Source organism: Ambystoma mexicanum, chromosome 2p (genome assembly GCF_040938575.1).
Source record: "Ambystoma mexicanum isolate Mex_15411 chromosome 2p, UKY_AmexF1_1, whole genome shotgun sequence".
NCBI classification, from domain to species: domain Eukaryota; kingdom Metazoa; phylum Chordata; class Amphibia; order Caudata; family Ambystomatidae; genus Ambystoma; species Ambystoma mexicanum.
The window spans coordinates 901,098,752-901,170,840 of record NC_090923.1 but is presented as its reverse complement, the minus strand read 5'-3'; positions in this window follow the sequence as shown (position 1 = coordinate 901,170,840).

Genomic DNA, 72,089 nt, shown 5'->3' with positions numbered 1-72,089 from the left:
GAGGACCCGGTAATACCTCATTCAAAAAACCCATCCCCATTTGAGCCCTATAGGGCTCAAATGGGAATGGGGAGGGAGCTAATAACGGGCCCGTTTTTAACGGGCCCGTTATTAGCTCCCTGGTCCCCTTGCAGGAGCCGCAAGGGAACCTCGTAATAGGGGGGAATGGGTTTACCGGCAGCGGCACCATTCCCAGCGCCGTTAAACCCATTCCGCCCACCTCGTAATGAGGCCCATAGACTTTATTCAAGGACATAAGGCGCTGCATGTCACATATACAATCTTCAGGCAATTCCTTCCTTTAGACCCCCATCACTTTGCATTCTGGTGCTTGTAGTCCAGCACTTATAGTGGCAAAGTAAACCTCCAAGAAAAAGACAGATGGCAGGCGCCAACACTTTGAAACCTACAGAGCATCTGAAACCTAAGATAGAGCAGAGCAATGACGCTGTTTCGGCAACATTTTGAAACAATGGGCCCCTTTAAGACTCTGGCGCTCCCGTAATAAAGGGTGCCGGTACGGGACCGGCACCCTTCATTACGGGAGCGCCTATCACGAGGTTCCCTTTGCGGGACCGGAACAGACGTCTGGTAAAACCAGACGTCCTTTCCGGGTCCCGCGAGGGGAAGAGGGAGCTAATAACGGGCCATTTGTAATGTGGCAAGAAGGAATTACCGGGTCCTCCAATGTCGGATTGGCCCGGTAATTCCTCATTGCAGGAACCTAGTATTAGAGCCCGGTATGGAGGCAGCCAATGGCGCTAATAGCACCATGGCTACCTCCATACTCGTAATGAGGCCCAATAAGTGTAAACAAGTCGCAGTCCGTGCTTAGCCCTTGGTTCTGCAGACAGTATGGGTGTTTGGGACTAGTAGCTCAGGTGCCTCCAAGCATGTTCCGGTCTAGGGTGAACATTGACTACAGGTGAAGATCTTCTCTGTCGCAAGGAAAACAACAGTATGACAAAAGAAAAACTGATGAGAAAGAAGAATTACTAAACAGAAGCTGCATCGAAAGATTGGCAGAGTGTGAGGTTTTAGTGTGACAAATAAACTGCAGGAAAGAGACATCCTGCAGATGAGGTCTGACATGCAACAGAAACACACCCCAAAATCATATGGCATGGGAGACTTGCACTTAGACGCATCTGGTAATTAGTTTGTGAGCAAAATAATTGTGTTTTCCACTCTTTTGCTCTATAAATAATGGCACGGGGCCACTCCTCACCTTCAGGACAGGCCAGTGAGGGGCAGGTGGCCATTAAGACGGGTACTTTAAATTCCTTTCAGTGGGTAACTCTGACACAGAATGAACCCAGCTGCTGGTGAGTATACTCCCTTGCATGCAAATTAGACCAGCTGTACATTTCTAAGGCTCGTGCTGATGTTGTTGGTGCTTACACTGATCTCATATTGTTAGGCCTGTCTCTATTGTGCAAACCCGCCTGCAATTTTACCTTATTTCTGCTCTATTTGCCGCATTGAACACATTTGAGAAACCTGTGCTTATGCTATTGTGGCCTGTCCTGATCTAGGCATTTGACGTCATGTGGTTTAGACCTGCCTGGTGTGAGCAATTTCATCTGTCTTTTTCAATTGCTTCAGCTGCATTTTTTGCATAGAAATATAAGTGCGAGGCAGTAAGTGCACATTTGTTTGATGGGCGCATTTAATACGCACTGAAAATCAAAGGAAGTGATGATAAGCAATAGTGTCCAATCCTTGAGAGAAACCCAGATTCAGAGTTGCTTTCTAAACCTAGCAAGCATTGGCATAGAAAAAGGCGGGAGAATGTGGCAGGAGTAGCTTAATGGCCTGCTGCCTTGGTCTTCCGGGAGAATAAAAGGGAAGACACTTTGCTGCCTCACTCAGGGCAGAAGGCAAAGGAAGGAATGTCTTATGCAGACCTGTGGGATAAAAAGGGCAGTTAGGACGGTCAGGTCAGCAGGAGCAGAGCTGCAGATCCACCTTTAACTTCCGAACCTGTATCCCATGCCTGTAAACTTCTCTATCCCCCACTCCAAGCACTTCCGGTGTACCTTTAAAAGTCTTTCCTTATATAGGTGCCCTTTTACTATAGCTCCTTGTTGACACTCTGTTGCTTCACAGCGAGGTTCTCTCTAGATATAAACCAAGCGCATACATGCACACATGCGGAACATTCGAGACTATAGCAGGGGGTTAAACTGTAGGGCAAATGCAGGAGCACACATAGGTGTTAGTTGTGTTGACGTCATGAGGCATGTAGTCTGCATCAAAGAAGAGGTAGAGACATTACACATGAAGACGGGAGACTGGAGGGGAAAAGAGAGACTGCAGAGGGAAGTTCGAGACATCACAGGGACCAGTAAATTTATGGTGGACTGTATAAGGTCTGTCACATCAGGGGGGGCTGGCTGTCTGTGTATGGGTCAGTCTGCAGGGGGTTGCAGAATACAGGCTGCAGAGCCAAGAGACAGCAGCACCATTTACACTACTTTGAGAAGATGGATGTCAGGGGGAGTAGGACGGCAGGGAAAATAGGGATTCTAGGGGAAGCAGGCACCATAGACCAGGGGTCTGCAACCTGCAGCTCTCCAGATTATTTCAGATGATGATGCCAGTGATCTCTCACCATTGACTAAAATGGTTTGGTCTGATGGGAGTTGTAGTCCAACACATATAGAGAGCCAAGCCAAGGTTTGGAGATCCCTGTTGTAAATAGGGAAACGAGAGACCTTCATCTGCTCCTTTGATTTCGGATGTAAGAGTTCATGAGATAAGGAAAGAAGTGCTTAAAAAAATGTGTACAAACATAGGTTTCCATTTTAAAAGAGAGCACAACACTTGGAGTAGCAACCATTGCCTCTGAGGAATTACCTCAGGGCTTGTAGACCGACGTCTTCCTCAGTAAGACATTGATTTATTTATCCAAGGGTTTAATACAATGCTAAGGTGGGCCAAATCTGAGATGTTCTCTTCCACTGCCCCCTAAAACTACAGCTATAAATCCATGTAACTCAGAAACTTCACATGCTGAACGATAGACGTGGTGCTTTTTTAGAAGTAATAGTACAAATATGGACTTTTTAAACTGCATTCTCAATAAATGTTTGTCTAATATTAAAGAGAAAGCAATAAACTCCCAAAATGTAGGAGTGTGACCTGGGAAAGTCTCTTAGGTCGGGGGGTGTTTGTCGAAACAGAGAACCTGGGGCCGTACATGCTTTTAGCAAAAATGATCTCCTGCAAAGTGATCGTCTGAGAAGTACTGCTTCTTCCCTAAGTAATCCGCCAATCTCTAATGCATTACTTTGTGAATTAAGTACATGTTTCAGATACAATGGGCATCATCACGAGGTCGGCGGTAACCCTTGCCCAGGACCTCGTAACACTGTTCAAGTCATGGCGGCCCGGGATGTCAGGCGGCGGGAACTGTAAGTCCCCATTCCCTTGGAGTCCCGTGGAGTCCTGTAGGACTTTACGAGAATGGGGACATGGAAGCACCATTGCAAACGGACCTCCGAAACTTATTCCGGTTTGTAGCGTGAGCGTCCACCAGCTCCACGAGCTCCTGCAAAGAAAGAAAAACAGTAACCAGCGCTTGCAAAGCCCCTCCACGCTGCGCACCGCCACGCTGCGCATATCTACCTAAGGTAGCTTCTGGTGTTTTTCCGCACTTTGGCAGCATCTGAAAAGACAGAAAAGAACATTATTATAAACTGTGCAAACCCAAATCCTTACGCTGCGCTTATTGTGAGTCTGTTCGGGTACCTCTGCTAGTGAAGTAACTGGCATTTGAACATGCAGCACACACTGTGAAGTCGGAACAGCGTGGCACTTTGAACTTTGGCTTAATAAACATTGGTCATCATAACTCCAACAAGAGGGTGACGAATCCCTCCCAGAAGAACAGCGCCCCTGCAGAGAGCAGGATGGAGAGTGCATCCATCTCAAAGCAAAGGTGAGCCACAGGGAAGAACCTCATCACGTCTGAAGGGGGAGAGGGAGGGAGTTCAGGGGTCTAGTTAACCCAGATCTTAGTGTATATCTCTTTACTTGACAGACACACTTTCCAGACCGAATCGGGGGGAGTGAGTACTCGGGACCTAGAGGTTGATACTATTGCTCCTGCAGAGACACAGTTGAGTGTGACAGAACACAAAGCCGTTCATACAACTCTGCCTGAGTGATGGAGACTTCTGAGGTAGATCAGCTCTCACAATTGTTAGGCGAATTGTGGGCCGAGGTGCATGCAGATCGCTCCGAGACTAATGCCTTAAGGCGAGAACTGGTGGTCAATAGAGATAAGACTGACGAGTTGGCTAGGCAGCTCTTACAAACGCACCAAGGACAGCCCTCTGTGGCACCAACAGTTGCACCGGTTCAAGTGGTTTTTCCAGGCAACATTCCCCTAGCTCCTCCTGAGCGTTTCACAGGAGACCCTAAGAAATTTGGAGCATTCATGAACCAATGTCGCCTGCACTTCATATGTAAACCAGACTCTTTTCCAACCGACCAGGCGAGAGTGGCCTTCGTCCTTTCCTATCTAGGAGGACATGCTGCAGATTGGTCCATTCCGTTAGTGCTTAGAGACGACCCCTTGCTGAGAAATTACCCTGACTTTCAACGTGAACTAGAAAAACTATTTGCTTATCGAACTTGAGGTCAAGCCTTAGACGAGGAACTGCTCTTTCTGCGGCAGGGCAGTCAGGATCTCATCGCATATGTAGCAACATTCAATCGTTTAATTGCTGAGTCAGGCTGGCCTGAGGAAAAACGTATTACATTATTTTACCGAGGATTGTGGGGTGAGTTAAAGGACGTCTTGACACAAGTAGTTAATCCCCCCGAAGATTGTAGTGAATACATCGATCTAGCCATGCAACTAGACCATCGTTTGCAAAACTGCAAGGCTGACCGATTCCAATTAGAACACAGACCAGTATACATCCGACCCAAGGATGCTCCGAGTCGACAGACCACAGAAATGCACTCTGAACCCATGCAATTGGGCATTCTTCGGGGTCCACTCACTAAAGCAGAAAAGAACGAAGACACCAGGAACAGCTTTGTCTATACTGTGGCCAATCTGGTCACTTCCTTCGAAAATGTATGGCAAAACCTCCACGGAAAGCTGTGGGAGTTCTGGACAACACTAAGGAAGGCAAGAAAGTGGAAAACTCCAACGTCCAGCAGACGTAGAAATCGGTCTGTCGAGCCTAGAACAAAACACTCAGATCTCAGACATTTTACCATTCCTGTGGTTTTGGTTGATCCTGCTCAACCCACCCGAATGCACACCTTCAAGGCATTTATAGATAGTGGGGCAATTGGGAACTACTTGGACATAAACACTGCAAAAGCTATGGGCCTGTCATTCCACCTTAAGAACTCCATAGAAAGCGTGACAGCTGTGGATGGGACACAACGTCTTTCGAGTCCAGTAAGACATTGCACCACGACTCTCACCTTGCTCTGTCAGGACGGTCATAGAGAATGCATCAAGTTTGACCTCATAGCAGCACCCCAATTCCAAATGATACTCGGAATACCGTGGCTGGAGACGCACAACCCAAGCATCGATTGGCCGGCAAGAACCACAACCTTCCCCATGGGATGTATAACGAAAGAGCATTGGGTAGCCCATTACCAGCCTCACAAAAAGAATATCTGGATTAGGGCTGGTGGGGGCCTAACCAGTGGAATACCAAGAATTCCAAGACGTGTTCGCGAAGGAGCAGGCTAACGTGTTACCACCACATCGGGCTTATGATTGCCAAATCGACCTACTACCGGGGGCGCAAGTACCCTGCAGTCGAATTTACGCATTGACGGAAGAAGAAAACACTCATTTACGGATTTATCTAGATCAGTACCTGGCCAGCGGTTTTATTAGAGCGTCTAAGTCACCTGCAGCCTCCCCACTTTTCTTTGTACCTAAGAAAGAGGGAGACTTGAGAACATGTATCGATTATCGGGCCTTAAACCAAGTTACAATAAAGAATAAATATCCATTGCCTCTGATACCAGTGCTCTTCGACCAAGTAAGACAAGCAAAGATTTTCACAAAACTAGACCGACGTGGCGCTTATCACTTAGTGCGCATGAAAAAAGGGGACGAATGGAAGACTGCATTTCGTACTCGCTACGGCTTGTACGAATACCAGGTCATGCCGTTTGGGCTTTGCAATGCTGAGGCCACCTCGCCTTCCTGTAGGATCTCCAGGGCCTCAGCCCTTTTGTCATCTGGGAGGAAGTCCAACAGGGGAGCGATAAACCACGGCTCCCTGTCGTAGCGTGCCACAATCGTGAGGGCGTTGGCCTCTATAATCGTCGTCCCGGCAGACACGATGACCCGCTGTCCGCGTCCAGTTTCTTCCCCTCGCTGTCTGGCGGGGAAGTCGAAGTTGAAGCCGTCCCCCCTGTCGCTTTGTTCTTGGCCACCGCGGAGACAACCGAATCCGGGGACGGCTGAGCCCTAAGGCACATTGGGGTGGAGTCTGGGGCCCAGTACTTCTGTTCGTACCGGCCTCTCTTAGCAGGAGCCATGAACGGGTTCTTCAGGAGCGTCAGCCCCTCGTCCGAGATGTCGTCCAGTAATGGAACTGAGAGGACCGTCTTCCTCTTGGCCTCACGCCATTGGTAGAGGAACCCTTCCTTCTTCTGCTCTTCGGGGGTGGTGAAGGAAGGTCCATTCCATCGTCACCACCGTCGTCATCCGTCCCCGTTGTCACCGTCTCCGTTCCCGTCTCATCCCTCGGACCATGGGAAGGAGATGAAGGCTGTGAAGGCTGTGAGGGCTGGAAGGGAGGGGGGGCGAATTCTCCTCCGCTTGCTCGGTGGACTTTCCGACGGTCCAGGCGCTGCTGGATCATCCATCAGGGGTAAGGGTAACAGTGTCCCTATCTCGGTACCCAAGGCCTGAATCGCCATCAAGATCGCACCTGAGTTGTCTTGTGGCATAGGCACCGGCTGCAACGGGAGCGACGGTTGGGGAGCAGGCTCCGTCCCCTCCACGGCTCTCGGTTCCTCGTCAGCACCGCCGTCGCTTTCTTCGTCCGCCTCGTCGGGATCCATCCCGTATGACCGGGCCTCCTCGAACTTCTTGTTCAGGTCCTTTGTGACGCCTACCAGTTCCTCTTCAGAGGCTGAATCTGTGTCCGTAATGGCCACCGGGACCCCCCCTCTTTTTCCGCCTGGGGTTTCACGGGGGTCTTATCGATGGGCTGAAAAGAGGATTCCCTCCACGGTGGCAGGGAAACTCTAGGCCCCGAGGTTGCCTCCACTGGGGTAACCTCCGCAGGCTTCGCCAGGGCCTCCACGACTCCCTTGATTGAGGTCTTAACTGGGTGAATCAGAGCCTTCACGACCGTGTGCGCGCCTGATGCCTTCACCTTGGGGGGAGGGTCACTGCCTCACTCCCCCTCGGTTGTCTTCGTCGGGATCGACCTGGACTTCTCCCGAAGCTTACCCGGGTTCTCCGACTTTCTCTTCCCCGAGCCAGAACGTTGGCTCATGGTTGATGGCGTCGGTGATAATGCGCCCTGCCTGGCAGACGAGGAGCCCGACCGATCGGTGCTCCCGGTGCCTGCGGACTCACAGTGTTTTGCCTTCTGTTGGGCCCCCGTCGCCGGGGCGCCCTCAAAGGTCTTAGAAGACTGCTCGGACTTCTTCTTCTTCTCACCTGCTGCTGGGCTCTTCCCTTCCAGCCAGTTGGTGAGGCGGATACGACGATCCTTCATAGTCCGTTCGGACATGTTCTTGCAAAATGCACAGTCCTTTTCCACGTGCGTCTTGTCTTCGTGAAGGCAGTAGAGGCATCGAGAATGCTCATCCTCCTTGAAAACATTCTGCAATCCGCATCCAGGGCAGCTCCTGAACAGCTTGGATCCAGGCGTCGTTTTTCCTTTGTCCTGGGCCATGTCCACGCCGGGTAGGCTTCAAAGATCTTCCGGAATCCTCCAAGAATTGAAACTCGATGAAAACTTTGCCCTTGAGGGGCGTAGAAAATTCCGAAACGGGTCCCCGTTGATCAGAAGTAGAAACGGTGGAGCTTCAGGCTCGATTGACCGAATAAATGAGGTTAAACGCTTTGAAAAATTGCAAAACGCAGTAAAAGCTCGAGAGCTATAACATGAGGACTCCCAACGCTTGAACATGCGGTAAAAATCTTAAAATGGCTGCCAGAGGAGGGGCTTAGGTAGAGGGCAGTCATTGGCTGGGGGCAGTATGACCCAGAGACCAGTGATTGGTTATTAGGAGAAAGACAGTTCAGAAAGGAAACTGAAACTGATTTTTTCTTTACCAGGGATTCCCAGCCTGACGACAGGGAATATTCATGAGCATGTGAATCCATGCCAGATCCCATGCTGGAGAAACATGGGTTTCCCATTGTAATCATCTCCGACAGAGGCAGCCAATTTGTGTCGCGTTTCTGGAAGAAATGTTGTGCCTTAGCAGGAGTGGAGATCCGTCTATCCACCAGTCACCATCCCCAAGCAGACGGACAAACCGAACGTTCGAATCAGACCATGGAACAGTATTTGTGCTGTCTGTTACATCAAACAAACCAGAACTGGACAGAGGTTTTATGGATGGCCGAGTATGCCTACAACAATTCGATGCACTCTTCAACTCAGGCAACACCCTTTTTCACTGTATATGGCCGGAATCCCAGAACATCTGTTTATGACCCACCAGAAAACATTGAAATGCCAACAGTCAAGAACCTACACGCCTGCATTTCCAAAGTAGCAAAGGATGCCAATAGGAATTTAAATAGCTAAAGAAGCACAAAAGAAACACGCTGACAGTCACCAACAAAAAAGCCCCTGACTATCAAGTGGGAGACTCTATTTGGTTGGCGTCCAAACACATAGCTTTAAAGGGTCCCAAGAAATTCCAGCCTAGGTACATTGGCCCTTATACTATTGAGGCAGTAATTAATCCATCAGCCATGAAACTAGCGTTGCCACAACACATGCGCATACATCCGGTGTTTCATGTCTCGTTATTAAAACCGGTGCACCCAGGAACCCGAATTTCTACACCTCCCACACCTATACAGGTCGGTGAGGAAGAACCAGAATATGAAGTTAAAAGCATATTGGACTCTAAAATTATATGGAAGACCCTGTATTACTTAATTGACTGGAAGGGGTATGGACCGCAGGAAAGGTCATGGGAACCTAGCATCCATGTACATGCACCCCGATTGGTGTGAAAGTTCCATCGGGACAATCCCAACAAGCCAAAACCCGTAACCACACTATTGGGAGGGGTCTTGAGGGTGAAGACTGTCATGAATACCGGGTATGTAGCCGGGGCAAGGTGGGTAAGAGCTTGGCAGGCCTGGCATGTAGTACACACACACACAAACACTGCTAGTTGGTAAGATTCCTCTGGTCAGCTTTTGCATGGTTTGCATCCTGTTTATTTCAGTCACTTCCTGATTATGGCTCAACCACTTCCTGTTGCCAGACAGGAAGTGTATGGGAACTCATTGTGCACTCTGTTTGGGCATGGCTGGCTATATAAGCCACACCCAGGTTTCTCCAGTGCTTTGTGTTGCTTTCTGTATGCTGTATAGCAACACACTCTCTGCGCTCCTGTTCAGCCCACGTGCTTTCAGCTCCTAAATTAATCCAGCTCCGGATCCTTCGTCGCGGCGCTTCCTTGGAAGGTCCAGCAGCTCCGGTCAAACCCCAGTGCAAGAAAAAGGCAAGTTAGTCAAAGCCAGCGAAATCTAACAACACCGCGCATACTCACCGAGCAGCTCTCTTCGTTCCGACTCGAGGGGTAAACCTTCTCCGGCTCCTTTAAAAGAAAAAAAAGACATTACTTTCAACAACGCCGCGCATACTCACCAGACCTCCAAAACTTATTCCGGCTCGTAGCGTGAGCCTCCACCAGCTCCTCCAAAGAAAGAGAAACAGTAAACAGCACTTTTAAAGCCCCTCCACGCTGCACTCCTCCATGCTGCGCATATCTACCTAAGGTACCTTCTGGTGTTTTTCCGCACTTTGGCAGCATCTGAAAGACAGAAAAGAACAGTATTATAAACTGTGCACACCCAAATCCTTACGCTGCGCTTATTGTGAGGCGCACTTACCCGAGTCTGTTCGGGTACCTCTGCTAGTGAAGTAACTGGCATTTGAACTATGCAGCACACGCTGTGAAGTTGGAACAGCGTGGCACTTTGAACTTTGGCTTAATAGACATTGGCCATCATAACTCCAACAAGAGGGTGACAAACCCTTCCCAGAAGAACAGCGCCCCTGCAGAGAGCAGGATGGACAGTGCATCCATCTAAAAGCAAAGGTGAGCCACAGGGAAGAACCTCATCACGTCCCAAGGGGAAGAGGGAGGGAGTTCAGGGGTCTAATTAACCAAGATCTTAGTGCATATCTCTTTACTTGATAGACACACTTTCCAGACCGAATCAGGGGGAGTGAGTAATCAGGACCTGGAGCTTGATACCATCGCTCCTGCAGAGACACAGGTGAGTGTGACAACCAGTGGTGTAAGCACCATGTGTTTAACAGCGTCAGGTACTGGATTCCATCTAAATGATGCATTTGCAAAGAGGTCCAACAACGGGACAAAGATTTTGGAATTGGCCAAGATCAGTTTCGAAGGGACAATATCGCCCATACATGACATCGGGTACATATTTCTCAAGAATGTTTTCATCTCTGTTTCTGTTACAGGGTGGAAATTTAAGGGTGGCCTTCCGTGTGTAGCGGCATATGAGATTTCAGCCAAATCTTGGTATTAGCTTTAGAGCTTATTTTGCTACGTGCTGCATCAATTTTGGAGTAGGCTTCTCGAGATACCTGTATATCTCAAAAGGTTTCTGGAGTTATTATCAGCACCTGCAATTTCATTATCAAAGAAGTTTCTTTTAGCTTCACAGATTTTTCTTTTTAGATATGTTGTATCTGTTTCCAGACTAGTTTGTTCTCTTCTGAGAATAAACTTAAACATGGCACCCTCCCTGAAACCGGCAATGCATGCATGATCACTAGCTTCAGAGAGGCAAGGCCTTCAAGCAGAAGGTGTGATCCAGTTGTCCCCAACAGATCAGGGCGAAGGAGCCCTGCAGTCGGTTCCTTCTGTTCTTCTTGGAGAGGTAGAAATGTGTTGTCGGATTCAGTGGAGCATTGAAGGATGGTTTGCCAATAGCACATCATTTCTTTTATCAGGTCATTTCTTTGATATTCCATGCATCTGCTAGAAAAGAGTCTCAAAAAGGTGGCATGTACTTTTCCGCATCAGATGAGGAAAAATGAATCGCATGTTTTTGAGAGTCTTGTCTATTTGAAGATTACCTAGAATTATTGACAGTGGCCATCCCGCAACATTAAGGCTTCAAAGTATTTGCATCAGTCACTAAAAAATTATGTGATGACTGATTGGGAATTCATTTAAATATTAATTTTGCTAAAAGCAAATGAATATGTCATTTGTGTGCTATTCCATACATCTTAGGAAATAGTTTTAGTGACTGAATCAATTGTAGACATGAAATTGGTACATGGTGTGCATCCGTCTTTGTGACTGCATTGAGAGTCCTGTAGTCCACACAAATCTTTAATTCCTTAGCTCCTAATTTAGGTACCAGCACAACAGGTCTGAACCAAGGAATTTTAAAAGGCTATATCACACCTAAATCGAACATCTTGGTGACCTCAGTTCTTGGGGTGGCCCTTGAATGTTCTCAGACATTCTGACAGGCACACTATCCCCAGTGTCTACAGCATTATGCCAGGAAAAAATAGCTCAGTGGGTCGAGCACTCGCTGCTGCGATCTTAGCGTGATCTGCAGGTCGCAGGTTCGAATCCTGGCGATGCCCACTCAGCTTTTCATCCTTCCGAGGTCGATAAATGAGTACCAATTTTGGTTGGGTGATATTGTATGTAAAATATGTGCTCTGTAAAGCGCTTTGGATTAAGGCGCTATATAAATAACACATCATTATGCCACAAGGATGTTAGACCTGGTTCAAGTGAGAACAGAGAGGAGAATATTTGGAGCCTTCTGGTCAAAGCAGAGTTTCATCAGAGCCTGATTTGCCTTCAGGTTCTTCCTTGTCTCAACCATCATCCTGACAATTCTTCTCTTCAGGCCCAGGACACAGCCTAATACAATCAAGGCTTAACATGGTGATACTGTTTCCTATTCTTCTTTGAGTAAGGCTAAAGGACCTCTCAGATGCTAGCAAAAGAGCAAGTCAAAGTGGCTAAATTGAACTCCCTCTAGTGGTACATCTCTGTAGGCAAAGAGAAGGCATGGAAAAAGGAACTCCGACTTACTCTTTATGAGCTCCCCCAGAACCTGAACCAATGTTGAGCCATTGAACTAAACCATTGGTCTGAGAATGGTATGCAGTGAAATGTGTAAGACACTCCACATTCCTGTTGCATAGCTTGCATGTAATATGACATGAAGTTGGATCCCTGTCAGAGAGAACCTCTTTGGAGAAATGTACTTAAGTAATAAAAAAAAACAGGAGAGGCCTGGCCACCACTCTGGCAGTGACAGTTCTCATAGGCACCACCTCAGACTACCTGGTGGCATAGGCCACCACAACTAGAATACATCTGCTGCTTGAGGATGTGCGGGTCGTCTATGGTACCAGCTATGTCAATATCCTCCTCTAAAAAGGTACCCCAACCAATGGAAGTGGGCAAAGAGCCTTGGCACTTGCCACCAACCTTGCCTGAAGTTTGCCAAGTATGACAATGTTTACAGTAGCCCTTTGTCTTGACCCCCATCTTGAGCCAATAGAAGTGACGAGTCAACCTGTTCTTGGTTTTCTCACCCAACGATTCCTAGCCAGAGCATCTCATGGGATAACTGGAGTAGGAAGGACCTATTGCTCTTGGGAATGACCATCCACTTGTGTGCACCAATCTCAGGCTCGACAGGGACACTGTAAAGGGTTCCATCTTTCCAGAACATTTTGTGTTTCCCACGGCCTATCCCTTTAGACTGCAAAGCAGCCTGTTGTTTATGCCTTCTGGAGTAGGACACTCTTGCTAACCCTAGCAGATGTTTTGCCTGGAGAGACTCCCTTCTGGTAGAAGATGGTCTAGCTCAGGGTGGTTTCATAGTTCAAGTGGTCCTGCCACTACAGTGTTGTCAGAGTTTTCCCCTATGGGGAATAAACCCTGCTGTATGTGCTGACTCAGACACCTGCTCCACTACAGGACATGAAGTTCCCTTTTTTCTCCCGGTGGCTTTAGGATTCCCCTCAGTCTTTCCAGGCACCTGATCCTTTGTTGTGGGGTCAGCCCTGACAGCTTACTGCTGTTGAGCTTGTGATCTAGTATCACAGTATGCCAAGCTCTTCAAGTTCATTCATAAACAGCAGAGTTATAGGGACTTCTGCGAAACATTCCCCAGAATAGGGGCAGTTGTTACACCTACCTCTTCATTTGCTTGGTCAATAGCCAGTGTTCAAGGAGAACCACAAACAAGTCTGGTCACCTGAGGCTCTGAGGCTCTATGGGTAGGCAATTCCTAGACTCGACCAGAATCCTGTCCACTACAGTCCTGCTATCCCAGAGTCTGTAAGACGAGTAGTTTCCTGGCTATTAATAGAATCCCTTTTAATTCACTTTCTCATATTTCTTGGTATTTCTGCTGCAGTGGCAGAGAAGTGTATACAGGCACAGAGAGACTAAGGTGATTTCTGATTGGGTCACATTGGACCCTGGTTCATGCAGGAAAGTGAGACTTGTGGCCTGGTTCCTTTTCGTGTCCCTTTACACCTAGAGCCCCTTTTCCTGTGGTTTGAAGACTGACCGTCTTAACAGTGAAGCGGAAATCAAGCGAAGGGCTCCTTGACCTCCTGCTTGTGGTGAGGCACCCCACTCGCTTTATTACAACATAATGAGACCTGCCCCCTTCTGTTTTGTGGATCTCTAAGAAAGTATGTTTTTCAGAGTTAGACTTGTGTCCCCCAACCTTTTTAGGAGCCCACCTCTTGGACACTCTGTGTGAGACCTAGTGGTAAGTTGCAGTAGCAAGCATCATTGGGCAACATTCCTTGGAGTCAGCCAGGTGCTGACGAAGCTCTGGGGAACAAGCATTCAGAATGTGCTCATGCTCATGCTAATAGCACATGCCTGGAGCCTTCAAATATGTCCACCTTATATCCTCTTATTCAATCATCATTATCCTGAAGGGAAGCAGTCACCTGTGCTCAATAAATTTAAGATATTGAGAGGGAGGCATCCAAAATGTCACAATGAATTTGTTCTTCATACATTCATAATTGTCTTGCTCGGTTTCATACAGTTACATTAGTGCTTGCTTCTAAAGACTCTTGAGGCAGTTAACCCATGAGGCACAGAGCCTGCTCAGAATCAAACAAGTCTGCCATTCTGCAAGCTCTCTGAAAGGACTTCACCCACAATACTTCATGCTTATCCTTGTATCCACTTGCCAAATCCTTATGAATGTGTGGAGAAGGGTTTGGTCCCTTACCTGTCTTGATGAGGAGGGTACTCTTAACCTTGGCTGCTTCAAGCTTTAACTCTTTGATGTGCAGCTGTCACATGAACATGCTTTATCCAGCAAGGCTATCCACTAATTTGCATATACTTCACACTATGTGGTCAGGCCTTGGGCAGCAGAGCCATCACTCGAAATTCAGGTTCAAGCTACAGATGACAGAGCTATCCCAAAAGTACCTTACTTGCTCAAGATTTAGACAGCAGAGCTATTCCCTTAAAAGAAGAGGCTATGTGCCTCATCACGGCCTTGGCAGTATCCCAACAATAAAACTGCTGAGATACCGCCAATCAAAGAGCGTTAGCGCTACTTGGTCCAGCGTAATTTGTGCCAAATCACGAGTAGTAGTAAGGCTGTAAATCCCCATTTCTTTAAGAGTCCATAGGACCCTATGGAGATTTTTGGCACTTTTACCACCGGTGGTAATAGCATCAAAAATGGCTAACAATGGGCTTAAAGCTGGAGATTTACCTCCAGCAAAAAGCTGGAGGTCAAACTCCACACTTTCCGCCCAACTCATGATTGGGCAAACCCTTAAATGCTGCGATAATAGCGTTATCGCTATATTTAAGGGCTACCGCCCAACTCATGCTGAGGCCCAATGTGCTACAAGACCATAGAAGAAAGACCAGACAAGCAAAAGGATCCCGCATGATCCACATTTGTCTTTTCATGGATTTTGAAACAAGTTTAGAAACTATGAAAGTGCAATCTTCTGATATCGGTAGAGGAGCAGTTGGACACATTATCCCTAACTCCTGCGCCCTCACCACTATCATACTAGAAGAGTATGAGAAGGGCTCTGTATGGGACTCCATGTGTTGTTCCTATTCCGCATCGAGTGTAAGAGAGATGATATGCACTCAGACCGCTGTAGCAAATGTACCCTTGCACTGAACGTGTGGAAGGATGCTGTATGGAAAGATGTCAGCACGCACCATTGGACATCATGGAGCGCTGAGTGAAACCTGACATGGATAGAGTGATGTCATAAAGAAGATATATGAAGCAATACTGAAACAATATGAAAATACTGAAGAGTGACGATGTGACTGAAGTGACAAGAGAAACATTTATAAAACGATAAAGTAATCATGAACACAAAAGAAGAATAAAGTAATTTGCTGACCAATAAATGTAACTATGCAGGAACGCAAGGTAGAAAAGATACATAGAAGCTTGCGATAGAGGAACATATAACATGGCTAGGACGGCCATTATTGGAAAATGGATGCTGGCTTGTGCACAGATTCAACTCAACTACCTCAGAAACAAGCCAGGGTTGAAGAGTCAGGAGACGCTGGAAGAACAGCTTTGTGTGCAAAATAAAGAGGAGTCAATGTTGGCTTGGGATATAGGATGCTGTTTTTAAGGAATAGCTGCAAAGCACAACGGGAGGCAGATGGATGAGTCATGGATGTAAGACATATTTCTGTAAGATTAAAGAAGAACAAAACATTTGCAAGAGCCAAGTATTGGGCAATTAAATGTGTATAAAGTCTATGCAAGGTAGGGAGAGCAAGTCTCCAGAGGCCAAGAGGAGCAATGACACCCAGTATAATCAAATGAAATAGCAGTAAATAAGTGGCTGAAATGGACAAATTCATGGTCTCTTTGAATGTGACTCGACGATTGAGGTGTATCTTACAGATAAGAAACTGCCAAAGAAGTACTAACCCGCATACATTCGATAAGTAGGCATGGTCCCCCTACCAATCCCTCCTGCTAATAGGTTTTATGGTTTGCCACGTAGGATGATGTCATAGATAATGCATATCGGGGTATAAGACACCTGTGTAATCAAGTTTGTTAGTGAGTTTTAGTGTGCAAGCATCAGTCCAATGTCTGCCAGATGTCCCTGCTTTATCAAATTGAGAATAAAGTAGTGCTTTGCCATATTCTTTGAGTCTGTCCGGTTATTTGGTGTGAGATCTTTATTGGTAATTCCATCTAGCACAACGAGACGTTACAGGTGCTAGAGCCCATGTTTGTAGCGCTGCGGATGGTTCAGATGTAATCAATCTAGGCCCAGATTCTTTGACTTTTGTCTGCTCCCGCCATTAGCCAGAAGGCTGCAGAGCTTTTGTGGAGAACGGCATGCAACAAATCGGTTGGCAGGTCTCCCTTTGATGAAATTCTGGTCCCCGCAGGTGCCCCGTAGATGCCCCGCAGATGGAAGACGAACTGGTCAGTTGAGGGAGAGTCGAAGCCGAGGGACTGGAGCTGAGCCATGTATGTAAGTAGAACATCGAAAGTGACAAAAATAAGGGGGAGGGACTGTGTTGTAAAAAATATATATATGTAAAAAGGTAACAGGATTTTTGGGGATTATAAAGAAGAGAAGTAGATACCTCGATTCCCGGTTCCAATGGTACGGAAGGGTAGGCACTAAAAAGACTCCAAATGGGGGTGTTAAGGATATCTGTGGCAACGACCACAAGAAGAGCATGTATCAAGCTCCAAAATGGGCCAAAAATGAGATGAGATACATTTACTAAAGATAGTAAAGGAAGGCATATGCAGGGGAAAATGTATTAAAGTGCACATGTGTGGGGTTATAAATATGTCAGTGTAAAGCTTTTGGTGTGTTTAAACTAGTAGATATAAAACGATAGTAAAAAAATAACCTTTTTTTATTTTTTGATCAAGAGATTGACATCAATCAGAAGGATAAAAATCAAAGGCAACTAATAAATAAATAAAGAAGAGATTCTAAAATATCAATGATAAAATAACAAGATATTAAAATTGATAGAAAGTGTAAACGAAGGAACAAAAAGAACATTGTTGTCTAGAATTTTAAAAAGTGAATAAAATATTCTGATTTTTGGATAAAGGGCAATTAATGGTGCCTGCTTAAATTAATCAGTGTGGTATATTTGATAACATAAAGAGAAGAATACAAAATTGGATAAGTACAGACAGTCGAAATCGACTTGTCATCATGGGAGACACACCTTTTCTACACTTATGCAGGACATTACCAAAGTACAGAGATATGATGAGGAAATATCATTCAGCATGGATCTGAGGCACAATTAATAAGACCCTCATGAGTTGGCCTCAGGAGGGTTAGTTGTCAAAAACAGTATTGCAGCACATGACAACAAATTTGCATGCACTTATAGAAATAAAGGACAAAGGTAAGGGATTACAAATAATAGAGAACAAATTGATGGGAGAAAAGATATTACTCAAGCTGGATGATATGGGCATTGATGGGGCTCTAGAAAGAGAAGAGTGGGAAAAGAAATAAAAGGAAGAAGAGAGAGCATATATAGAAGAGAAAGAAAGAGAATGCAGGCCATGGGAAGAACAAAGAAGGTACGAGGCAAGGAAGGAAAAGGAGGGATTAGAAGAGTAGAGATGAGTGGATGTAGAAGCGCAAAGAATGAAAAAATGTGGGTTTCAAAGAAGGCGAGAGGAAGATGAATTAAAGGAGATGAGGAGAAGGGAAGAAGAAATTAACAGAAGTAGGGGACTAAAAGATGATGAGATTATCTATGCCATAGAAGCATAGTGCCGATCGAGGCACAAGAACAACTTGAGGAAGAGAGAGGGTCACAACAGCCCTAGTAATGTAGAGTAGTCTGTCTGTCCCCACATACCCCCACATTTGTTAATTCTTCCTTCCTCTCCCTGCCCCCTTGTTTTATTGACTGCTCTATGAGAATGGCAAGAGTCATATCGAGCCTAGTAATGTAGAGTAGTCTGTCTGTCCCCATCCCCCCACATGTTTGTTCGCTCTTCCTTCCTCTCCTTCCCCCCCTTGTGTTTTGTTGACTGCTCTATGAGAATCGCCAGTCATATTGAGCCTAGTAATGTAGAGTAGTCTGTCTGTCCCCACCCCCCCACATGTTTGTTTGTTCTTTGTACCCCTCCCTGCTCCGCCCCCCCCTGTTCTTGTTGGAATGCTCTATGAAAATTGCAAGAGTCATATCGAGCCTAGTAATGCAGAGAAGTCTTGTCTGTCATTATCCCTAACCCCCCCCACCTGCTAACACCCTACTCCCCCACTCTGTATATCGTACTTAGACTGTAGAATCGCTGTTGACATATTTTGCTTTAGCTCCCGTTTTGTGTTTGATTTGTACTTGCACTGCCGTCAAGGTTGGTGGTAGCATTTCATGCTTCACGTTTCCCATTCCATGCTGAGGTAAGCGTGGCAATGTGGAACGTGGTATATGGAAGGCTAAGAGACAGATGCAGAGGAGAAAGTGAGTTGAATAGATGGTGCTTATGAGTCGCTGGGCATTGCACGAACTCCAATAAATAATTCAACAATTCAAGCTTCATTGTGGATCCTTCCAGTGGCGATGAGGAGCCCACGGAATACCCGTTCATTAAAGAATCTACAAATTCTCAAACAACTGCAACTGTAGTGAACCACTGCTGCACTACGTGGCTTTATCGGGAGAACCTGCGACCCGGCACCGGACAAAGCCACAAGAGGGCCGGATAAGCGCTGGCTATAGAACCGGAGGTTAGGCTTAGATTGAAGTAAGTAAGCCACCCACTCCGTTCTCCTTTCCGGACGAAGTGATCCCGCTCTTAAACCTTCTCCAATAGTAAGGGATTGTGCGCTTCACGGAGAGCATGCATCTTTATTTGCGAAATAAGGACAAGCGCAAGCTCTGCACTCCTTCTGCTGTAAGCACGGCACGCCTGTGAGCAGTCCTGATGTCAGCACACGCGTTTGAGTAAGGGACCCTACGATATTGCCCTACGTGCTGCCATCTTAGTTGCTATTAGAAACCAGCCATAACACTACGTTACGCTGGTAAACCCCAGCAATAAAAAGAACAAAAACCAAACCCAGCCCAAGAATGAGCAGTGCAATTGCTCATTTCTAACTGCTGTAGCACTGCACTACCCCACCAAGGGCACTCTTTGTTATTAAAGGAAATTGAAACATCATAAGATATATGTTTGTGAATCTTAGTAGCAAGGCGTTTTTAAGTGCCGCAATACTACACCGCTTCAACCAGTTATCAAAGTAAATCAGAGCAGCAGAAGACTTACACTTGTGAACATTGGGGTTGTGCTTCTTTCACTACTGGCAGAATCTTCCGCTTTCAGAAATTAGTTGCTGGAAAGGATCAATAAGAAGTCTTCTTCCACAAACTATCATTATGGAGCAACCAATTGCTAATCACTCCACACATAGTCAGAAGCACAATACTGCATAAGACATTCTTCATAAAGGAAAAAAATGGGTACACATCTGCTGCCTCAAACTGCAACCATGCTAGGAATACCTCTAGCAAACTATTTCTTAGACACAAGAGGTTAACCCAATGTACTCTGTAAACATTGGAAAAAACATTTTGATCATTACGTGTTTGCCGCCCATGGTTTGAACAGTGAGTGAAAAAAAACCTTTCTCATACACGGTCTAGGCAATTATGGACAGGAACAATTTGAAAGTCTTCCTCCTCTTTCTGACGAAGAACCAAGTGATCTCACAGAATACGAAAAATGCATTAGAATGCTAGACAAATACTATGAAAAATCTGTCAGCATCATACTCAAGAGATACCACTTTGGAAAAAGGAAACAAGAGGTTGGAGACACAGTCGAGCAATTATTACAGCTCTAAGAGGTTTAGCTACCTCGTATGAATTCACCAGCAATCTCAATGAAAGACTTTGCGATCAATTCATGTTAGAATGCAGCATTGGAAAAGTAAGAGAAGCTCTACGGCCAAAAAGCAATCCATCTTGAAGAGGTACTCAAAGTGGTCAAAGACGTTGAACACACCAACAAGTGTGTAAAGGAGTTAGAAAAAAGACCTCAAACTGAAATGAAGAACGAAAAAATTCCACAAGTGCCTGAAGTCTTAACGATACAAGAGAGAAATGTGACTATGAAGAAATTTGGTGTTAAAAGAGAAAACATGATAAAGAAAAGAGGAACAAGATTTAAAGAGGGGAAAGACGATGGTGCAACAATAAGATGTTTTCCCTGTGACAGCCTATATCGTCTAGCCAGTAGTGACAAATGTCCCGGTATTAGAGCACTGTGCAAGAGATCTAACAAAAAAGGTAATTTTACAAACTGCTGTAGGGCAAAGGCTGAGGATATTGACTGTGTTGACGAGTTGTGTGAAGAGTTGGAAGAATGCCCTTTTGTCATTGATTATGAAGTAAACAATGTGGAAGATGAGAATGCCGATGTTGAGAAACCCATGTCAACTATACAAATTGGCAGTATAAAAATTGACATGGTAATTGACTCTGGAGCCAAGTATACCTTGCTACCCAAATCTAATTTCAAAGCCAAAAGGGGGAAGGAGGTTATATTAAATGAAGTGGATGTTAAACCAGTTGCCTATGGAGAAAATACATTGGGCCTCATCACGACTTCGGCGGTAACCCTTAAATCCGGCGGTAGTGCTATTACCGCCGGATTTAAGGGTCTGCCGAATCAGGGCTTTGGCGGATTTCGCCCCAGCTCTGAGCTGTGGGGAAATCCGCCGAAAATTAGCGCTATTACCGCCGTCGGGAAATCCGCCGGCGGTATTAGCGCGAAGATTCCCCATTGAGCCTGATTGGAAATCGAGCATTCCCGAATGGGCTCAGTGGGGAATGGGGACTTACATTTCCGCCAAACTCATGATTCGGCGCTATTAGTGTCGGGGAGTTCGGCGGTAGGGCTAATACTGCCCGCGCTAATAGCGTTACCGTTACCGCCCAAGTCGTGATGAGGCCCATTGACTTAGAAGGTTGGTTCTGGTCTACCATGCGATTTAAGGACAGAACTGCGAAGGGTAAAATCTACATTTCCAGGAAGGGAACATATCCACTACTGCGTTGGTCTCATCAAAAGAGACTTAAAATTAAACTTGATCCCAGTGCTAAGTAGGCAGTCTATGCCATGGATCCTGACAAGTCATCTGAACTATTTGAACAACAGTTTTTTTATAGGAATTAGGCAACATAAAAAATGTTAGACATAAAGTTTACATGAAAAACAATGCTGTCCCAGTTGTGCAGAAAGTAAGGCCGATACCTTTAGCTATTAAAGCTACTCTGAAGGAAAAACTTGAGAAGATGGAGGCGCTGGGTGTAATAGAAACGGTGGGGTCTTCCGAGTGGGTCTCACCATTAGTCATTGTTCATAAGCCTAATGGAAAATTGAGGATGTGTAGAGATTTGAGATGTGTCAACCAATGCATAATACCAGACAGACATCCTTTGCCTAATATAACAGAGATACTAAGTACAATGAATGGTGCAAAGGTAATGAGCACGATGGATTTAAAGTCTGCTTATCATCAAATTGTATTACATCCCTTGTCTAGAAATGTAACTGCCTTTATTACCCCTGGTGGGCTGTTTCAATGTAAACGCATGCCTTTTTGTCTTGTATCAGCTGCAGCTGTTTTTCAGCGTATAATGTACCAACTGTTTCATCACATGGAAGGGGTATTGTGTTTCCAAGATGGTGTGTTAGTATAAGCCAAGATTCAAGAGGACCCAATTTTAGACTTTGGAGTGTGCTAGACAGCTTCAAGTAAGCTGGTCTAACTCTCAATAAGGACAAGTGCAAGTTCAATAAGTCTACCATACAATACTTATGCCATGAAATATCGGAACAAGGTATTAGACCTAAGAAGTATTTAGTGAAAACTATCTCATGTTTTCCCAGTCCCGATAACAAGGAAAAAGTAATTTCTTTCCTAGGAATGGCCGAATACTATGCCAAGTTTATTCCTGATTTGGCTGATAAAACATTTCACAAGTAGAAGCTGGTGAAGAAAGGTGTGAGGTGTGAAGTTTCACTGGGATGATCAATGTGAATGTGAATTTGAAGGGGTGAAGGTAGCTTTAAATAATGCTCACACTCTGTTTTAATCCCAATAGAAAAAGTATTCTTACAACAAATGTGAGCAATCATGGCTTGGGGGCAGTGTTGTCTCAAATAGATGAAGGGAAAGAGTTTCCTATAGCTTTTGCATCTAGGGTTTTAAGGAAGGCAAAACACAACTATTCCACAATAGAAAAACAGCTTCTTGCCATTAATTGGGGATTGATAAATTCATTTCTTTCCTTTGGGGTATGAGATTTGTTGTCAGTTCAGATCACAAACTGCTGAGAGACATTTTGATGATGAAGGGTTTAGACAAGGTATCGTCAAGATTAGGCAAGTAGGTTGCAAGTATTATAACTGGGAAATAGAATATGTATCTGGAGTGAGGAAAAAAACAGCTGATTGTCTACCACAGCTGACCAATGTTGTTCAAAGTGATAATGATGATGAGAGTGAAGAAGATCACATTTTAAACGTCAATTAGGACATTGTGTCAGAGAGAGAGAGAGTGGGAGGAAGCAATGGTAGCAGATGAAGTTCTCAAGAATGTCAAAGAATGTCTGGAATGTGGTGTGAAAGGGTGTGAATAAATGCAGTCAGACATGTTTTTGATGAATTATTGATTAATAAAGGCATGGATTTGAGAGGGGACAAAGGAAAAGGAAGGCAGCAGAGGACACAGTAGTAGCACATAGATTTACGCCCAATGCCACTGCTGAGGGGAAGAAAACCCAATACCAGGGTGTGTCCTCCATGGTTGGGTAGGGCATGTCAGAATGATTGACTTTCAAATGGTCAAGAAGAATATAATCAACAGACAGATGAATAATAAAAGATTAGGAAGGTGACAAAAAGATGCTCTGTTAAGGAAGGTGACTGGGTTAGGATGAAGCTCTAAACTCAGGCGTAGGAAGATGTGTTGATTGGGCTGAGCCAATAGAAGTTCTAGAAAAGTTTCACAGAGCAGTTAGAGTCTCAGATGGCACGGCGTGGAATGGTAACAGAGTATTTAAGTGTGTGAATAGTAAACACAATAGTATGCACACCACAAGACAAAGTATTAATGGAAAAATAAGTCTCAAGACTGAGGAGGAAAAGATAGGTAGGGAAGGGAGTTGTTTGGTTCGCACCAAACGTGTAAGTGGTAAACCTTTGTATCTAAGAGACTGTGGGCCTCATTACACGGATGGCGGTAAGGATTTACCGGTACCGGTAAAATACCGGTACCGGTAAATCCTTACCGCCTTACTACGAGGTCCCTTTGCGGGTTGGGGGATTTAACGCCTGCTTTTTGCAGGCGTTAAAAATCAACACGCAAAGGGACCGAGGGAGCTAATTACGGTACCGCAATTTGCGGTACCGTAATTAGCGCCTTCCCCATTCCCATTATGCCCTATGGGGCAAAAATGGGAATGGGGAAGGGCAATGGTGGAAGGGGGAATTACCACCCCGCCAACCTTGGAATGGGGCGGTAATTCCCCTTTACGCCAAGGCGGTGCCGGTTTTTTACCGGCATGAACCATGGCGCTAATAGCGCCATGGTTCTCCGCCATCCGTGTAATGAGGCCCTATGTGAGTTAGATTAACCTTTACATATAGGGAAGTCTAATCATCTTTAATTTTCTAGTAATGAGTTTATGTAAATATCAGGTCTCAGTATATTGTATCATGTAAATATCTAGCTTTCATTGCATTATTTTATCAATCATCACTAGGATGAATCCAATGTTTCTTCTGTTCCTCTTATAACCTTGTTGTCTCCCAATCACTAGGATGAATCTAATGTTTCTCCTGCTCCACTATAACCCTTATGTCTTTCTCTGTTAACTTCTTGTTTATCTAATAACCAAGTTGTTTTCAATGTTAATATTCTTGTAACGCTCACCTGATTCCCGCAGAGGCGCCGGTCTTGACTGGGTGAATGCCGTATCTTCAAAGGTGATGTGTAACACACGGTTGGCTCTTTGGGCTGGACCTCTGTGCACTGTATGTCTGACTCGAAGAGTAAGATGTCTGCAGATAGAAAATATGGGATTAATGAACTGGTGTTATTGGGTGCCTCTCTCCTCTTCCCTTTCTCTTCTCCTGTAGAACCCCAAAGGTTAACGCCCTCACCTTAGGTAAGTGAACGCCGAGCTCTCCATCTGCCTCGGGGCAGGGTGCCGTAACCAGTTTCTTCACTGGATAAGGGTGCAGGCCTCTTGACCTCAGAGGACTGCTGTCCGTCGTTAACTGCACGAACGGTAAGTTCTGGGCACTTCAAATGTCTTAAAAGTCTTTTGTAATGATATCTCTTGTTTTGCAGGGTTCCGGCGATGGCGGATGGCGGGCTGATGAGAGTTGAGGATCGACCCCGCGTGAGGAATAGAAGCGCCTGGAAGCACGTAAGTAAGCGCTTGTAGCCTGCTTCACGATGCGCACTAACTGTCCCTTTTATCTTGCAGGTACAAGTTCGGAGCTTTAGAGAAGCTGAAGGGTGCTGGAATGCCCACTGGATTCGGCGTGGGAAGGAGTAATGGCACGTGAGTAATAAAGTTGCCCAATGTCTTTAAACGCACCTTCTTTTGTCTTTCAGATGCGGGATGCAGCGCCGAAGGCCTCCGGAGCGTGCGAAGAGCTGGTAAGCTTTTGTCTTTCAGATGCCGGAATGCAGTGCGAAGACCTCCGGAGCATGCGAAGAGTAGGTAAGCCTTTGTCTTCAGATGCCGGAATGCAGCGCGAGGCGTTGGTGACAGCCGATGGACCAGGTAAGAGATGCGCTGCCACTGAAGACCGTAGTGTTAACCTGTTCTTTCTTTGTCTTTACAGGTCCTGCTGAAGACTGGATTCCAGGATGGTAAGCCTTTGTTCCCTTAGGCCCAGGATCAGAAGCAGAAGACACGATGAGCGTTCTGCTGCAGAGAATGCAGAATAACACAAAGCAAGATTCATCCATCGGGTGTGGTTTAAATAGCCTCCTGTAGTGCTTAGAAGTCTCCTTCCACAGCCACGCCTAGGTAAGAAAAGAGTTCCTGCTTTCCAGAAGAGTTCCAGTGTTCTGAACCTAGGGAGTGGCTCCTGCCCCACCCAACAGGAAAAGTAGTCCCAAACAGAAGAGGATCAGGGGTTCAACTGGCAGGTAAGTAAGCAGCATGGTCTGCTGCAGGTAAGTCCACCCAAGCAATATGAGCCCGGCGCTTCCAGCGCTGGGACTGGGCATCTTTATGAGCCTGGTGCCACTGGCGCCAGGACAGGGTCCAAAAGGTCCCAATTGGGACTGGCTGGCACTCGGAACCGGGGTTATGGGTCTGCTTGCAAGGGAGTCGGGCAAGTCCTGATCTTTTGGAAGCAGAGATCATGACAGCACCCCCCCTCAAGGCCCCTCCCAAACCGGGCTTCTCCGGGGGTTTGGGCTTGTTAGGAAATGTTCGATGAAATCTTTTGATTAGACGAGGCGCGTGGACATATTCTGCAGGTTCCCAGGATCTTTCTTGGGGACCGTAGCCTTTCCAGTCAATCAGGTAAAATAGTTTAGATTTGGAGATCTTGGAATCCAGGATGCTTTTGACTTCAAACTCGAGTTCTCCATCAACTAGAATAGGTTTTGGAGATGTAGTTAGTCGGGTTTGAGGTTGCACGGGTTTTAATAGAGAGACGTGGAAGACCGGATGTATCTTCATGTGAGGGGGCAAGTCCAACTTGACCGCTACTGGATTTACTATGGTAGTGATGGAATAGGGACCAAGGTATCTTGGGTTGAATGTGCGTGGTCCTTTTAGAGGTAGATATTTGGTGGATAACCAGACTTGATCTCCTACTTGATATTGGGGGGCTTCCTTCCGATGTTGGTCTGCTCCTTTCTTGTATTGTTCTTTAGCCCTTTGAAGGTGAGAAACGGCTTCCTTAAAGGCTTGGGTGATTGTAGAATGCAGGTTACTGCTGGTGTTCCAAGATCTTGGAGTGGATCCAACTCCGAGGTTCGAGGGTGACTACCGTATAAAAGAAAAAACGGGGTCTTCCCAGTTCCCGAGTGGACAGAGTTATTGTAGGCATATTCGGCTATCCAAAGGATATCTTTCCAAGTTTTTTCAGTTTGTTGTAGCATGCAGCGCAAATACTGTTCCAGAGTTTGATTGGTCCTCTCGGTTTGTCCGTCGGTTTGAGGGTGGTGGCTGGTCGAAAGTCTCACATCAATTTGAGCCGACCGACAGCAACTTCGCCAAAAATGAGAAATAAATTGACTACCTCGATCCGAAATTAGAACTGAAGGAAAACCGTGCAGTCGGACGATGTTTTCGAGAAATTCTCGGGCCAGAGTTGCTGCTGTTGGTAAGCCTTTGAGTGGAATGAAATGCGCCATCTTGGAGAATAGGTCCACGATTACTAGGATCGTATTGTATCCGGAGCATGGAGGTAGATTGGTGATGAAGTCCATAGAAAGCGTGTGCCAAGGGCGAGGCGGGATGTCAATAGGGTGTAAGAGGCCGGCTGGTTTTTCCTTTTGACTCTTGTTTTGGGCGCATACTCCACAGGACATTATAAAGTCTCTGATATCTTTTTTCCAAGACGGCCACCAGAAGTAGCGCTTGATCTTTTCCGAGGTCTTGGTCATACCGGGATGTCCTTCCATTAAAGAATCGTGATAACAAGAGATTACCTTTTTCTGTAAATCTGTGCTGGGCAGGTATAACCGTTCTTGGAAATATAATAGGTTATCCTTCACCGTAAAGTCCTTTCCCTGCAGATGCCAATTCTGTATGTCTGCTGGAGTTACCAGTAGCCTGGCTTTATCCTTAACTTCCTCTATGGATTGTGTGGCGATTACACCTAGAATTCTTTGTTCGGGAATGATAGGTACAGGTTTAGGATTGATCAAATGTTCTTCCACTCCCATCCGAGAAAGGGCATCAGCTTTACCGTTTTTTGTACCAGGTCGATAGGTAATTATGAAGTCAAACTCGGCAAAGAATAGTGCCCAACGGAGTTGCCTAGAGGATTGAGCTTTTGCGGTTTTCAAATATTGCAGGTTTCGGTGATCTGTAATCACAGTAACGGTGTGTCGGGCCCCCAGAAGATAATGCCGCCAAGCCTTAAAGGCGGACTTGATAGCTAGAAGTTCCTTATCAGTAATAGTGTAATTGATTTCAGGAGGCGAGAATTTGCGGGACCAAAATGCCACGGGATGCAACTGATTGGTTACTGGGTCCTTTTGTGATAGAACTGCCCCCATGGCAAGGCTCGAAGCATCAGTTTCAACGATGTAGGGGAGTTCTGGGCGAGGATGTTTTAAGATCGGTGCAGAGATAAATCTAGTCTTCAAATTCTGGAAAGCTTGTTCCGCCTCGGTAGACCATTCAAAACGTTTGTTTTTCTTTAACAAGGCGGTGATGGGCTGGACTATTCGAGAGAATTCGGGGATAAACCTGCGGTAAAAGTTAGCGAAGCCTTACATGCTTTGAACACCTTTTACGGAGGATGGCGATGGCCATTTGAGAATTGCATCGACCTTCTTTGAATCCATACGCACTCCGCTAGGTGATAATATGAATCCCAAGAATTCAACTTCAGTCACGTTGAAAAGACATTTTTCCAACTTAGTGAAAAGTTTGTGTTGACGCAATCTCTCGAGGACCATTTTCACATGTTTCCGATGTTCAGTTTCCGATGAAGAATAAACGAGGATGTCGTCAATGTAAACAACAACACACACATCTATGAGCTCTCTGAGGACATCGTTCATAAAATATTGAAAGGCGGCCGGGGCATTGCAAAGTCCGAAGGGCATGACCTGATATTCAAATAGCCCATACTTGGTGCGGAAGGCCGTCTTCCATTCATCGCCCTCTTTTACTCGTACCAAGTGGTAGGCTCCTCTAAGATCCAGCTTTGTATATATGCATGCTTTTCTGACTTGGTCTAGGAGTTCAGGGATCAAAGGTAACGGATATCTATTCTTAACGGTGATCTGGTTCAGGGCGCGATAATCTATACAAGTTCTAAGGTCCCCTTCTTTTTTTGGAACGAAGAACAAAGCTGAGGAAGCAGGGGACTTGGAAGGACGAATAAACCCATTCGCTAGGTATTGATCCAGGTATTGTCGGAGGTGAAGATTCTCAGGCTCGGTGAGGGCATACATTCTACTACAAGGAGGAGTAGATCCAGGTATCAGGTCTATCTGGCAGTCATAAGACCTATGAGGAGGTAGAGAGTTAGCCTGATCCTTCCGGAAAACATCTTGGAATTCTAGGTATTCAGGAGGTAACTGGGGAGCCTCCGAGGAAATTGCTGCCAGTGCAACACCAGGTCGAGGGTGACAAGTAGAGACACATTCTGGAAACTGAACCGTTCTTGCTCGCCAATCGATCTGAGGATTGTGCTTCTCTAACCAAGGAATTCCTAGAATAATCTGGAACTGAGGGGCCTTGATCACATCGAACACGATCTTCTCATGGTGTCCATCTTGACTTACTAGCGTCACTTCTTGGGTGGTATGCGTTACTGGTCCGGAGGCTATCTCCGTACCATCCACCGTAGTAATGACGTCCTTTACAGCCTTTGGACAAAGAGTCAGATTCATCCTCAAAACCATTTCATGATCCACATAATTGCCGATGGCACCGCTGTCGACGTAAGCTTCAATCGCATGTAATCGATCCGGATGTTCAGGGCTAATGAGGACCATAGGTATCACGAAATGCGAGGTCACTGAACTGGTTTTAACGCTCGGCAAGAGGACCTCTATTCTTGTCGGGCGAGGTCGTTTCCCTGCTCAGAGTTTGTGACCCTGGTAACTGCAGCTCCTACTGCCTTCTTGGCTGGTTTCACCGGACAGTCTCGAAGAAAGTGCCCCGAGTTTCCGCAATAGAGGCATAATTGCAGCTGTTTTCTCCTTTCCCGCTCCTTTTGTGTTAGTGGTCCTTTCAGGCCCCCTATTTGCATGGGTTCCCCGGAGTCTACTCCTTTGGTAGGAGTTGGTGGTTTGGAAAATACTCGAGCATCAAACTTGGAACGATCGGCCTTCCTGTTCTGCAGTCTGTGGTCAATTTGAACGACTAAGTCAATATAGTCCGAACAGTCTTGCAGGGGATTCACTACTTGGGCTAACACATCTTTGAGCTCTCCACGTAGACCTCTATAAAACAGCGTAATCCTTTTGTCCTCAGGCCATCGAGTTTCCACTATCAGTCTGTTGAAAGACGCAATATAAGCCAAAAGGTCTTGATTACCCTGTCGCAATGAAAGGAGCTCATTGTCCAAGGCCTGCCCCTGTGAATGTCTTGCAAACAGTTTTTCCATACTGAGCTGAAAAGCTTGAAAATCATGGAGAACCGGATCATCTTGATTAACTAGAGGGATCGACCAGTCTGCCGCATTGCCACTAAGGTACGAAAGCACGAAAGCTACCTTAGCTTGATCAGTTGGAAAGGCTGCTGGCCGGCATAAGAAGTGCAACCGGCACTGATTAATAAATACTGCAAACCTCTTTGGGTCACCAGAAAATCGTTCGGGCGGAGCCAGAGGTACATTCCCAGGCAGGTTGATCTGCACTGGGTTCGTAGAGGATGTTGAAGGAAGATTTGCCCCTGATGCGGGTAACGGAGTTTGTCCGGCTTGTGACTGTAGCAATTGTCTAGCGAGATCGTCTGTTCGCTCCTTGGAAATAATCAGTTCCCTTCTTAGAGCATTTGTTTCCTGACGGGCTGCATGCACTTCTGCTCTTAGTTCCCCAAGTAACTGGGCTAGCTGGTCGGTATCCGAGGTTTCCATAGCGCCTGGGTGGGAGTTTTGCGGTAGGCTTTGTGTTCTGTAACGCTCACCTGATTCCCGCAGAGGCGCCGGTCTTGACTGGGTGAATGCCGTATCTTCAAAGGTGATGTGTAACACACGGTTGGCTCTTTGGGCTGGACCTCTGTGCACTGTATGTCTGACTCGAAGAGTAAGATGTCTGCAGATAGAAAATATGGGATTAATGAACTGGGGTTATTGGGTGCCTCTCTCCTCTTCCCTTTCTCTTCTCCTGTAGAACCCCAAAGGTTAATGCCCTCACCTTAGGTAAGTGAACGCCGAGCTCTCCATCTGCCTCGGGGCAGGGTGCCGTAACCAGTTTCTTCACTGGATAAGGGTGCAGGCCTCTTGACCTCAGAGGACTGCTGTCCGTCGTTAACTGCACGAACGGTAAGTTCTGGGCACTTCAAATGTCTTAAAAGTCTTTTGTAATGATATCTCTTGTTTTGCAGGGTTCCGGCGATGGCGGATGGCGGGCTGATGAGAGTTGAGGATCGAACCCGCGTGAGGAATAGAAGCTCCTGGAAGCACGTAAGTAAGCGCTTGTAGCCTGCTTCACGATGCGCACTAACTGTCCCTTTTATCTTGCAGGTACAAGTTCGGAGCTTTAGAGAAGCTGAAGGGTGCTGGAATGCCCACTGGATTCGGCGTGGGAAGGAGTAATGGCACGTGAGTAATAAAGTTGCCCAATGTCTTTAAACGCACCTTCTTTTGTCTTTCAGATGCGGGATGCAGCGCCGAAGGCCTCCGGAGCGTGCGAAGAGCTGGTAAGCTTTTGTCTTTCAGATGCCGGAATGCAGTGCGAAGACCTCCGGAGCATGCGAAGAGTAGGTAAGCCTTTGTCTTCAGATGCCGGAATGCAGCGCGAGGCGTTGGTGACAGCCGATGGACCAGGTAAGAGATGCGCTGCCACTGAAGACCGTAGTGCTAACCTGTTCTTTCTTTGTCTTTACAGGTGCTGCTGAAGACTGGATTCCAGGATGGTAAGCCTTTGTTCCCTTAGGCCCAGGATCAGAAGCAGAAGACACGATGAGCGTTCTGCTGCAGAGAATGCAGAATAACACAAAGCAAGATTCATCCATCGGGTGTGGTTTAAATAGCCTCCTGTAGTGCTTAGGTGTCTCCTTCCACAGCCATGCCTAGGTAAGAAAAGAGTTCCTGCTTTCCAGAAGAGTTCCAGTGTTCTGAACCTAGGGAGTGGCTCCTGCCCCACCCAACAGGAAAAGTAGTCCCAAACAGAAGAGGATCAGGGGTTCAACTGGCAGGTAAGTAAGCAGCATGGTCTGCTGCAGGTAAGTCCACCCAAGCATTATGAGCCCGGCGCTTCCAGCGCTGGGACTGGGCATCTTTATGAGCCTGGTGCCACTGGCGCCAGGACAGGGTCCAAAGGGTCCCAATTGGGACTGGCTGGCACTCGGAACCGGGGTTATGGGTCTGCTTCCAAGGGAGTCGGGCAAGTCCTGATCTTTTGGAAGCAGAGATCATGACAATTCTAAATAAATTGATTACTTGATGTAAGAAAGGGAGATGTGTAGCATTTCATGCTTCACATTTCACATTCCATGCTGAGATAAGCATGGAATTCGGAATGTGGAATATGGATGGCTAAGAGAAAAATGCAGGGGAGGAAATCAGTTGAATAGCTGGTGTTTATGAACTGGTGGGCGTTGCATGAACTCCAATAAATAATCCAACACTTCAAGCTGCATTGTGGATCCGTTCAGTAGTTTGTATTATTCAAAATGTTCAAGATCTCTGAATAACTGTAACTTACCCCCATGTCCCCTCCCTGCCTTAAGCGGATTGAAGCACTTGTTTTGTGCATAAGCACTTTATAAATAAAATATACCATACCATACCCTGCAGGGTGCAGTAAGGGGTAACAAGAATACAATCATGGGCTGATGTGCGGGATACAGAAGGCGTAGAGAAATGAATTGGGATTTATATAGGCAAATGAGGGATAAAGAAGGGCATAACACCCAAGAGAATGTAGAAGGATCTCTTTTGAGAGAAACTGGAGGTAGGTCAGATGATGTCATAACAGACGAGCATAGAACATTGTCTTTAAGTAAACTCGGTCTTGATGATGTGGAAAAGGATAACAGTCATACAAGCTAGGGGCATGATAATGTCAGATGAAGAATTGGAAAAAAAATGAGCGAGCACGGAGGGTAGAGCTCACCTAGATTTACAAAACAATCGAGTGTAAAAAAAGGGGTAAAATGGTCAGATTTAGAGGACCCCAAACAAAGAACACCAGAGTCAACACCATACACTGAGTAACCACAAGCACGATCGTGTAGTGTAGGGGACGTATTCAAGCCTTATGTAAGCAGGTTAAGGGCATAACCAGGACGAAGACAAACAGGCAAGACTAGCCCCACTTGGAAGACGAGAAGTGTAGGCAGGTATGATTATGGACCAGGATTTTCACAATTCCCGTTATTAGAGAAAGAGGGAGGATGACCACAATATACACAGTGGCCACAAATAGATAAATATAATTTAAGATGTAAATTACTGAGTTTACGTTCCGGTGTGGGAAAATGGATTCATGAGTTAGAGAGGATGACATCATGAATGATGCTGGCTATAGGTGACTTAAAAGGCTTACTAGCAGCAATTACAGGGGAGAGAGCTGACATCTTGTGGGAATGAGCAGGATACGCAGGTGTGACTACACAAAACATCCCACATGATGGAGCACCATTTAATATTTACAGAGCAAACATATGGTGGGAGCTCAGAGTACAATACCCCGATACATCAGACATGGTTGTGATTATGACTAGGAAAATGATCGAGGATGAAGACCCTGTTGCTTATATTCAAGATATTCAAGACAGGTGGCACCTTGAGATGCGTGAACCGTGGGATAAAACGGTAGCATTATTTTACCATATTTTGTGTCAAGGACTGCCCGAGCCAGTGCAACAGCAACTGAAGAAACAGGTGGGAATGGAAGCAAAGCCATCGCCAGAAATACAATTGACAATTGTGCATCACTGTCGATTAATGCAGGATAAGAATAAGAAGAAAGCCGAGAATAGAAAGCAGGAACAGGCGAAGTTAGTCCAGAAGAATTTGTCAATAATAACCATAGAGGAAGTGATATTGATGAGTAATGAAGGAGGGGCGACACAGGAGATGCAGTCAGGGCAGCAAAACAACACAGGGTATCCCTTAGATCAGAGTGAGTACAACATTTGGCAAACGGGAAGAGGAAATGGGCCTAGAGGAGTGGGACGAGGTGGATTTCAAAACCCTCAGGGAAGAGGAGGAGGATTTAATGGTGGCCAGTCGCAACAATGCTGGAATTTCAGAAGAATAGGACACATAGCTAGAACATGTAGACGCAGAGGAGGCATGCAGGAAAACTGGCAAGCTTCAAGAGGGGGGATGGGCTATGTTCCGCAATATAATACAGAACCACAGCAATATTATGTCCAAGATCACATGCAGGTTCAGACATATGTGCTGCAACCACAGCAAATGCAGCAAGCACCATTGCAAATGCAATCGCCACAAGGGCAATCACAGCAAGTACCTATGCAAGAACAACAGATACAGACTCAGCAAGCACAGACAAAGCAGGCCATGGTGCCACAATGGAATATGACTACCTGCACCCAAATTAGAGAGCGTGACTGTGGTAGGAGGAAATACTTTCACCTGTACAGGGATGAATTTATATCCACAATAGAACAGCCCACAGAGCGACTTGATGTGTTTAGTACTATCAGTGACACCAGACCCCCAAGAGGAACCAAGGGTCAAGATGACGATATGAGGCAAGACATTTTCATTTCTTTTGGGCACTGGAGCAACTGTGTCCGTGAGGGAAAATACCCAATGTCAGGTATTGCAATGAATGTGCAGGGATTCTCTGGGGTGATAAATTTAGTTACTTTTACAGGCAAATTACCAATCTCTATAGGAGAACACGACATGTCTATGCCATTATTATATTCTATGCCAACGCTAGTTAACAAATAAAGGCATGACTTAATGACAAAACTTAACATGACAATGGGCCTCATTACGAGTGAGGCGGTAGGGGGTTAACGGCGCCGGTAGAGCTGCCAGCACCGTTAACCCCCTACTGCCTCATTATGATGTCCCCTCGCGGGACCTGCTAAGGACGTCTGGTCAGAACAGACGTCCTAAGCGGGTCCCGCGAGCATCCCAGCATGCTAACAACGGGCCCGTCATTAACGGGCCCGTTGTTAGCATGCTCCCCATTCCCATTGAGCCCTATGGGGGCTCAATGGGAATGGGGATGGTCCAGTCCGGGTTCCCTGAATGTGGAAATGCCAGGCCCTCCAAGGTCAGAATGGCCCGGTATTGCCCCATTCGGGGAACCCGGACCTGAGTTTGGTGGTAGCCATGCCCTTATCAAGGGCATGGCTACCTCCAAACTCGTAATGAGGCCCATCTTTTACTGACAAAGGTATAGTATGTTCCACTCCAGAGATACATTATATGAATGTGAGAGAGCAGCTTATATTAGCCTTTACAGGCCAGAAAGCATTACGAGGGGTCTCTTCGGACCCAGAAGTATTTCTCTATGGAGTGACTGTTTTATTATTGTGGTTGCCCAGATTGATAGGTAAACTATTAAGAATACCTAATGAGTTCTTGTTCGGACCAGAAATCCCTGTGGGTGATGAAGAAGGGCAGATTATCCCATTGGAGTTAGAAGCAGCAGTGGTTAGAGAGGAAAGGGTGTTTCTTCATGGCACAGATGATGATAGGAGAGGATGGAGAACAGTGATAGCCCTCAGTGAAGAATATAGGCTGACAGATTTGACAGAGAGGAGTTGTTCAAGGATGAGGATTCATATGATGAATTAGTATTTTTCATAAGTCTCACTCATTGGATAAACATAGAGAATAGAGAAAAACTGCAGAGAATGGCGTTGGTAAAAATGAAACCATTGTTTTTCCAGGAAGATTTAGAGAAATTGACTAAGATTTTATGGACCTCAAGTCCATATGATGTGTGTCTATTAAAAGGAGTAGGAACCGTTAAAATCAAGCTTAAAGCAGAAGCCCTTTGCCACATGCAAATCGATACCCCATGTCCATAGAGGCAGATGAAGGTATATTCGAGACAATTTCCGCTTTGATGAAGCAAGGAATATTGGTACCATCCGATTCTCCATGTAACATGGCTGTGTACCCAGTGAGAAAATCAACAGGGGGGTTGTGGAGATTTATTCAGGAACTTCGACCTCTAAACAATGTAGTTGAAGCTGAGTTCCCTTTAGTTCCAAATCCCATGACAATATTGTGCAATATCCCATGTAAGGGCAAATATTTTCAGTGATAGATTTAAAAAATGTGTTCATTTCAATTCCCCTTCACGAAGACTCACAGGATATGACTTCCTTTTCATACGGAACAATCTGCCTGACACATACTCGTTTGTCCCAGGGGTACTGTGAGTCCCTGTCAATCTTTAATAGAATCCTCCAATGGACTTAGGCAATGTTCAGCTCAAAAGTGCAATAGTTCAATATGTGGATGACATTTTGGTGTGCAGTGAGACAGAAGAAAGATGTAAGGAAGATTCAATTAAACGTGTGTCTATTCTCTCAGAGAAGGGATATAAAGTGGACAAAGAGAAGCTACAATGCTGTCAGGAAGAGGTCTATCGGACAGTTTATTTCTCATGAAGGGATAAAAGTGATGCCTGAAAGAGCAGAATCAATTATGAAGACCTCAGAACTGAAAACAGTGAGGCAAATGCAACAATTGTTAGGCCTATGTAACTATTGCAGGGCCTGGATTTTCGATTACAGTACATACATTAGACCACTTTTAAAAGGGCTTGAAGAAGCACAGGTGGGCAACAGCGAAATAATATGGACAGATGACATTTCTGAAGGCTTTGAAGAATTAAAAAAGGTGATCAGGACAGCCCCTGTTTTGGGAATTTCAGATTATCATGAAGAATTGTACTTATTTTCCCATTCAAATGGAGAATTCATGACAGCAGTCCTGACACAAAAAACATTAGGACATGGACACAAACCATTAGCCGATTATACTGGGATTTTAGATACAGTTATGAAAGGACATTATCCTTGTGATCAGTCTTTCGCTGCTGCTGCATTCGCGATAAAGCTTCAAGTTATTTCAATGGGGTGCTCAGTAACATTATTTGTTGAGCATGAAATGAATTATTTGCAATTTTAGTGAAACCTAAAAGTACATTGACCACACAAAGCTAATTATATCGAATCCTGCGATTAAAATTGTCAGATGTAAAACAGTGTACGCAGCAACGTTCATAGCTGAACCAGCAGGAAAGGATGATTATGTACATGATTGCACAACATATACTGAGAACTATAATGAAATTCCCAAAGCTAGAGAAAATGCCCTTGGGAAGGGGGCAGTTGTTTTTATTGATGGTTCTTCAAAGATTAACCAAACGACTGACAAAAGGCACACTGGATCAGCAGTAGTAAAGTTGAACCCAAGAGTGTGAATTTGAAGTAGAGACAAGTGTGAGATTGCCTTAGAATTGCTCAGCACAGGCTGCAGCGTTAGTGGCACTTATCACCGTGCTTCAGAAATCCAAAGATGAGGAAGTGATGGTGTACTCTGCCTCCAGACGACACTCCAGTGCAACATGCAACCCTGTTGGATAAACGTATTAAAGCACTAGCACTCCCATTGATGCTCGCTGTTGTAAAATGCGCAATGCATTCTAAAAGGACAGATTTAATTTCTCAAGGAAACAAAGCCATAGATTTAGAAGCCAAAAAGGCAGCCTATTTTCCAACCATTTCTAATTTTGAAATTGAATTGAATGACAGGATGATGCATGTTGGCAAAGGAGGGCTTTAACATGCTGTCTATTGTCCAGTTAATTGAGATACAAGGGTGAGCACCACAAGCAGAGAATGATCTATGGAAGAAGCAGGGGTGTTCTTTATCCCCCACTCAGGCAATTTGGAGAGAGGATAGCACTGGAAAACCAGTTATTCCTCTAGCATTATTGAGGGTAGCATTGGAGCAACTCCACTATCCCATTCATACAACTCAACAGTCTAGCTGCAGCAATTGCAGAATAGTGGTTCTCTCCAAATCTGTTGGAGCATGTGAAACTGTTTATTTTAAATTGCATCATGTGCCAGAACTTTACCGCAAGTCACACTTTACAAACAGTGGGAGGAGCAATTCCTAGACCCAATGGCCCATTTGAGCACCTACATATAGATTATGTAAAAATGCTGCAGACATGCAACAGTTACAGATATATGTTAGTCGTGGTATGTCCTTTTTCTAGATGGATCGCGGCAGGTCCTTGCACACACCCTGATGCCACATGCACTGCCAAGTTTCTTGCGTGTGAAGTGTTCCCAAGGTGGGGTGTGTGTGAGGTTTTACAGTCTGAAAATGAACCGCATTTTGTAAATGAGATGTTTAAGCAAATAGTACTTTAGGCATTAAGCATATGTTTTCCTCTGCTTATCACCCACAGGCGAATGGTGTCTGTGAATGATTAAATAGATTATTGAAGGAAAGGATTGCGAAGATAAAGAAGGGATGGCTACATTGCCTATACCTAGCCTTACACGGTCTAAGGTATCAGCCTGGATGATATCCCCATCGAACTCCTCATGAGTTGGTGACTATACGCCACATGAGAACGCCCCTTGATCCTCCAACTAGGTTAAAAAGTGATGCCCATAGTGTAGCGAAAACATTAGTTGGTGAGATGCATGATTAACTAACAACAATGATTGCAAGTATTTCGTTCATGTCTCAACAGGTCAAAAATCACAGAGTGGGGTCAAAGAGAAGTGACAAAGACGATCAATTAATTGAAGCAGAGGATTTGTTAAAACAACCAAGCTTATACCCAGGAGCCCAGGTGCTGGTATGGAGGTTTGTACGCCCTTGGAGTACTCCTCGCTTTAAAAGGACAAAGAGCCTGGCTTCATCTGCATGACAACAAGCCATATAAAGGAGAAACCTTGATCCGTCCTGCAACTACCCACAGTGAAGCAAGAGAATAGGTTCTGTATATTTAGACTCATTCTATGGTCAAGAGTAAAGTCAAGGCAAGTGAAGAACACAGCAGCACCTTGGACTACCTTTTAGATAGACTGCATTGAAGTATCAGAGCTGAAAGAAGAAAAGCATACTTCATCTTTATGCTACCTACTGCAATAACATTACACACATTCTTGTATGCTGTTTTTACTCACATATTGCAGTCTTATCCAGCTCTAATAAGAAGATACATCAACGTCATAATGTTTTTTGAGAATCCTAAGAACAATCATATTATTTTTAGGATAAATATTGCAATCATATTGCAGATTTCGGAATACAGGTGTGATTCATAGAGACTTACAGGGTTACATATTAAACGTTTGAGAAATAATGAGGATGTTTCAGAATATAAGAGGCTCATTGCAATCAAGAAAATTGATGCGTTTCCATGGAATAATAATTGTGGTGTCATTCTGCATTATGGTTTGTGTTTTCCTCCTGATTATTATGACATTTAGACAAGTTATAAGAAACAATACAGATATGGTGAGTGGCAATGAAACATTTACTGTTGCCCCTGATAGAATCACAAACAGCATTTTTTTATAATCTTATTAGGCATTTAATTCGATTGAAAAGGGATGTTGGGGAAATCATGAAGGTATAAATATGTATCTTGATAATTTGGCTCATTTAAAGAATAACCTATGATATCAGCACATGAAATAGGTGGGAGGGTAACGTCAGATGAAAGCTGCTACGAGTGTTCCCTCATACCTTATGCTTTGGGAACCTCTAAAATATGAATAGCAACTGAAGTATCAGTGAAAAAGGCACATTGCCTGATACATCTTGCACTTTGCCTAACCAGAGGACAATTCCAAGGCAGAACAGCATTCACAGTTTTGGTGAATAAAGTGCCATTACAAAGAGAAGATAATTATGTACAAGACATAAAGTCAAGAGAAAAGTCAGAAACAATGCATCAAATAATAAAATACGAACAGCCTGGAATAACAGATATGATATGATTTAAGTCATTATAATGTGCCTGTACACAATTGTTTCTAGGCGCAACATGACAAGGAAAGGAAGACAGAAGGAGGACAATACAACAATCTTACTAGGCCTTGTTTCATTCAGATCGCGCAAGTGCGGGGGGAGTGAGGAGGAGAAGTGCCGGGGGATGGGGAGAGGAGAGTGCAAAGGAACTTGTAAGTGCTGCCAGGGATGTGGCTCATGACTGCAGGCAGTCAGGGGACTGTAGGGTTACAGATACAGTCCCTAAGTGGTTGGGAGGCCCGAAGGCAGTGCAAGGGCAACTGTTCATGCAGGAGGCTGGACCCGTAAATTCAGTGGGTGGCCAGGTAACCAGTTTGTGCAAGCAGACAGGGGCATGAGCAAGGGAGAGGGAGAGAGAAAGCAGAAGTGAAGGGGAAGGTCTTGAGTTGCTTACGGAACCTTAGGTGGCCTTGCTCAAGTTTGAGAGAGGCAGGGAGGCTGTTCCTGAGAGAGACCCCAGCCGAGGACAGAGATCTACACCCAACTCTCTGTCTGGAGAAGCGTTTGACCCTCAGAGAGTTGGAGGTGGATGAGCAAAGGGCTTGAGAAGGAAGATGCTTAGGAAGAGAAACCTGGATCTAGTGTGGTCCCCGGCCCCAGAAAGCCTTTTGGACGATGCAGAGGGTCTTGAACTTGATCCTTGCAGCCACAGGGAGACAGTGGAGAGATTTCAGGGCTGGAGAGATACGATCCATGGGCTTGAAGCCAATGACAAGTCTCACAGTCTTGTTCTGGATTCGTTGTAAAGGACGAAGAGTAGAGGCAGGCAGATTTAGAAACAGTCTGTTGCAGTAGTCCAGCCTATAGAGAATGAGGGATCTGGAGACAGTGATCTTCTGGAGGAAAGTGAGAAAAGGAAGACTACAGCTGAGGAGTTTTAGCTGAAACTGTGACTTCTTAGAGGCATCCGAGATATGAAGAGAGAAGGAGAGGGTGTAGTTGAATATGACACTGTAAAGCTCACCTTGTATCCAGAGGGACCCTGCTCGACAGGTCTGGACGTTTCTGGGAACACTGCACCTTCTCCGGGATTCGCGTTGCCAAGTGCCAATTCTGGAAGACAGGAGGTGGGTTTTAGCTACTACACTTTCCTTCGAGGCCCACCTCCCTGTGCTCCCCTTGCGGTTCCCCTTGGGGCTTTTCTCACGTTGGTTTTCGTTAAGGTGCGCTCTCCGTCCTGCCGTGCTGGCCAGGGGCGCGTCGTCGCTGGGCACTGTACCGCCGAGTTACTTCATTGGCATGTGCCTGGAGTCCAGACCGACTCCACTTTTGAGGTAAGTCTTTTGTATTAAGAATGAATGTCTGTTATTGTAGATGCCCCGAATAACCTTCACCTTCTTTATTGCAGATGCCGAAGGGATGATGGTGAAGTTGAGCTGATGCAGGTGGCTGAGCTCGAGAAGGCAAGGCGCGCAAGGCGCAGCGCTATGAGCGTCCTTGAAAGTTGGCTAACCTGTGCTGTTGTTCCTTGCAGGCTGCGGGAGGAATCCTGGAAGATGGAGATCGAAGGAACCAGACGCCGGATGGAAGATGTTCGGGTGGCGGTGGACTTCCAGGAGAACTTGGTAAGTAAGCTTACTTGATGTTTTATTCTTGTCCTTCTTCCCAGGAATGTTGCTGGAGAAAGGTGGCGAAGCTCCAGGACGGCTCCGGATGGAGGGCGAAGCTGGAAACTGGGCAGGTAAGGATGTTCTTGTTCTTCTCTCGCCCGTGCAGGCCAAAATGCTGAGCAGGACCAGGTGAACGTCATGCTGCAAGAGCAGAATAACGCGAAGCGCGTGCCTCGGGTTGGGCGTGGTTTAAACACCCAGCAGGTACCCCAGGTGCCTTTGGGGTGGGCCCCGCCCTGGATGCTAGACTGCGTGTTGCAGTTCCCCATTGATCCTAGTGGGGCAGCCATGTTAGTCCATTGCCCGAGTTCCTTGGCCTGGGGCTAAGGTCATGACAGACACCAAGGTTCTTAGCCTCACTGGAAGGTGCAGGTAGAGGGCCCAGGGTGGGCGGCCAGAGTGAGAGAGGTAAGGCGGGATCAGGTGTCCCAATGAGGAGGATCTCAGACTTACCGGCATTAAGACAAGAAGGAGCAGAAGAGGTTGAGGGGAACCTGAAGGAGATCTGAGTGTCATCCGCATAACACTGAAAGTTAGAACAGAAGGTAGAGATGCAGTGGGCCAGAGGTGCCAGGTAGTGGTTAAAGAGCCAGGGAGAGAGGTTAGACCCTGGGGAACACCACAAGTAGAGAGAGAGAGGAGAGAGAGATAGAAGAGAGGAAAGGCCCAAGTTGGACCTGGGAGGGTAGATCTGACAGAAAGGAGGTCAACCAGGCTAGGGCCTGACCAGAGATACCCATGTTGTCACAGAGACAATTGAGCAGGATGACATGGCTGACTGTTTCCGAAGCAGAGGATAGATCCAAGAGAATGAGGACAGAAGGAAGGTTTCACAGGTGCTACTGGCTGCTCCAAAGCCAGACTGGTGGTCATGGAAACAACCAATAGATTCAGTATGTAGATTAAACTGGGAGATGGACAGCTTTTCCAGGAGTTTGCCCAGGAAAGGGGTGATGGAGATTGGGCGGTAGTTTGCCGGAGAGAAGGATTGGCAGAGGGCTTCTAAATGAATGGGTGCACAAGGAAGTGCTTAAGAGGGAGGGGAAGGTTCCAGTGGCAAAGGAGTGATTGCAGAAATCAGCCATGGCTGGATCAAGGGTGTCGATGTGGTCCTTAATGGTTCTGGAGGAGTAGGGGAGCACCTGCCTTGACAAGACTTTCATAGATCAGACTTGCCTAGAAACATCATAAGGACTGAACAGGACTGAGCAGGAGAAGGAGGAGAAATGTATTTTCAGTTAGGGTGGGTGTTAGAGTGATTTTGAAACAGCTATTGTTACCATATCTTTCTCAAATCAATGGCAAACCTGAATGCATTGACACCACGTGCGAGAGTGGGAATTTTAGGCATTTTAAACAAAATCAGCACACAGAAAATGGAAGCCTTTTGCTTCAATTTGTTTTTGACAGCGACTCACCAGTGAGTCAACGACCTGACAAGGGATGGACCAGAGGAGCGTCTCCCAAGGGAGCCAAGGACCAGAGGACAGTGACTCACCACAACAGCCAAGGAACAAAGGGGCAACAGCAAGGGAACAGATTGGTGATGCAGAGAGGGACCCCTAACCACAGAGCTTTGCTTGTACAGTCGTATTACTTTAGTCCATTTTTAGTTTTGGCTATTAGGTGATGCTTATAAGCCGAAGGTATTACACTTCAGTAGAGTTAGGAAGGAGAGGACATGTGAGGAGGGGCACACAATTTTAGGGTGTGGATTATTTACCAACCCATTGACTGCCTATTGGCATTTTGGTCCCAATGGCCATTCCCTCCTACTATTGGTCCCACTCTCCCTGCCCAAAACAGATCCTCCTGTGATGTCTTAGAGCTAGCTCTTTCAAGCAGTATCATTAAATGTTAGCCTGTCAATGTTGTTTCTAAGTAGTCTACTGAGAGTTAAGAGTTCATGGCTTAACTGCAGCTGAAAAGGGCTACAGGTTTAATAAAAAAAACTTAAACAAGTGTGCCTTCAACAACTTGATTTATATATGTTCCTTGCACTGAGGCCCTATCTAAACAAACATTGACAAAGTCAACAGTTTTGGCTTGTGTATAGGTATAAGATAGGCGTATGCCAGACACTCCTATGCATAGATAATCACGCCATGTTCCAACTGCTGCATCTTAAGGTCAGCTCACACCATTAGGACAGTCCCTGGCAAATGCCTATTCAAGGCCTACACAAAAGCCAAATCTCTTGTCTTTGCCAATGTTTGTATTCAATTGAAGTGACTGTCGACTGATGATTAATGGCAACTACAAAATGTATTGAGTTTAAGATGCGGGCTTGCTCAAAGTACTGAATTTCTGTTTTGCTCAATTAGTGTTTCCTACAAATAAAAGTATTAAGCAAGAGAAAAGATACAGAATTTAAAAATGAACATTAAATTGTGCCTGTCATAGATGGATTAACTACTTGTACCATTCAATCTATACAAACCACACAAAACAATGCTATTAGAGCAGCCCTTAGCATTCCTGAGATAGACCACATCTCACAAGCTAGAAGAAACGCACACTGGCTCTCAGTGAGAAAGCGCATCCTCTTCAAGACCCTCTCCATCACCCATTCCTGCCTATCCCAAACGGCACCATCATACCTATAAGAAACCATTCACAGAGCCACCTCAAACCCAACACTGCAACCAGCTATCGATTCCAACATACAACAGAGTCAAAGCAGGAGTCTCCAGCTTTGCTGTCTTAGCTCCCAGGAATTGGAATGCACTCCCACCTGCTCTCAGGAAAGAGCCCCCCATCACCCTTTTCATAAAGGCTCTCAAAACATAACTCTTCTGCTAGCACAGCACCTGCCTTATGATTACCCCCTGGGCTGACTCCTTTGCTTGCTATCCGGAACTAGCCTTTGTATCCTCATAGCCATGAAAATGTTGCCTGCCTCACCCTGTAAAAATGTTTGTTTTCACCTGTAGAACTGTTGTTTCGTCCAAGCTAAGTATCATGTAACAGTGCCACAATCCCTCTGGCCCTCTGGCGCTTTATACATCCAAATAAATAAAAAATTAAATAAATAAATGCAGGAAAATGACATGTTTACCTACTGACAATGTATAGAACCCTACACAGTTCACATTTTATTGCCAATCAAAATATGTTTAAACTATATTTGTAATTGTGTGTTTTAGTTTAAATGTTCATTCACAGATAACACTAATTAACATGTTCTAGAGAGATGTGGGTCAAATAGTATCTTGTTTAATTCGCAGGCACATCTAGGTCAAAGATTTGTATTGATATATTGTTTCGATGTTTCTGTCGGGGATGAACATAGTGCCATTAGTTTATTATTCTGGGCAATGTCTTGTCTGGCAACATTGCAAAAAGATCCATTGAACATTGCAAACCAAATGTCAACCCCAACCCTGTTCCGCCCTGTCCCTTCACCAATTTCCCCACCCACCTGCCACCATCTGTCCCGCAAACCCTCTCCCTCCTTTATGGATGCAGCCAGAGTACCACTACTTCCTTTTTTTCACTTCCACCACTGCCTACAGGTTGAGGGCCTGCATGTCTCTCGCTTTTGCCTGCCAGCACTTAACAGGAATCACAAGCATACTTATTTTTTCACCGAACTTACAAGGTCACGCATAGGAGATGAAGAGTTCCATTAGATTCACGACACATCTACCAACACCATTCACTTAACTGACCCCACTGACTTTTAGCTTGACTTCTTTTGCCACAGTCCAGCACATCAGCAATCACTCAAGATGATCAGCAGCACCAGAAGGCCCTGTAAATGTTAGAAGTGCACTTTATATATCCTCATAAAAATGTGCTGGCCACCCTGCTATTCAATCAATATTTGGCTGACTTACCTGCGCGATTCAGACAAGTGTTGAATTGTCCTCCCATTGTCCTCCCAGGATTGGTCTGTCACATGTCACCTGTTTGGCAAATGCTGATGAACTAGTCGTGTTTTACCATACGTTTGTGGGCATGTCCAGAACAGTAAAAGAACCATGGACGCCAAAGAAAACGATCTGCACATCAATATGGAAAACACTAAAACTATACAATTTACTAGTAAGCCCTTACTTAGACCTAATTTAGATCTACCTGTAGGACATATAAGGTATGTTGAACATTATATATATCTTGGCATGGGGATCAGTTCGGCAAAAGGCTATGATGAATTTATTGCCTCCACAGGCAGGAAATCCACCCAACTAACTTTCCTTTTTGCAGTTCCATGTGTTAAAATCGCGGCAAAAATTGCTGTTTACACAAAAAATTGCAGCAAAAAGGCTGTGGTTTTGCCACCGCAATCCATGTAATGGATGCGGGGACACCCCCTCAACCCCTGGACCCATTATACCATTTAAGGGGAGCGTGGGACACACCCGCAACAGCCTCATCCATTAAATGGTATAATGGGGTACACCTTTACCGGGTCAAATCACGGCATTTTTTCCCCGATTTTTTGTGAAGACGACTTTTTTGCAGCGATTTTATTACTGCATACCCTTATTGATACATTCTCGAAACAAACTGCTGGTTATAGCCTCAAAGGTAACATCAGGTTATATAAGCAGTGTTTTTGCACACAATATTACATGGTATTGAGGCTTTGAAAGAACTGCACTGGTTGCAGGTGTAAGAGATCAGATTCTGGAAGAAAATATTGGGCCTGTCATTGGCTGTACCTATGAAAGTTCTCAGCTTGGAAACAGGATTGAGATTGTTGCGTGGTTTTGCACTTAAGAGGCAGGAGATACTGTTTATAAAGGCTATGACTAATCCTAAATGCCCTCTGGTGTCTCTGATTCGGAACGATATGAAGTAAAATGTGGCTGATGGAACTCATGGTTTCAGAAACTCAGCTGAAAAGATCTTTTAAATGATAGGACGGTATCCTGAATGGGAGAGTGATTTGTTATGCTTAAATGTAAATTTGAAAAGAACATTGAAAACTGGGATTGGAACCAAAATTATGAAGATTTAGCAGCATTCAAAAAATACAGGAAAAACAATAATGTCGCAAATAGGTATAAGATTGCACAGCGTCTAAAATATTCTGTTGAATCTATAAATTAGAGCATATATTTGAAAAAGCAAAAGAGGTTTTGAATTAATATAAGGTCCTGGGGACAATGTATATGTGCACTCTGGGTACATTTGTGCCTGAATATGACACGATAAAAAGTGGGGACTTTTGGCACTACTGTTTAAATACTAGAAACAATTTTAATTTCATTAATCATTTTATTGGGAAATCATGAAATGTGCACATGACACTATATATAAAATCAGATACATCATTTTAATTCCACCAATCACTTTATTGGGAGATCGGGAAATGTCATATATGTGAAAAATAGTTTTACATTTTAAGTGCATGTGAAAACTTTATGCAAACTAATCACATTATAAATAAATAAAATAATAACATAATATGACAGAACGTAACTTGTGTGTAATGTATGCATTTGGTGTGCATCTGAACACGAATTTCAGACATTCAAGCGTATAGCCCGCTACGTTCCACTTATGAGAATCCCATGCAACTTACCTGTTTAAATGACAACCTTTTCAGGCCCAAGGCCAATTTACAGCTGAAAAATGCTTTGATAAGGAGTCCTAAAATGGACGCTCGGGGCAGCTAGTGAAGAGATCTTACTACTGGATCCTGGGGTGCACATGGCCGGATGTGTGCCTCTTTCCGAGGGGCCTACACTGTATTTCTCCAGTTAATTCATAGAGGGAATTTAAGGTGACATGGAGAATTCCAGGAACAGCAGACCTTTGTTTTCAACGTTGGGAAGTTAATGTCAAAGGTATTTGTATCGGGCCCGATGGGCTCATCGGAGAGTTCTACAAGGCCCATGCAACCATCCTAGCCCCTCTTCTGCTCTGAGTTTTTGAAGAATCTTCGCAGTGTGGGTACCTCCCCCCAACATCACGTGAAGCCAACGTAATGGTGCTGCACAAAGCCGGCAAACCCCCAGATGAATGTGCATCCTACAGGCCAATCTCCTTGATTAATCTGGACAATAAAATTCTAGCTACAATCCTCGCTACACGGTTGCTTCCTCTTATGCCCGCACTTGTAATCAGGGATCAAGCTGGGTTTATTCCGGGGCGAAGCACAACCTACGGGATCAGAAGACTGTTTGGTGTCATAGAGGTCCTAAATCCAACACAACGGGCTATAGCAGTCCTTCTCTACGCCGAGAAGGCATTTGATTCTGTTGAATGGCCATTTATGTTTGCAACACTTACACAAATGGGCCTAGGCAAATTCTTCATCAAATTAGTGTCCTTGCTATACAGTGCCCCCCGCTCATATATTACACTCGGAAACTCCAGGTCCTCAGGCATAACACTAGAACGCGGAACAAGATAGGGTTGCCCACTCTCTGCCCTTATTTTTGCCCTCATTATGGAACCCTTGGCGTCGAGGCTTCACGCCAACCATCTGAGACGAGGTCTTAAACTGGGTCCCCATAGATTAATTGTCTCCCTCTACGCTGACGACGTCATGTTATTTGTCAGTGACCCCCAGGCCAATCTTAATCCGGTAATGTGAGAAGTCATAAAATTTGGGCGAATGTCAGGTCTCAAAATCAACCACTCAAAATCCGTAATCTTTCCCCTGACCCCAACCACAACTGAATTCGCAGACGATTAGGGTCTTAAATGGGAAACTTCAAAGGTTCGCTATCTGGGTATTTATGTGTCACGTAATCATCATGAGATATATAGAGATAACTATGTCTGTGCACTAAATTCATTGCAGGAACGAATTCATAGGTGGAAAACTCTACCTCTAACGATATGGGGAAGAACCTCCTTAACGAAAATGGTTGTCTTACCCAAACTTCTCTATTTGTTCACGAACATTCCGCTACTTGTTCCCAAATCCTTCTTCCAAAAAGTCAGGAGTCTTGTCCTAGAGTTGTTGTGGGCTGGGAAACCAGCAGGCGTAGCGTTTAACACTTTAACGTTGACAGTGTCGAATGGCGGACTAGCGCTCCCCGATATCGAAAAGTACTACTGGGCAGCCCAGGGCCAATTTCTCAGTCACTGGTATACGGTCCACTTTGTTCGGCCCCACGTGCAGGTGGAACGTGCCTTAGCCTCCACCAACCTCCTGAGGGCCGTCATTATCAGCCATATTTCGGTCCCATACAACACGCTAAACATGGTCCTATCCACCTATGCAATTTGGAAAAAAATAGCTAATAAATACGGGGTGACAATAAGATTTTCCCCATTATTGCCCATTAGATTTGTTCCTGGAATCCCCCTTACTAATGAGAAAGTGTTCCTTATATGGACAGACAAGGTTAACATTCACTCCTTTGGCGACCTCTTCCCCAGGGGCACCTTTCTGACTCCACAAATGGCCAAAGATAGAGGCGGTAACTCCTCGTTAGATGTGTTCATCTACTTTAGACTACGTCATACCCTTCAAAAGTTGTTTCTGTCCTTTCCCAATCAACCCCCCACATGGGATTTATTACACAATACGATTCAAGCACAGGGGGAAGGAAGATTAGTGTCGCTACTATATAAATCCCTCATAGCAGACAGTGTGACACCCAAACACAAGGCACAACAAAAATGGGAATCAGCCATTCAGGAATCGATATCAGGTGAAGACTGGTCCTATATCCTCCGTCAAACGCAAAAAGTAGCAATAAACACTTGGCATAAATTAATTCACTTTAACTTTGTGCATCAGACGTACTACACCCCAGTTAAGAGGAACAAACACCACCCAGAATTGTCAGCCAGATGCGACAGATGTGCGGCAGCCAAAGCTGACTTCCTCCACCTAGCTCGGAACTGTCCGGGAATTAATAATTTATGGTCCTCTGTTCTACAAATAACTGAAAACATCATAGGCGAAAAAGTGACCCCAAGGACCCTTGGAGCCCTGCTCAGTCTTACGAAATACTTGCAGCCAGCATCTCGAAAACTTGCAGCCCTTCTCCTGGTGCTAGCTCGTAGGAGAATCGCGATGTCGTGGGGTTGTGGCCCACTCCCCAAGATTGAAGACTGGAAAAAAGACATTATTTACTGTCAAAACACTGAGTGTGAATTTATAAGACTCCTACCACTGTATGCTCGCCCCCCGGATATCTGGTGTCCATACATAAATTATCTGCTAAAAAATGCAGATCCCTCAGATTCTGATACATCTGCGAGCTAGAAGATGTGCAGTGGGGCTCAGATATGTAAGGAGGCGCTGGATAATGGCGAACTGAAAATGCGGAAGGAACCCACGCAATCCTGCAAGGGTGAACTTGAGGGGTGGAGGGGGGTTGGCTCAGTGGGGTTGATTAAAGTTGGGGTCTTGTTTTTTCTTTCTAATTTTTCTTTGTTTGTTTTACTCTGGTTGCGCACCCTGGAGGTGCCTATGTATGGCGATCATATTGAAAAACCAAAAATAAAGTTTTTTTTAAAAAAAAGGTATTTGTATCGCGCACTGTCACCAACGGAATTGGTCCCTAGGCGCTCAGGCGGATCTGCAAACAAGAAGGCGGGTGGGGTTAGTCAGGTGAAGAGGGAGTAGGATAGTGAGAAAGGTGATGTCCTGCTGGCAGTTTGGTTTTCACCATGCACTGACCTTGGGTGTGAATATCGGATCAATGTGAGTCCTCAGTGCTGTTGGTGTGACTTATGAGTTTGTTTGTTGTTGCGGTGTGGGGAAGTGCGTGTGGATTACTGTGCGAGAAGGTGGTTGTGTGGATTTTTGTGCGAGTTAAGTATGCAGAAATGTTACCTTTTGGGTTAGTGGGTTATGTCTCATAGTCGTTATAATGCTTGTTCTATGTAATCCGGTTCTCCTATGGAGTAGGTATATTCTTTCTGTTTTTTCTTTCCTGCCTGTCTAATTGTTAGGAGTGATGGCGTGGCAAGTAATGACAAAAATGTGTTTTTTTACTTCGTAGTCACTCGTGGCTGAGTGTGACAAAGAAGTGTCTTGATAGTAAACCGTGGGTCGGACAGCCGACTTGGGGTGTGAAAGTAAATATGGGGTTGGCACAACAGAACTGGGGTGGGACAGGAAACTTGGAGTGGGACAGCAGACCAGGGTGGCACATGGGTGTAGTTTTAGGGGGGACAAGGGTGTTTGTGCCCCCCCCCGACTTTCGGGGCACACCATTATGTCCTCCTCGTTTAACAGTGGCCTCTTTCCTTTAGCTGTCATGTTCCCCCCGGACCCCAACATTTTCAGTAAATGCACTTGACGGCACAGGATACCTGTCTGTGTTCGCTTCAGGGGTGTTGCTGGGTCTGGAAAAGACCCGGGGCTAAGCTGAGGTCGGAACTGTTGGGACTGGGGGCTAGCCAGCCTTTTGGCTGTAGCTCCTGAGATTCTATCCGGGGCTACAACCAAAAGACCAGGGGCTATAGCCCCCTTAGCCCCCCCTAGCAACGCCACTGGTTCGCTTTGTCTGCTTCTGGAATGGATGCTTCTCCTGTGTGGGTTAAGAGTAAGAGGTGGGATCCATCCAAAGAATTTATGGGGGGCACGAGGCATCAACGTCTTGCGGAAGTGACTAGAGTTTGAATTCATTGTACCAACATTCCTGTCTCTCACATTCGAGCGTCTGAGGCGTCTGAGTGAAGGCTTCTGTATACAGTGCTCTGAAGGGCTGGGGGTGGTCCAACTGTGGCCTGGACATGATGTCGGTGGTACCTAGGGCTCGGATTTCCAGACAGTCCGTCTCTGTATGGATTACACATCAATCACCTGCAGCTAATCCGACCTCTTTATTCTCCACTGCCCTGTGCTTTGAGCCGCCTTCGGTGGAAGCCGTTAAGCCAGGGGGCTTCAGTGGCAGGCCAGCCCCGCGCCCCGGCGCTTCTCCACCCACCCCCCACCCCCCGTGTTCTGATGGTTTGGTCGAGCCTCGAGGATGCAGCTCAGACAGGGCACGTGCAGACTGCATTTGTTTACCGAAAGGCGATGTGTGTGCTCAGTGCATCACGACAGCCTCGCCTGTGCTAAGTGTCCGTCCTGGAGCGCACCTACATCCGGGAAAGAGATTTAAGCAGCCCGCTACCATGTGCAGCAGAGGCAGGTGCTGGCTGGCTCGCAGCCCTCATCAGCGGCCTTTCAGCAAGTCGTGATTACACTTTCTGCGCCGGCTGCCTAGCCTAGTCTACCCACCCAGCTGCACCCGTGCCCGCAGCTGCCCACGTGTGCTCTCTGGGCAAGGTCTCCGTGGGCAGGGTCGGACTGGGCCATAGAATTGTCTCGGGCACCAATGAAAAGATGGCCCACAGTTGCAAATGGCTCTTCATTCCTTTTGTGACAGACTGTTTGAATAGTAACCAAGTGAGTTTTTTGATAACATTTTGCATTTTAAAGAATATTTATTCAGGAACGCTGTTCAAAACTACTAAACGCAGAGTGAATTAACTCTTCAAACTGGCCAAAAAAGTGGCCACCTTTGACAATAAAAACTGGCCCACACCAGCATTTTGTGTTTTTGGTTTGGACATGGGCCTATTGAAGAATAGGCCAGTCCGAGCCTGTCTGTGGGTATCGCTGTGAACTTAGCATTTTATCGTGTGAATGGGCGCTCCTGAACTGTTAGCAGGGGCAGCGCCTGCAGATGGCTGGCATTGTTTTTCCCATGCAGTACTTTCCATTTACCACATGCAATGCAAACTCTTAATCACCTGCTATTTGAAAAATAGGAGGTATCACAAAGGCAGAGCGCTTTCACTGTTACCTGCATAGTCATCCTGAGGCCCAAAGTAACCCTTCTCTGCCTGGACGGCCGTAAAGCACTCTCCTTCACCTCAGTTGTAATGGGCAGATCACATTTCCCATAAACCACCGCCTGAAAACTGGTCCGGTGTACTGGCATGAGTGGCGTGCCTGCGCCTAACCTTAACATAAAGAAGGCTACTGCGTCCAGTCCTAGCCATAGAGACAGAGACAGGAGTGGAACCATGTGTGTTCTTACATGGCTTTTTATGGCAAATTCCTCCAACTTCCAAGTGTTCTAATAACAAGTGTTATTATTCTCCCATTTATAATGGTACTATTTCATACAAAAATGATAAATTATCGTTCTCCAAGCATTCGTTGAAGGCAGGTTGAGCACCACTATTAATCCCACTGAAATTGTCAAGCAAGTTGAGCACTCAGAGTCGAGCACTTTCCCTAAACCGATGCTCAACAAACCCTCAATTTGCTAAATTGAGGGCTTGTTGAAGTGTAGTTGAGCTTTGATTGAGCTCTTACTGTTGGGTGTCCGGACCCACATTTGAGCTACCATGCTGCAACATTTGGTGCTGTGGGCTTAGAAAATCCAAGATGGCCAAAAAGCCCACATGTGCGCCAGAATCCAGAAGAACCACGCAGTTTGTGCGTACACCAAAATGGCTGCCTAACTTGCCACCCACCAGTGCGAGCATAATGGGCCAGGGTGCCTTGAGTGGAATGGGTGCCAAAGGTAAAACAGCAGCGCCTGTTAGCTCAAAAACGCTTTAAAATTACCTTTGGTTTCTCTGAATGCCAGCTCAAAATGCCTATTTTCAAACATTGCAACACATCCAAAAATCTCACTGAACACCAGCGGACATCTGGCAGAATGAAGTATGTGTGCATACAAAATCTGGGAAGATGAAGAGCCCAAAACAATGTTCATAACAAAACTGGCTGAGCTATGCATGTCAGCAGCCTAACTGAAACTGGATTAAAACCACCAAAATCGAAATGTTTAAATTAACTGAGTGACCTACTTTTGAGTGTCACATAGTTTGTAACTGTTAAGATGTCATAGTTTTGAACTTAGAATCAGCATTCTAGCTGCATATGTAAAAATTGTATTGACTTAAACTGGGGAACAAAAAGTGACATTTTAGCTGAAACCTAGCTTAATGAAACTGAATTCTGCCTGACATCTACCCCCACAGGAGTTAAAACCTGCTCAGCCACTCTTCCCCTTGCCAAAAGGAGTTGTCACCTCTCTGATTAGATTAGGGGTGGAGTGGAGCAGCTGGGGACTACAGGGAGGTGAACAAAGGCCTGTCCTGGACTCAGGCAAATGTTATATCGGGGGCGTCGTAAAAGTGGCTTCCTCTTGGGAGAAGTGAGAGGAGAAGTGCCTCTGGGAGCCACCCGAGCTGGAGGCGGGGACAGGCAGAAGCTTCCCCCATGTGCTTTGGAACCTAAACCACACCCCATTTTGACCAGGGCATAATTTTAAAAAGATAGATAACTCATAGTGCGGACTTGTCAGAATTATATAAGTAATATCATTATTTTTGTGATTTTTCTGTGAACATTTTGAGATGCGTTAGGACTCTGTGGTGTATTCTGGGGGGTTGCTAGCGGAAAATAGGGTCTCACTCCAAATGCCTGCATGTTAAAAATCTGACACTTCATCAATTAATGTCCATACTCCTTGCGCGCATGTGTGTAAATTTGGGTAAATGTCCGATATTGCAAAACCAGTTAAAAAGCGCAAAATGTTGTCATTTTTGAATGCAAGCCCCCAGGAAGAGCAGAGTTTGAACAGAGTATACCTCATGTGATATGTGATGGGTGCATGTCATTTTAAACAACTGTGTATCTGTGCAATATGTATTTGGGTCAAATATAGATTTATGTGCAATTTGACAGGGGAGTGTCCTTTCTGCAGGACCATAAAACAGCATCACCATGACTCACATTTCCTTTCCCCTATCAAGGAAGAGAGAAAAGCTTGACCAATGATCAGTTGAGAGAGGGGCTTGTTTAGTGATGCTGCGCACACACCCATTTTCAAAAGACATAAAAAGAGCGACTGGAAGCTAGAGAGGACATTCAAATCCAGTTGCTGCGGAGCGTTTTGCCGGACCACACAAAATCCAGAAGATACCAGTTCCAGACTGACTCCAGCTACATACTCCGGAACCTAGAACTTATACTTTAGAACTTAAATCAGAGGCCTAAAACCACAAGCTGAGTTCTCTGCAGCAGGCCTCAAATCATTGTAAGCTACTCACAGCCGGGCGAGCTGCTTGAATCCCTTGCCAAGAACTTTTGCTAGGACCAGTGCAGAGATCCAGGAGCCGTGCAGAGACCGCTGTATCCGGACAGACCAGACCAGTGCCAGACCCGACCAGACCAGACCGTGCGGAATCGCAGACCCAGAGACCAGATCGCTGTGAAGAGCCGCTAGCCTGATTGATCAGATCCGTGACGAGGTCCAGTCCTTCCAAAATATATTGTGAGTACTTAGGTCAGATTGTGACAGAAATAAGCTAGAAGTTGTCACTTGTCATTTTGTAAAGCTGCACCACTGTCACTTGTCAATTCTGCCGCTGCAAAGCTGTCACCTGTCACCTGTCATTTTGAGTTTACTTTAAATCTGAAACACAACCTTTACAAAATCGTTCATATCTCTGGAATTGTTTGGGCTACAAACTTGGTTTAACTTTCCTCTGAAAGCTTAGGATCTAAGCTTTTCAACAAGCCTAGAACCGACTTCCTACTTCTTATACTTTATCCGCAATCACGATTCACGCACTCGCGAATTTTACCGCGATGTGCGATTTGGTTAAAAATCCAGCCACGTGTAACCATCAGCAGTCATTTCTTTCCTTGCTAACAATTCGTTTGCCTCTTAATCACCATCTCTGAATCATTGCTAAAGTAAGCCTGAACTCATCCCAAGTATCTCTCACTCACCCTGAACCTCCTAAAGGGAATTAAAAGCATTTCAGCAAATTTCTCACTTCATTGCCACCACATTCAAAGCACTTGGGCCTGTGTTTTAAAACTGATACCGTTTTTCTAAGCTTGCTGGGGGGGAACTGAATTTCGTATTGTATTTGATTGCATTCCTGAGAACTGTGTGCTCCTCTTTCCATCTACTTCCATGTCTTACATTGCATAGGGGAGGTGGGTGAATTGCCAGAGAAAAAGTGATTATCTTATCTTTTGCTAAAATCATCTCAAGTATTTCTGTACTGCATTTTATTCCTCATTGCTTTTCCCTTGAAATCATAAAAGTATTTTTGCTACTTGATCCATCCTATACTAACTCCTCATTGATTATAAAGAAGTGTGCTAGTGTCAGATTACCCATTGTTGATTAACATTATATTTATAAGGGCGATATCGATTATTAATTTATTATAAAAGCGTGGTATCTATATTTTGTCTTATTTCTCAAATAAACCTTTTAAACTTGCAAAACAGAACTACTTCTTGGCTCAGTGGGGTCAGGGGGATTCTAAGAGAGGGGTGTTACAGAGGGGTAGTCATCCAGAACTCATGAACTGGACATAAAGATATATCAATAAGGGTTTCCATTCAGTATCCCAGACTAGGCATTGACTTAGCTGTAGTGTTGAATTGAATCTTCTTACAAAGTGGGGGCTCGTCTGGGATATTCTGGGTTAGATTTAGCATTTGTGCAGATTAATACAGTGTGCCAGCTGACCAGATACACATATCCGGTCGGATCACCACGCTGTGTTACGCTGTAAAGCACTCCTCAAAGGAACGCTCTAAGGAAACGGTCTGTTTTGCAAAAATAACATACACACTTCTGTAAGTCAGGAAGGAACTCAAATTCCAGAATGACGACACTGGTAGACATCAAAATAGCCAGAGAGCACTTCTTACATAAGCTATTTGTGAGAGGTGAGTGGACTCATCCGGACCAAACGGGCTGGTTGCAGGCAATCACGCAACAGGTCACTGAAACAGGGTCAGATATATGGGGAGATCAGGGTCCCCTACATGTGGCCCTGAGTGAACTATATATGGCCCCTAAAGCCAAAGATGAACATAATAAGATTGCCAGGATAGCAGCATATTTGTATCTATATATGGGAGCCATGCAGGACAAATGTGCCGAAGGCCAAGATCTGGCAAATAGGCAACAGCTGGCGTTAGAAAAGGCCCAATCTGACCTGGTCTCTTCTGAGAAGAGGCTGCAGAGGAGCCAGGAGTCATAAAATGATAGTAGGCAGTATATCATTAAAATAAAAGAGGACATGGATATACTGCAACAGGAGAAGGCTGACCAAGATACCAGATCTCTGGCCTTGCAGAAGGAGTACCAAGAAGGTTTGGACTCCCTTCTGCAGAGCCAGAAAAAGCTGGAGCAACAACTGGACTTCAACAGGGCATGCACAGAACTGGTAGCCACCCTGAAAATTCGATTAGACAGAGAGAAAGAGGAAAGCAATAAATTGATTCTGAAAGACCTGGATACCCAGGCAGAGTTTGATCAGGAGCACCAGAAAGCTGGTGCCTTCCAAAGGCAAAGGGACGACCTGGCGGCACAGATGAAGGTGTCAGGAAAGGGACACCTTAGGCCAAGAAGTCTGCCACTTAAAAAGGAAAATGGAAGAAAATCACCTGGCCCTCCAGGGACTGGGTGACCTCCAAAAAGAACACCAGAACTTGTTAGAGCACACCAGGAGGGTGGAGGATGCTCTGGCAAGAAAGGAGCAGGCCAATAGGGACACAGCTCAGGAGGTAACCCTCCTGCAGTAGAGACTGGCCCAGTACTACAGGACCAATCAGGAGGCACAGAGAGAAAATGAGGCTCTCTGTCAGCACAATGATAGGCTCCAGCAACAGGTAGCGATGCAGGAGAGACTGATAGAGTCGAGTAAGGCCTTAACTGAGGAAGTGAAAGTGCAGGCTCTTGCATTGCAACAGGACGCAGGGGCAGATAGAGATGAGGTTCGCTGGGAAAGAGAAACTCCTGAGCATAACCTCAGGAGCCCTAGTACCAGAGGCCTTCATCTCTCCCAGTCCCTGGACTCTGCCACCCCCATGTCCCCTCGCGCACATGAGCCCAGGGCCATGGGGATGGCAGATTACTATCCAGCTAGAAGTATGGGGCTCATAGGCCAGTACCTTCCAGGAATGGATGGGCGGGCATCCGGGTATGGGCACCCAAGCACAGTGCAATTTAGTGGGGAACCTCAGGAGAGTAGGCCCATTAAGGGCATCCTGAAAACTTCTGCCGAGTTAGGTCAGTGGGGGTGGGGGTACCCATCAAATCCTGGCAGCAAGGAGGATTCTGAAGACTCCTCTGAACGGCGCAGGACACAGGAGACCAGGTCCCCACGTTCTGCCAGCCATTCCCAGGCTCGCAGAATCCGGGAAAACCTGGAAGATCAGACAGGGACCTCTGGGAGCAGTGCCTCTGAGTCAGAGGATGAATGGACCAGGGTTACCCGAACCAAAAAGGCCAATAAGGCAAAAAGGGCCTTGCTTAAGGACCCATTGAAGCAAATAAAGGCAATAAGGAGTGTCATCACGCCTTATCATAAGAACGCCAAGTATTCCGTTTGGGAACACTTGGAGCTCTATGAGCAAATGATGGAGACTTTCCATTTGAAGGACAGCAGTAGCTGCATCCAGTACGTCAAATGGACATTCTCCCCAGAATACTCCAGTTTCTTTGCGGGGCTGGAGGACCAAAATCATTTAAGATGGTCCACCTATAAGGCGGCCATCTTGAAACATTTTTCTGTTCACAGAAATCCTCAAGAGGCTCGCAAGGCAGCCTACAATTTGCAATGTGGGGAGGATCAGGCCCCACAAGAGTTTGTGCAAGAATTAAAACGTGCATTTGCGCAGACCACCAGAAGGGTGCGCACGGATAGCAGAGAATTTATCAATACGTTTTTCCATGCCTTACCCAAATACATAATGACCCAGCTCGTGAGAGATTTTCATGAGAAAAGATCTTTAGACTGGGTCATTGAACAGGCTACCCGGATCTATGAGGTGCAGAAGCCTATCGAAAATAAAAATAACGCGCCGAAAAACCCCAAAACCAACAGCACCCCTGCTGCTGCCAAGGTGGCAGAGGTAAAGGTTGCCCCCGTTTTAGATTTGGAGATGGGGGGCCTAAAAACCTGCCTGCACCAAATAATTCACAGCCCGGAAGGCCCTTGGGCCAGTCACAGACAGGGAGTCGAGGAGGTAGTCCCACAAATGGGGTCCCCCGCTCCCCTGACTATGTAAGTCCCCGCTATAAGGGAAACCGACCAATCCTGGGTTATGTGTGGACTCCTCCAGCCCAAGGGGGGGGATCCGGCCAAGCACCTAACCCAGGGAACTTCCCTCCCAACTTCCCACAGGAGGGCAGAAATTCTCCAAATCCTGGGCAGAACTTTTTCCCCAGGTATCCACCCAATTTCCAGCCCCAAAATCATCCATCCTTCTTTCCGCAATTCCCTGAGCCCAGACAACCTAATCCGGGAGAGGGGAGGCCAAGGGTGGAGGGGTACCAAAATCTTCCCAACCAGGGGTACTACCAGAGAAGGGATAGCTACCCTTCCCGGGATCAGCCCAGGGGAGAAAATAGAGCCCCGTATCAGCCTGAGCGGGTTTCACAACTTGAGCGCCAGGTCCAAAATATGGCACGAGATCTGGGTCACATACTGAGGGCTCAACAGAACCCTCAGATGAGCATGCCACGGCAGAATGCCCCAAACTCTGGACCTGGTGCTCCAGAACAATGACAGGGGCAGCACCCCGATAACACACCGGTTCCCAGGGAGGAGGCACAAGGGGAAGGGGGGTGTAAAGCCATGGAGGAAGCTTCCTTCCCAACTTGTGAACAGCCCATGGAAAACCAGGAACCGGAAACAAAATCTCCTACCCCTGAAAAACCTCCCTCCCAAGGAGCAGAGGGTGGGGGTAGGAGAAACAAAGGACCCAAACAGACCCACTTTGTGGAGGAGGTACAGGTCTTCCAATTTGAGGGAGAGGGATCCTCAGAGGATCCTGGGGAAAGGATCTTCTCCTTTAGAGATGGGGGAACTCCTCCCAAGGACAAATGGGTCCCAAGGGATGCCAATTCAGACTGGGGAGATATGGAGACTGAGCTACCGCCGCCCATCATCTCATCCCAGAACCCACGATACCGAAATCCCCTGGTTCAAACCCATCCTGGTGACTGCCTCCAAAAAGGGGGGGGGCAGCCCAGAACTGGAACCAGGGGAACCCACAATGGCTCTGATCTCCAGTTGCCAACTTTTTTTTCTTTCAGATTCCCAAGACTCTCCACAGAATTCTGCCCAAATCTCTTCGCTAGCAATGTCCAAAACCAGAAAGTTAGCCCACCAGTTGTCCAAAAATGTGCATTATCTGTGCCCCATTGAGGAGAAGGAGGGAAGATACTATGCCCCGTTACAAGTACAGGGGCAGGGTACAATTTTGGCACTGGTGGACACTGGATCCCAAGCTACCCTTCTGTCCAAAAGGGCCTTTGATGAACTAAATGCAGGAAGGGGGGAGAATTACTGTATTCCTCTCACCTCTCTTCCTGGACAACTGCAGAACTTTGACGGGAAGGAAATTCCCGTTGAGGGGACTGCAGACTTGGACATTAAAATTGGGCGACACAAGGTGAAACACCCAGTCATAGTAGTGACTCCAGAGGGCACCCCTTGTTTACTAGGGAATGACCTCCTGAGAAGGTTGTCACCCCTAATAGATTGTGTAAACAAGGTCCTCTGGACCCAGACTAGCCGACCAATAAAATTAAAACAGAGTGTCAACCATGTTAGTTTAAACGGCACCTGCCACATGGTTGAACAAAAATCTGACCAAGTAGAATTTCACTTCCAGAACAACCAAACTCCAGACATGACAGTAATAGCAGTAGGACAACAGACTGGTGATGGGGGGTCCTCTCTATTTCTGAAAATCAACCTTCCGTCCAGTTTAAGGTGGTATTCCACACTGGAAGGAAACACCCTGAAATTCTTCACTAATCCACAATCAGAAACTCCCACTCCTATAGTACAGAAAGATGTGAAATCAGCTCAGAGCCTGGCTGATATTCAGCAAATTGGAGAGCAGTTGTTCATCCCTGTCCAGTTAAATGATGGGAAGGACTCTGTTCTCGCTCGAGTGTGTGTGAACAACGGTAAGAGCTTCATCAGCGAAGCCATGTTCAGCCAACTCCCAAAAGATCCAGCCATTCCCACATTTAAACTGATAGACAAATGGGAAATGGACCTGGAAGCACCTAATTCCAAACATCTCCTGCCAAGCAGGTGTATGCTCAAAATCTCCATTGGCAACAAGAGCATAGTCCATAATTGTTGGGTCGTGCGAGACGTCACTGCCGCCTTTTACTTAGGCAGTGACATTCTCAATCGCTTTGCCATTAGTTTGGACCTAATAAACTTCAAAGCTTGGTCCCGATTAGCGGATAATCCCATGGGCTTTGATGATCCAGAAAAAGCATTTAGGTCAGCTCAATTGCTACCTTATGCAGTTGAAATTCAGATCAAAGAGGAAGTCACCATCCCAGAAAGGACCCGACAATTCTCCCTGGAAGTGAAAGTTAAAAGAGGACAACATTTGAAAAACCCTGATGCTTACATACATCTAAACGCTTCTCTCCAACAGTAAGGGTTGGGGGTAAACCCAACTCCATTAGTCAACATAGAACATGACACCATTCTAATAGAGGTGGATAACAGCGACTTAAAGAGTATTACTCTAGCCGCAGGCACCATTATTGGAATGGCGGTTGATGACCGACATTTTTCCATCGATTTAGGAAATGAACTGTTAGGACCAATCCCCAAGGACTGCTTTGACAGTGACAGTGATGACAATACAACACCAGACAGGATTTTTACCCGGCATGGGGGGAACTTCCTGGTGTACCCTTCCTGCCCCTATGGTAAGGAAGATGTGACTTGTGACTTCAGGAGGGATGAGGTGATTTTCCAGGTCCATGAGGGTTGCCTTTCCCACCTGAAGCCTCCAGTCCTCTGACCAGGGACTTCTCCACCCAGCTGGAGGAGGCCGCTGAGATAGCCAAACCAGAAGTCTTTCCAGGCTTCAGGCAGATGGTGGAAGAGAGAGTCAACCTAGCTGATGCCTGTGTGACTCTGGAACAGAAGCAAAAGTTGAAACAAGTTTTCTTGGATTTCCAAGATCTCTTTGCGGTAGACTCATATGACTGTGGTCGCACCGACATCCACACAACAACAATCCCCACGGACCCTGGCATGACTGCAGTGTTTGTGAAGCAATATCGCTTGCCTCTCGCATCAATGGAGTCCCTTACTGAAATAATTAAGAACCTGGAGTCCCGGGGAATAATCCGTCCAGTTCACAGCACCTTCAATAACCCGGTGCTGGGAATATTGAAGCCAAACGGCCAGTGGAGACTCTGCGCCGACCTCAGGGAGCTCAACAAACGGGTCCATACTTCCCGATGGCCTCTGCCCTACATTGACCAAGGGCTGGCCCAGATCCAGGGGTCACAGGTATTCACTGCAATAGACCTGACCAATGGATACTGGACTGTGCCTGTCAGTAGGGAGGACCAATACAAGCTGGCTTTTACCTTTGGGGGCCAGCAGTACACATGGACCCGGTCTCCCTTCGGATACCTCAACTCCGGCAATGAATTCAACATTTTCCTACATAAGGCCATGCCCGACCTGGGTGCAAGGGGTAACCTGGCTTATGTAGATGATGTCCTCATCAAAAGTTCATCTGTGGAGGAACACATAGCGGAGATCCGTTATGTTCTGACACAGTTGAGGGCCGCCGGAGCAGAACTTTCCTTTCAGAAAGCACAGTGGTGTAGAACCCGTGTTAATTTCTTGGGGCATGAGATTACTCCTCAGGGTCTCTGTCCCCAAGAAAAGAAAGTGGAAGCACTCCAGAAACTGAAAGACCCCACAACTCTGCGGGAACTAAGGAGCTTCCTCGGACTGACTAATTACAGCAGAAAGTTCATTCAAGGCTACACAGAGATCACTAGACCCCTGATTCATCTCTTGAAGGGGGGGTCAAGTGGGAATGGGGTCCAGAACAAGCCGAGGCAGTAAGACAACTCAAAAGAAGCCTCTCACAAGCGCCCTGCCTAGCTTACCATGTCAGAAACAAGGAGTTCTTCCTGGAGACAGGGTTCTCTAATACGTGCTTGACGGCAGTATTATACCAAAAGCATGACAAGGTCAATAAAGTAATCTCCTATGCGAGCAAAACTTTATCCTCTGTGGAGGAAAAATTCAACCATTGTGAGAAGGCACTCCTGGCAACGGTGTGGGCATTGAAGAATTACTGCCCGTTTATCCATGGGGAACACATCATAGTGGAGACTACACACCAGCCTCTGCAATATCTCCAAAGTGACAGAATCCGTCCGGAAATGTGAGTAATTCCCGAATTACTTCCTGGATTCTGTCAATGCAAGGCTTTCCTGTGGAGGTCAGATATGGCCAAAACAAGAAGAGTCCCCTCGCGCAAGGTCTGGCTGACTTGCATGATTGTGCCGGAGAAAGCTGTCTCGAGGACGAAAGTCTAAAAATCAAGGACAACATGGAGGCATACCTTAATTCCCCACACAAAGTCTTTGAAGAAGACAAGTGTGAGGGAATGCCCACTGTCTATGTGGATGGATGCTCTTACCATGTTGACAACGACAGGGAGAAAGAACTGGTGGCTGGCGTAGGGAATGCATGGGTGAAGGAGTTCCCAGAACCCTCCGCTTGATACAAAATTGGTCCCCAAAGTAGTCAGGTGGCAGAATTGATGGCTGTGCATCAGGCCATCCTCACTGCAGTCCAGCATCAACTCCACAAACTGGTCATAATCACAGATTCGGATTATGTACGGAACGGGTTCGTGGAGCACCTGGTTAACTGGAAAACCAGAGGCATGTTATGTGCTAATAAACCCTTGAAACATGGGAAGTTAATCCAAAACATTGATGATCTGGTCACATCTAATGGGATGACCATCTACTGGAAAAAGATCAAGGGTCATTCCAAAGTAGAGGGACCAGACAAAACTGGAAATGACTTAGCTGATCAGCTGGCCAAAACCAGGGCCATCCAAGGGGATCTAATCAAAATAGAGTCCCTATTGGGGGAAATCCAGGTTACTGCTATCACTAGGTCCCAGACAAATGCTCACAATGATCTTTCAACTGCCCAATGGAGCAAGGAGACCCCTGTTGCTGATTTGATTACAAATCAGAAGGGGGATCCAATTATTGGTAAGTTTTACCAACACCTTGAGGACCCTGAGAACTTTCCCCTGACGGATACCGATTACATTGGGAAAGAGGATCTAAGAGTGTTGATGAAATGTCCAAAAATGTTCCGAATCCAAGACGGTTTGCTGGTAAGGAAATCCAAAGCTGGCCACGATCAGTGGGTGGTTCCTACCTCATTCCGAAGCCTGATGTTAAGTCACGCCCATGATGCGGCCACCGCCTGTCATAGGGGGTTTCACACAACACTGGAAATCTTAAGAGAGGTTGCATACTGGCCACACATGGGGCAGGACCTCGACCAATACTTGAAGGAGTGTCTTGTGTGTGCACAATTTCAGCCATCATCCCTCACGCACCGTGCGCCTCTCCAAAAGAGGGGGATGACACTGCTATGGTCAGATTTGCAAATCGACTTTGTAGGCCCTGTGATTCGCTCGACTAGAGGAAACAAGTACATGTTGACCGTTACATGCTTGTTTACCAAGTGGGTGGAATGTCTCCCAGCCCCAAATTGCAAGGCAGAAACTGCAGCTGCCCTGATGATTAACCACATCTTTTCCCGTTTTGGTCTACCTCAAAGGATTGAGTCAGACAGGGGTAGCCACTTCACCAGTGAAGTAATGACAGAGATGTGGGAGATACTGGGGGTTAAAAGGAAGCTACACATTGCTTACAGGCCAGCTTCTTCTGGAGCAGTGGAGAGATACAACCGAACCATTGTGAGCATATTAAAGAAGTTTGTGGCAGATTCTGGGCCAAGTTGGGATATCCGATTACCTCTGGTCCTAATTCTGGTCCTAATGGCCATCAGATCTACCCCTACATCTGCAACCAAAATGTCACCATTTGAGTTGATGACTGGACGCAAGATGGTGCTTCCCCAGCATTTACTCTACAGAACCCAAGAGCAAACGTTGATAAATGCCTCCACAACTCATGAGTATGTGGAGAATTTAAGGAAACACCTTCAACATGCTTTTGCCTATGCTCAGCAGAATCTAGAAAGATCAGCCGAGAGTATGAAGACCCACTATGACCTGAAAACTTCCAGGAAGGAATATCAGGTGGGGGACCGGGTCTATTTATACAACTTCCAAAGAAACCAGGCAAGACAGCGCACATTTTTGCCTACATGGAAGGGACCCTTTGAGATTATAGACAAGATCTCCCCTGTGGCCTACAAGATCCGCATCCCCAAAGGCGGTTTGGCAGAGGGGGAAGACAAGTGGGTCCACATAAACCAGTTGAAGTGTTGCCATCCCAGGCACACTTTGCAGTAACTGGAGGAGTCCTCTGTAATCCCTGAGGGTACCGCTCCAGAGTAATTCAATTCCAACCCTAAAATGTCCTAGATATAGCCTATCAAATTCTGTGTTTCTCAAGTTTATGTGTTCCTGTCGCTTAATTTAAAAAAATGTGCATGTTCATATCTGTTGAGTTCTAAAATATATATGCCACCCCACTATATCAATGGTGGGGGAGAAATGTCCATGAATAGGTATTGCCGCTTTTCCTTTGTCGTCCTAGGAGAAAGAAAACCTTGAGACTGGCCAAGGAGGACGATCCGGAGACCGGGAGCAGAGACCCAAGGGCCCCGGGGTACCGCCCAATATTCCCATCAGGACCGGCGAGGAGAACCAATCGATCAGTACCGGATGGAGGAAAAGATGCTGAACTGTGCCATTTGCAGAATTGGAAGAAGATTATGCGGACATACCAGTGTGTGGGTCAAAACCTTCTGTGCACCCGACTCCCCATCGACTCAAATTCAAAGTGCAGTCACGTGCGGGGGCCTTGTTGGGTGTCCTGACCCACTTTTGAGCTATCATGCTGCAACATTTGGTGCTGTGGGCTTAGAAAATCCAAGATGGCCAAAAAGCCCACATGTGCGCCAGAATCCAGGAGAACCACGCAGTTTGTGCGTACACCAAAATGGCTGCCTAACTTGCCACCCACCAGTGCGAGCATGATGGGCCAGGGTGCCTTGAGCGGAATGGGTGCCAAAGGTAAAACAGCAGCACCTGTTAGCTCAAAAACGCTTTAAAATTACCTTTGGTTTCTCTGAATGCCAGCTCAAAATGCTTATTTTCAAACATTGCAACACATCCAAAAATCTCACTGAACACCAGCGAACATCTGGCAGAATGAAGTATGTGTGCATACAAAATCTGGGAAGATGAAGAGCCCAAAACAATGTTCATAACAAAACTGGCTGAGCTATGCATGTCAACAGCCTAACTGAAACTGGATTAAAACCACCAAAATCGAAATGTTTAAATTAACTGAGTGACCTACTTTTGAGTGTCACATAGTTTGTAACTGTTAAGATGTCATAGTTTTGAACTTAGAATCAGCATTCTAGCTGCATATGTAAAAATTGTATTGACTTAAACTGGGGAACAAAAAGTGACATTTTAGCAGAAACCTGGCTTAATGAAACTGAATTCTGCCTGACATCTACCCCCACAGGAGTTAAAATCTGCTCAGCCACTCTTCCCCTTGCCAAAAGGAGTTGTCACCTCTCTGATTAGATTAGGGGTGGAGCAGCTGGGGACTACAGGGAGGTGAACAAAGGCCTGTCCTGGACTCAGGCAAATGTTATATTGGGGGCGTCGTAAAAGTGGCTTCCTCTTGGGAGAAGTGGGAGGAGAAGTGCCTCTGGGAGCCACCCGAGCTGGAGGCGGGGACAGGCAGAAGCTTCCCCCGGTGCTTTGGAACCTAAACCACACCCCTTTTTGACCAGGGCATAATTTTAAAAAGATAGATAACTCATAGTGCAGACTTGTCAGAATTCTATAAGTAATATCATTATTTTTGTGATTTTTCTGTGAACATTTTGAGATGCGTTAGGTCCCTGTGGTGTATTCTGGGGGGTTGCTAGCGGAAAATAGGGTCTCACTCCAAATGTCTGCATGTTAAAAATCTGACACTTCATCAATTAATGTCCATAGTCCTTGCGCACATGTGTGTAAATTTGGGTAAATGTCCGATATTGCAAAACCAGTTAAAAAGCGCAAAATGTTGTCATTTTTTAATGCAAGCCCCCAGGAAGAGCAGAGTTTGAACAGAGTATACCTCATGTGATATGTGATGGGTGCATGTAATTTTAAACAACTGTGTATCTGTGCAATATGTATTTGGGTCAAATATAGATTTATGTGCAATTTGGCAGGGGAGTGTCCTTTCTGCAGGCCATAAAACAGCATCACCATGACTCACATTTCCTTTCCCCTATCAAGGAAGAGAGAAAAGCTTGACCAATGATCAGTTGAGAGAGGGGCTGGCTTAGTGATGCTGAGCACACACCCATTTTCAAAAGACATAAAAAGATCCACTGGAAGCTAGAGAGGACATTCAAATCCAGTTGCTGCGGAGCGTTTTGCCGGACCACACAACATCCAGAAGATACCAGTTCCAGACTGACTCCAGCTACATACTCCAGAACCTAGAACTTATACTTTAGAACCTAAATCAGAGGCCTAAAACCACAAGCTGAGTTCTCTGCAGCAGGCCTCAAATCATTGCAAGCTACTCACAGCCGGGCGAGCTGCTTGAATCCCTTGCCAAGAACTTTTGCTAGGACCAGTGCAGAGATCCAGGAGCCATGCAGAGACCGCTGTATCCGGACAGACCAGACCAGTGCCAGACCCGACCAGACCAGACCGTGCGGAACCGCAGACCCAGAGACCAGATCGCTGTGAAGTGCCGCTAGCCTGATTGATCAGATCCGTGACGAGGTCCAGTCCTTCCAAAATATATTGTGAGTACTTAGGTCAGATTGTGACAGAAATAAGCTCTTAGTTTAAAATAATCTAATCCAAACTATTTTAATCTAACCAGAACTGCCTCCTAGAAGTTGTCACTTGTCATTTTGTAAAGCTGCACCACTGTCACTTGTCAATTATGCCGCTGCAAAGCTGTCACCTGTCATTTTGAGTTTACTTTAAATACGAAAAACGACCTCTACAAAATCGTTCATATCTCTGGAACCGTTTGGGCTACGAACTTGGTTTAACTTTCCTCTGAAAGCTTAGGATCTAAGCTTTCCAACAAGCCTAGACCCGACATCCTCCTTATTATACTTTATCCGCAATCACGATTCACGCACTCGCGAATTTTACCGCGATTTACGATTTGGTTAAAAATCCAGCCACGTGTAACCATCAGCAGTCATTTCTTTCCTTGCTAAAAATTCGTTTGCCTCTTAATCACCATCTCTGAATCATTGCTAACGTAAGCCTGAACTCATCCCAAGTATCTCTCACTCACCCTGAACCTCCTAAAGGGAATTAAAAGCATTTCAGCAAATTTCTCACTTCATTGCCACCACATTCAAAGCACTTGGGCCTGTGTTTTAAAACTCATACCGGTTTTCTCTAAGCTTGCTGGGGGGGAACTGAATTTCGTATTGTATTTGATTGCATTCCTGAGAACTGTGTGCTCCTCTTTCCATCTACTTCCATGTCTTACATTGCATAGGGGAGGGGGGTGAATTGCCAGAGAAAAAGTGATTATCCTATCTTTTGCTAAAATCATCTCAAGTATTTCTGTACTGCATTTCATTCCTCATTGCTTTTCCCTTGAAATCATAAAAGTATTTTTGCTACTTGATCCATCCTATACTAACTCCTCATTGATTATAAAGAAGTGTGCTAGTGTCAGATTACCCATTGTTGATTAACATTATATTTATAAGGGCGATATTGATTATTAATTTATTATAAAAGCGTGGTATCTATATTTTGTCTTATTTCTCAAATAAACCTTTTAAACTTGCAAAACAGAACTACTTCTTGGCTCAGTGAGGTCAGGGGGATTCTAAGAGAGGGGTGTTATATAGGGGTAGTCATCCAGAACTCATGAACTGGACATAAAGATATATCAATAAGGGTTTCCATTCAGTATCCCAGACTAGGCATTGACTTAGCTGTAGTGTTGAATTGAATCTTCTTACATTACAAGGACTGCATGGAGTTGAACAATCTAATTTGCACGCGAACATCTCAACCAGTGCTCAATTTCAGTTCAGTTGAGCAGTAGTTGAAAGCTCATGGTTGAGCACTCTATTGATTTTTTGGTAGGGGAATTTATCAATCTCAGATGAAAAGGTAAGTGGGACCTGCTGCAGGATTCAAGTGTGCAGGGTCTGCTCATGCCAGAGACCAGTGATTTACTTGTGAGCTGCTGGAGCTGTGTAACTTTGTTTAACAGGAATTTGAACCCACAACATGGGGGAAAGCGGTTTTCATCCTAATATGCTCAAATGGGGAGGATAGGAGATGTATTATCCTGGCTAATCCCCGCGGTAAAAGACTGGGGATCCCAAATCTCACTTCATTTCTTTCCTTATCATGCAAACCTTCTCTGATGGAAGCATGACAGATGAATTCTATCATGTACCCTTGAAGTTGTATGACGTGAGAGGTAGATGTATCTGAATTCTCCTAGTATATAATACAATTTAGGGATTGAAACAGATTGATGTATTCCAGTGACCTTTGTATGTTTCAGTGGATTCAGCCATAATCAAAATATCATCTGGCTAAATTAAAAGAAAAAAAACCCTTGCACGTAGAAAGGTGGCTACTGGTCACCATTCTTTTGTAAAACAGCAGCCCATGGCACAGAGCCTACTGTAAAAAAACTGTAAAATGGAGGAATTCCAGGAGAATTGTAAAAATAATTACTTCTGAGTGGGTAACCTATAGAGGCCGTAAGGTAGGCTTCCTTGAGGTCCAGGTGTACCGACATGCCCACAGGGTCAGTATGTCTCATAAGAAGTCTATTTTTTCTTTCTATAAATGGTGGTAAACCGCAAACACTTTGAGTTCCTGTAGATAGGATACTGAACGGTAACCCTTGTCCTTCTTTTTGATCAGAAACAAATTACTGAAAAAGGACTCTGGATGTACCGGGGTCTGTTCTATTTCTCCTTTCTTAAGGAGTTCCTGAATTTCTCCTGAACTTTCTCTGGAGAAGGGGTTTCTTTCGAAATTGTTTACTTTGGAATGCCTACAAAGTCAATAAGAAACCCCATCATATCTTCCAGAACCCATGGCTCTGATGTTCGGTTCCAATGTTTCAGGAAATGGTGAGTCCTTCCCTGAGAGTGACATTGCAACACACAACATTTCAGCTCATCTTGATAAGATACTCTAGAGCCCCTCACATGGCGGCTGCATGGCTGTGACCTGCAGGTGTGTTGAGACTCCCTCAGAGACATTGATGGGAAGGGACCTGAAACTGATGGGGGCTACTACCCTTGCTATGCCTAACCCTGGTTGTGACCCTGGGTAACAACATTTTTTTCAAGGACATTTGAGTTCTATCCAGAGAGGTGAAGGTTCTCACATTGTTCCCCAGGTCCTTAACCAACTTTTCTAGAAACAAAAGTTCACCATCTGGAGGTACAGGGGAGTGAGGGCCAGCCAATCCACTGAGTTTGAGGTTTATTTTTAGTAGAATGTTCTTCCTCCTTTAATATGCAAATGAGGCTTTAGCATCACCCAGGAAATAGATTTCTTGATGGGCCCAACCTCTGAGCTACTCTGGGGCTACTTTTTCTAATTTAGATCTGGCTGCCTCAGTCATGTCCAAACGCTTCACCAAGGGTCGGGCTATAACCAGCATTTCGTCTTGGCAATTAAACATTGCCTTGTCTGTACCTTTTGCTGGGCCTCTCCCTTCCTCGACACAAGCACTGACAAATGTATTTCCACCATTGGAGCCTTTGTTCCACTTTACCCGGTATAGAGGGTCTAAGGGAATTTGTATTTAATTTTTGCTATGGGTGCATGCTCTAGTTTGGAGCAAAAACTGACCAGAGCATATTCTCCCAGATAGGACAAAAGGGACCACACAGAAGAATTTGAGTGGACCAGGATCTATCCCGGCTCTTATCCCAGTTCCTCCTTTGGCATAGGTCAACATACCCCTGTCCACGGCCCCAAATGTTCTCCCTCAGCCTGTCCCTTTATTCGTAGTAAAATACCCCATCCATTCACCATAGTTCCATGTTCCTTCTTCCATAAGGACATTGAGTTTAGGATGGCTGAACCTGAAGAAGGAGAGCATCAAGGGCCCTCAAGCTACTAAATGCCTTATTAGTGCAATACCCTCTGCTGTACTACTTCTGTGAAGTACAGCTCCTCTGACGTTCTCTGCATTATCTTGCAGCTCACGGTGTGCAGATACGCGTCGGTGCTCTTCTGTGTAGTAATGAGGGCAATGCATGTGTGGCAGGGTCAATGTTTCGCAAATGCTACATTTGTTTTGCAGGTTTCCTGGAGTCTTTTCCTGCCTTGGCTTTGCTTCGATCCAGAGTTGTGCTCGATTGTGTTTCGGTTAGATATTACTCGTGCTGCTAGTGAGTAACACTGGAGTAAATGATGCCAGTGGCTGGATAGCAACGGCAAAGGCGAAAATGGGGAAATAATGTCCACAGCAGGAAGTAACAGCATCAAGTAGTGAGGATATGTCACCGCCAATGGTGTCTCCATTCTGCTGTAGGTACCCCTCTTCTGTTGGTGCCAGCTGTCTCCACTCCGCATGAAATGTTGACAGTATAATAATGGCCCTGTCAGAATAGAACAATGCATGTGCCTTTTTGATGCACTTGGGGAGGCCTGCATGGGTTGGGATTGGAGGCCTTGAGAATGCTCTTTGGAAGTAGAGGAAGCCAGGTTGGATGGAGATGAAGTCTGAGAAAGAGGTGGTAGGATGTGCTCAAGCGATCGATGCAAGGTACCCAAACGTTCAACGCTATATTTAGGGTCCTCTGACATTAATCGGGCAGATAACCTTCCAGAGTCATTGGGAAAGTGATTCTCGCCAGCTCAATCTCACCATGCCTTCGACGCTACAAAAGACCAGTGAACATGCAGGGCTCTCCTCCAGGGATCAAGTGAAGATTGGCTGCTGCCTCAGCCAATCTGCATACGAAGAGCGGGTCTGCCTTAGGCACCCTGCCGTCCCTCTCTAAGGGTGTCCAAAGAAGAAACAAGAGGCCTCTGTTAAGAGATGGTGAAATGAAGAGAAGGGCATAAGCTTAAGACCGTTTCAAAACAGAGACAGAAGTTGGAAAACAAGGGTGCTGCAGCTGTCCCTGATTACTAAAGTCCCGTGCATGCCAAGGGAGGAAGCACATTATTTAAAATAAAAACCATTATAGATGGTATCAGCTGATCGTGGACACATCATTATATGGCCTATAACCTTTCCTTTGCTGTATAAAAGAGAGTTTAGGTTACATTGATCTAAAATCAATAGCTAGGAGTCCCTTCACTAATTGCACACGGTTACCTTTTCTCAACAATCACTTTAAAAAAAACAAATGTTAAAAGAAACAAGCATTGGCAATGCCAACCGTTTGCGCTTTTGTGGGCATCTAATAGCAGAGTGTAGGGATCTGGTCTTATCCTGCATCCTAATGGAACCTTGAGTCAGTGTCATGATTGACAATGGAATGGTAAGGGTTAGAATGTTTATGTGTGACTGGGGTTCTCTTGAAGAGAGTTGAGAGATGTAAGCCTACCTGGGAGGATGCAGGTGTATGTTGCCCTGAACCCAGATGTAGTTGACCTTATATGATTATCACAATGTACTGGAACTTAATTAAAGAAGTTGCTGGAACTTCACCTGAGGTCAGAGTCATCTGTGGGGAACCCAGAACTCTACACAGTGCCTGCAAAATGCCTATTACTTTATACACATGGTCAATCAATGGGTGGGCAAATAACCAAACACCTACAAGCTTTGTGTCGTCTCCAACATACGGTACTCAGACAATCCAAAGAGATGCAACAAAATGCACCAAAATGGAAGCGCTCTCACCTTCAAGTAATGTGTTCTGGGCACTGCTTGGCTGCTAGCAACCAAAAGAGCATTTGCTGCTGCCCGCGGCGTAGGAGACCCATAAAATCTGGGAGGGGACAGGGCACACCATGGGGACTTTGGTTTTTTATTTATTTCTTGTGTTTTAGTCAAAGAACTCGACTTTTCACAAAATTAAAACATCAGTATGTATTAAATTACATATATCATCACTGTATAAAACAAGAGAAAAGAGGGAAAGAAAACCGAAGAAAATTAAGAAAAAGAAAAGCAGTTTAGAGTATAAAATCCTCCCAGCAATGGACCTTTAGAGAGATATTTTATAATACTCTCACCTGCGCTTTAAGAACAGATGCTTTATGGAGTTTTGCCAACCCATCCTATTCTATTCCACTTGAACCCTCAATGATGGAACATGAGTGTGCCCCTTTACAGCAGTGTATGGGCTGCAATCATACCTCGGCGCCAGGGTATTCACCGGATTTACAAGGATAGCAGAAC